Source organism: Vicugna pacos, chromosome 18 (assembly GCF_048564905.1).
Source record: "Vicugna pacos chromosome 18, VicPac4, whole genome shotgun sequence".
In the NCBI taxonomy this organism is placed as follows: Eukaryota; Metazoa; Chordata; class Mammalia; order Artiodactyla; family Camelidae; genus Vicugna; species Vicugna pacos.
In genome coordinates this window covers 45628196-45696001 of record NC_133004.1, presented here as the reverse complement: position 1 = coordinate 45696001, position 67806 = coordinate 45628196, and the positions used below count along the sequence as shown (strand labels likewise).

General features: G+C 63.1%; 2 protein-coding genes across 5 annotated transcripts; one reads left to right on the top strand and one right to left on the bottom strand.

Moving 5' to 3' along the window:
• The first annotated feature begins 12344 nt into the window (after positions 1–12344).
• Positions 12345–25339, top strand: LFNG (LFNG O-fucosylpeptide 3-beta-N-acetylglucosaminyltransferase). 3 transcript variants are annotated; one of them, XM_072943431.1, is made up of 8 exons: positions 12345–12867; positions 17255–17303; positions 17775–17874; positions 17979–18132; positions 18247–18332; positions 18771–18936; positions 19434–19519; positions 25149–25339. In XM_072943431.1, exons 1-8 carry the CDS (start codon positions 12439–12441, stop codon positions 25150–25152), a joined length of 1074 nt encoding a protein of 357 aa, XP_072799532.1. In that variant the 5' UTR covers positions 12345–12438; the 3' UTR covers positions 25153–25339. The 3 variants fall into 3 exon arrangements, with proteins under 3 accessions (XP_072799532.1, XP_015100089.2, XP_072799531.1); XM_015244603.3 differs by lacking the exon at positions 25149–25339 and adding an exon at positions 19644–20776 and having other exon boundaries at positions 17979–18129; XM_072943430.1 differs by lacking the exon at positions 25149–25339 and adding an exon at positions 19644–20776 and having other exon boundaries at positions 12346–12867.
• Positions 25340–27377: 2038 nt separating this feature from the next.
• Positions 27378–56190, bottom strand: TTYH3 (tweety family member 3). Of its 2 annotated transcripts, XM_072943429.1 has the most exons (15): positions 55823–56190; positions 41758–41927; positions 41506–41617; positions 41153–41373; positions 40729–40824; positions 39346–39418; positions 38991–39066; positions 36976–37031; positions 36258–36350; positions 35574–35666; positions 35313–35449; positions 33395–33568; positions 32920–32995; positions 32146–32246; positions 27378–30543 (listed from the first exon to the last, which is right to left on the bottom strand). In XM_072943429.1, exons 1-14 carry the CDS (start codon positions 55943–55945, stop codon positions 32178–32180), a joined length of 1569 nt encoding a protein of 522 aa, XP_072799530.1. In that variant the 5' UTR covers positions 55946–56190; the 3' UTR covers positions 27378–30543; positions 32146–32177. The 2 variants fall into 2 exon arrangements, with proteins under 2 accessions (XP_072799530.1, XP_072799529.1); XM_072943428.1 differs by lacking the exon at positions 32146–32246.
• Between the last annotated feature and the right edge of the window lie 11616 nt (positions 56191–67806).

Here is a 67806-nt window from a genome sequence, read left to right as displayed (position 1 = left end):
ACTGAGACTGGAGCAAGGCTCATAGGAGACACCACGGAGCTCCCAGCTCTGCTGCTGCGGGGCCTGTGATCAGGGCCAAGGAAGACACCCTCAGCATGGGGGTGCGGAGACCCGGCTTCGGTCCAGGCGGGTGAGCCAAGCACCCACTTGTTGTAAAAGGCATATGGTTAAGATCGGCCGAGCCTGCATCCTGGCCCGGTGCTGACGGGCAGGGGCGCCTTTGCCAGTGGGGAATCACAGGGCAAGCACTCAGGCCTCTCTGGCCTGGGGCCTGGTGGCCACTCGCCCAGCCCTCATGCCCAGACCTGAGGCTGAGGGAGAAGCGTCCTGCGAGTGGGAGGCCCAGCAGAGCACCAACCGTTCAGGGACTGTCGGCCCATCTGCATGCCCCTCTCCGTCCTCGCACTGGGCAGGTGCTGGGAGCCCCCAGAACCAGCTGGGGGGCCCAGGGGCCAGGCGCCTGTCTGTCCGCCCATCCTGTGTGGCCACATTCCTGGTGGGCAGGCCTGGTGCTGCCCGCTCCCCAAGCTGCCACCCCCGCCTTCACCACCGCTGGGCTCTCTGCCCCTCCTGGCTCACACATGTCGGAGGGCGCCTGCCCCCCACGGCCCTGGGCTGCCGCGAGGCGGTGTGGGAGCACCGCATGCAGTGCAGGGAGACGCAGCCTCCCGGGTCCCTGGCCTGCAGGGGTGTACCGGGTTGAATGGTGGCCCCCCGAAAAGACAGAACCAACTCCGAACCCCCAGGACCTGTGAAGGGGTCCTTATTTGGAGAAAGGGTCTTTGCTCATGTAATTAAGTGAAAGATTTTGGGATGAGGTCATCCTGGATTTAGTGGGTCGTAAATCCAACGAGCAGTGGAAAGAAGGGGCAGACACAGAAACACAGAGGGAAGGTGGCCGTGTGACAGCAGAGCCAGAGACTGGACGATGCGGTCACAAGCCCGGAATGCCAAGGACTGTGAGGTCCACCAGAGACGCCTGGGGCAGGCCCCCTCTGAGCCTCCAGAGGACCTCGATCTCAGACTTTCGGCCTCCAGAACTGGGAGGCAATAAATCCCCGCGGTTTTTTCGTTTTGCTTTTTTTGTGAGGTGGGAGGTAATTAGGTTTACTTATTTATTGTTAGAGGAGGTACTGGGAATTGAACCCAGGACCTCGTGCATGCTAAGCACACGCTCTACCACTGAGCTGCGCCCGCCGCCAACAGTATCTGTTGTTTTAAGCCAAGTTTGTGGTCATTTTTTACAGCAGCCCTAGGACACAAATGTGGGGGCAGGGGGGTCTGAAAAGGCTCATCTCCCAGAGCCCAGGTGTGAAGGGAAGGGGGCAAGTGCCCGAGAGGGTCCCGGCAGGGTGAGCTTGGAGGAGCCACCCCCCCGGCACCTTCCAGGGACGTGAGGGGCTGCTCCACAGGCCCCTGGCCCCGACGCGAGCCTTCAGCTTGTGGGCCCAGGTGAGCTGCGGGGCCGCCTGTGGTCGGCCGTCCAGTGCTCTGAGCTGGAAGGCAGGCTCCCGGGGTCCAGCCGCATCCTCCCGGAGCTGACTGTGAGCCCCTCAGCAAATCCTGCCCGTCTCAGGGTCCCCAACTTCTCAGGGCAATGAGGACTCGGAGAGTTTGTCCCCTGGGGACCCTGGGCTCTCGAGGAAGCGGCAGTTCAACCCGGGAGGTGCTGAAAGCTGAGAGGACCGAGTCTCAGCCGGGCCCTGAAGTGCCACACTCAGGCCCTTGGGGCAGATGCAAGAGGCTCCAGGCGCCGCTCACCCGGGGCACAAGGCAGCTGGGGTGACAGCAGGGGTCAGGGAAGGCTCCTGGAGGAAGAGATGGCAGAGGATTTGGCTGGACTCCGGGGGAAGCTGACTCAGCCTCTAGAAGCCCCACTTCTCCAAGCAGCGCCTTCCTGATGGGGCCAACCTTCCGTCCAAAGCTGTTGCCACCAGCAGGACAGGAAGCACGTGGCCTGGGCCACACCCCAGCCCCAGCCCGGCCCCTGCCCAGCACTCTGGCCTGGCCTCGGCCTCCCACCTTGGCCTGGCCACCTCTCTGGGGAACAAGGCTGAGGCCAGCCCGACCCGCCTTCCCCTTCCCAAGTCCGCAGCGGTGCCAGAGGAAGGAGCTGGGAAAGGCTGCGGGGGCCATCTCTGGGCGTGTGGACACGTGGACACACGTGTCCTCTGTGCACGGCCACACGCTGGCTGGTGGGCACTTCTGTGCCCCCCGCCCCAGCCAGTGCACATACAGGCTCATCTGCACGTGTGAAGACCTGCACACGCAGACGCACGGACACAGGTGTGTCTGGGGCGCCCAGAGCAGCACAACTGGGCCTCTGTCTGCCAGACTGCACCCGGCCCTGTGACTCAGGCCTTCAGGGCCACTGCTGGGGGTGGGGGGCATGCTGAGGGTGGGCAACTGGGGCATCTCACTCGCGACAACCCCACTCCTTCCTACCCTTGAGTCTTCAGGGAGGGGACACACGGCCTTGCAGTTAGGGGCCGGCAGTTGTCGGCCTCTGGCTCCCTGCTTCCTCAACTCCACCAGCAGGACTGACCTGTGACTCTGTCAGCCAAGGAAGAGCCAAGCACTCTGAGCAGGGGGCTGGGGGAGGACATTACCCAGAGGGTCAGAAGAGGCTGAAGAAAGCCTCCGGAGAGCTAGGGAGGGGCAGTGCACACATGTGTGCAGGTCGTGCACTGACCAAAGATAAATGCCTGAAGTCCAGCCCACGCTCTGCTCACCAGGCTGCAGAGGAGGAGAGCCTTTTCCCCAGCAGTAGCCCTGAGTGGCAGGTAGGGTGCCCGGCAGGGTTCTGAGGGCCCAGTGTGCACAATCTCAGCCTGCATGGCTGGGGCCCGTGTTTGCCCAAGACCCCGTGTTGATGCGGGGCTGTGTGTCTGCGTGTGTGTGCTCTCCCTGGAGGATGCCCAGTCACCCACAGGCCAGAGTCCTGTGGGCAGGGAGGCGCATCCCTGTCTGTTCCAGGGTGCTGCAGTTCCCACGCTGTCACAATGGTCACACAACAGGGGGCCCCCGGGGATGGAACCTAATCATGGGCTATTGAAGACCTGAACGCCATGGCCCTACCCTGAGCCAGCAGACAGCCCCGCCCGGGACACCTGATCTACCACCGCCCTTGCCTGAAAGGGGGACACTGTCCCCTCAGGGCCCTCATCCCAATGGCATAGACAGGGAGGGAAACTGGGTCGCTGGGATAGAGTGACAGCAATTGCAGACAGGGACAAGGCAGGAGGGGGCGGCCACCGCCAGGAGCAGCCATCCCTGAGGATGGTCCAGCCTGAAGGACATCTGCCCGAAGGGGACCCAACCTCGGGTCCCTAAGGAGGGACACATTTGGGGGGTTGCATCTAAGATAAGAAAGAAACCACTTGCCTAAGACCCCACATCAGGTTGGGGACAGAGCCAAGACTGGGGACCCTCCTTTCCCCCACCTAGAGGGGTGCCCCTAGGCCACGCTGCAGGCTGTGGTGTGGGCACCAGGCCTGGGCGTCGGCTCAGGGCCCCCAGCGCCCTGCCCTCCTGGAGAAGGCAGCCAGCAGCCCACTTCTCCATCTGGGTATGTCTCACTTCTACTCAGTTTCCTGGCCGGGACAGAGCTTTCCAGGGGCAGCCAGGGAGAGTCAGGCCTGGCCAGAGCTCCCTCGGGGAACAGTGTCCCAGACCTTCTCTGTCCAAGGCCAGTTCAGCACTGCCACCCTGTCTCTGCTCTGAGTCCTGCACCCTCCTGTAGACCCTGCGCAGGGGAGGGGGCCCTCCAGGACTTCCTGGGGTGTGGGAGACACACAGGAGGTGGGACCCCACAGATGCTCACTCTCAGGGGTGGCTGGAGAGGCCTGCTAACTGCTCGGTGACTCTCAGGGCCTCCATCTTCCACCTGTGAAATGGGACTTAGCTCTTTCAGGCTCTTTGAGCACTGGTCACATCCAGCGAACTCAGCTCTATTGGGCTGGGTTTCCACCCACCACTGTCAGGTACATTCTGGTGCCAGAATCTATGCTGGGGGCAGGAGGGGACCCAGGATTGAGGGGAAGGGAGTGAGTCTGGAAGACGTCCCCAAGGAGGTGGCAGCTGAGCAGAGAGGCTGAGCCAGATGTAGGGGTGGGGGAACAGAGGCAAAGGCGCTGGCTGGAGAGGCAGGAGGAACAGTGCTTGGCTGAGCCCGGGGTGTGTAGGGAGCAGACAGAAGAGGTTGGGAGGCTGGCAGGCAGTGAAGGCCAGGGACCAGCCCTCCCTCCAAAGCAGGTAGTGAATGGGGAGCCGAGGAGGGTGTACGACTGCAATCCCGTTTCTAGGATCCAGGGGCCAAGCTTCGTATCCCTGCAAGACTGCGCTGTCTGCTCCTCCCTCTTCCAGCTTCAGGCAGGCAATCAAGCACCGGGGCACAGAACCGGCCGGGAACTACGATCCACCTCCCACCCCAGGCGGCCAGGGATGCTGCCGGCTAGAGGGGGCATGGGCTCCCCAGAGCGGTCCACAGGGTGGGCTGGCTTCGGCCCCGCTCCCTGAACCTCGGTCCAGCAGGGTCGGCTGGGCCCTTATAGGGTTGACGTCATTGTCAAGCGAAGAGGGGTCCAGAATGACCCCAGAGAGTGCCTGTGGGTGACCTGTGGGCATGCCCCTTCCTGCAGCTTCCTATGACGGTGAGGCTGATGACGCGGGCCGGCCGTGGTTGCTGGGCAAACAGCCATGGTCACTGCAGCGGCACTGAGCCCGGAGCCAGATCCGCCCTCCACGGGGCCCCAGGGAGGGCTGCCGGACAGGAGGGCGCTCAGGAGCTGATGGGCCCTGCCTCTCTGTCTGTCGGACGGTGCTAGTGGTGGGCAGCGCCACGCCCAAGTGGGTTTTAGAACTGGGGAGGGGGCCCGGGCCAAGCACCCCCACCCCACCACGGTGCGGCCCGGTGCGGGCCGGCTCCCTTCCCTCTCTGAGCCTCAGCTTCCTCATTTGCAAAATAAGACCGGGAGACACGCCCTCCTAAGCCTGTGACCCTGCAGCCTCCCCCCCCCCCACTTTCCTGCCTCCCCACCCCGCCGCCTTCTGGCTTCACTGGCAGAGGGGACCTGGTGCCCTCTCTCCAAGGCCTGGTTGGCATCAAGCGGCAACAGCCTAGGGGCTGTGGGAGGGGGTGGGAGCACTCGCAGTTGGGGACAGGCGCTGTGGGAAGCCCCCAGCATGGGGGCAGGAGTGGGGACCCGGGAGCTTAACCTGGCAGACACATCGGCAGTTCCGTCTGCTGCTTCTGTCAATACGAGCCTTCCTGTTTTGGAGATTAAACCTCGGCTGAGCAAACAGCTTTCAAGGAGGCCCCTCCCTGCCACCTCCCCTTCCCAGCCTGTCCTGAAGCTGGAACCACCTGGAGGCTGTTGAGGGGGTGGCAGGGCTAGGTGGGGGCCCAGCTCTCTTCCCCTTCCCCTCGCCAAGCCCTGCAACCCCCCCACCCCGGGCAGCCCCCAGCCCCTGCCCCCACCCCCACTGACCCCTGCCGAGGCCTCCACCGGAAGCCTCCTGTGTAATCCTTCCGCCCCAGGCGGGCGCACTGTCCCAGCGGCCCTGTCCTCCGCATCCTCTGACCTCATGTAACCTCCTACAGGAAGGTGAGACCAAGCCACTCCTTGGGGCTTCACTGCCAGGCACATGCCCACCTGGCAGGGACGCGGGCATGGCAGGAGAGCCACCCTTGAGCGTCCCACCGGGGCCCAAGACTGGGGAGACCTGGTGTCTCACTTGTGGCGCCCCCCCTTGGCGTCTTGGCTTTGCGGGTTGCAAGACTCCTTGTCTGGGGCCTGTCTTGTTTGCAAAAGGAGGTTCCACAGCAACCCTGGCTTCTACTCATTTGATCCCCCAAGGATGACAACCAAAAACATCTTCAGGCATTGCCGAGTTCCCCTGGGGGCCAAAGTCACCCCCAGCTGCGAACCCGTGGGCAAGCCCCTGCAGACGGTGTGCAGACCACAGAGCCAAGGCTGCAGAGAGTGGGCGGAGCCTCAGAGGTCTATCCTGTCACCCTGGTCCCCCCAACCCTCCCACCAGGGGCCGCCCACCTCCAAGCACCCTGGCCCTGCCCGCTTCCCAGCATCCTCCCCAGACTCAGCTCTCCTCTTGGCAGAGCCTCCCAAGGAAGGGAGGAGGGAGCACAAAGGCCGAGGCAGCCCCAGCCCCTCCTGGCTTCCTCCGTCTCTGGCCACAGGGATGCAAGGCCAGGAGGGGCACACAGACAGATGGGGGGCTCGGGGTTGACTCCCGTTGTCCAAGCTGGACCACAGGTGCGTCTCCTCCTTCTGTAAAGCGGCCTGGACCACAGCCCTCTCGTTCACAGGCGTCTGTGGCTCCTCGTGGCCTCCCCAGCTTGGCCTCCTGAGCCTGGACCCCAGGGCTCCTGCTCGCCTGTCCAGCCTCATCTCCTCTACCCACACCCCTGCCGAGTCACACAGCCTCTCCAGTCCCCCCCGGGGAGCCTCCCAGCTGCCTTCCCATCTGCCTCTGCCTGCCTGAACCTTCAAGCCACAGGGTGACAGTCACCATCTTTTCCCGGAAGCCTCTGCTGAAGCCTCAAACCCCTTGGCCTGGCATACGATGGACTCTCCCCTGCCCAGGCCCCCAGCACACCAGGGCGTGGCCTGTCTTCCAGCCCCTACCACCCTCTGCCTGCTTGAGGAACATCGGGTGCCTGATGAATCCTTCCCAGGAGACCGTGAGCTCTCTGGGGCTGCGCCTGAGTCAACTCCTCCACTCTCCCGGAGCCAGAGCTGGGACTGGAGAAAGCACCAGGGACACTGTTGGGTGGGTGGGTGAATGGACAGACAGGTGGACAGACAGACAGGTGGATGGACGGGTCCCATGACTGTGGCTTACCTTTCGGTGGGTGCGACTGCCATGCCTCCCCCAGGCGGGGCACATGACCTCCCCACCTCCCCTTCCAGGGCAGCCTAGAGCATCCTGGGATGCCTTGTCCCTCCCCTTCCCATGAGTGAGAGGAGGACAACACCGTCCCTGTTACAGGGGAGGGGCCCGAGGTCAGGGAGACAGGGACAAGCCCAGGATCGCATGGGAAGCCCAGCTCCCTTTGAGCTGAGGTTCTGACCCCTGCTACCTCCATCCAGCCCGGAGCCCCTCCTCGCGCTGCTCCTGGGGCCTGGACCCATCGACATGGGCATGGGGTCACGACAGGGGCAGGGGATCCTGCCCGGAGCCTGGCAGGCACCCGCACAGCCACGCCCCACCCCCTGCCCCACACAAGCTAGCCATTCTTGGCAAGACAAAGGCCAGCTGGGGCAGAGTGGCTCTGGTATCTCCCTGGTGGGTGTCTGGCCTCCGCAGGATGTCAATAATCAGTTCTGGGGGGGCTCTGCCCCTGGGGGCTGCAGATCAGATTAGCTCCATCCAGCTTCACGGCCCAGGCAGCCCCAGTGCAACCACCAGGAAGAAACGCAGCTGTCAGCTCCAGGCCTGTGGCCTTCCCCGAGTGCACAAGCCCTGGTCCCAAGGCTGAGAGGCCTCCTGATCTTCTGTGGGGTCAAAGGCATGTCTCCTCCCCTCCCTGGACCCCCATTACCCATCTGTAAGACCAACAGTTTGAGTGGGAACTTTTGAGAACTTCTTGAAGTGGTGTACCCAGAAATGTTCCCATTCCCCAGTGCAGGGCAAACACTGAGCAGATGGTCATTTTCATGGGTCTCAGCCCCTGCCACCCACCACAGCCCTGCCCTCAGGTCCCATCCCCAGCGCCAGCTCAGAGTTCAGTGGGCGGCCCTGCCAGGCCTTCTTACCCAGAGGCCCGTGTTCCCCTGGGTGGGAGTGGGCCAGGGAGACGGTACGCTCTCTTGAGTCTCTGTATATCTGTATGTCCACATCTACCCAACCTTCCATCCATCCATCCACCCAACCTGTCCATCCGTCCACCTGTCCGTCCATCCATCCATCCATCTGTCCACTTCCTCATCTGGTCAACCAGGTTTGTTGAGCGACTACTTTGTGCCAGATGTTGAGGGGGAAGAGATGGCCCCGTGCCTTCCTGGAGCTCCCAAGGTGGCTGGGGAGGGAGGGAGGGCAACAGGCAGCTGCACTCTTATGTGGCCAGTGCCAGGCTGGCGGTACCACAGGGGCGGGGGGGGGACTTCCAAGGAGAGCTAGCACTTGGCCGGCTTCGAAGGATGCTCCCCGAAGCCTCAATCAGCCACCCAAGCTAAGTCGGCCTAGCTGCCCTGACCACGCCAGGCTCCAGGTTTCAGGCCAAAAGGCCAGGCCACCGGTGCTCATTGGTGCTTTACTGCCAACTCCTAGGCAGCCCAGGGTGGGCAGGGCAGGGCAGGGCAGGCAGCAGCGACGTCCCTCATATAGAGTCAAGTAACATCCTAAGACCCACAGAGAGAAGGAAACTGGCCCAAGACCACCCAGAGCGTGGGCTGAGGTTGCGGGGTCCTGGGCGAAGCAGGCGGGCGGCCGGGCCTGAGCTCGGGGCTCGTCTGCAGCTGTAGGCTGTCTGTTCCTCTCCTGGGGCAGTAACGGGGATCAGCTGCCGCTGTCTGCCGCCCCATCCCTCCCTGCCATGGAGCTGCCGTGCCGAGCTTCTAAGCCAACCCTTCTCGATTACCTCCCCTCCTGCCAGCACTGGCTCTTCGTCCAGAAGCTTCTGGGCTGGGGCCCTTACTGGACCACCATGGCCATGCCACTCACTGTCTCTTAGGAAGCCTGCCGGCATCCTGGTGTCTGAGGCCCCCAAGCTGCCGGACACTGAGGAGTACTGCCTTGGATGACTTCCTGTGAGTTAATGGGTCACCCATTATGTCTCCTGGATCTTCCCAGGAAACAGACACCCAGCGGAGGCTAGCCCCAAGGCCCCCAGGATGCAGAATGGGCTTCTAGAACCTGCTGGGACTGATCCCATTTGCAGGAGGCCCCAAGCTGAGCCCCAGCTGAGAAAGGGGTCCTGAGCTCGGCTGAGGACACAAAACCTCCGCGGAACCTGACAGGGAAGGCGGCGTGGAGCCCTTTGGGGCCTCGCGGGCCATGTGGGCCCCCTGTCTCAGCCAAGTCTCCACCCAACCTCATTAGGTAGGTCTTAAGCCATTCTGCCACCTGGCTGGCCGGGAGCCCCACGTTGGGGCTGCTGGAGGGGCATGTGGAGCACAGGCCAGCTGCTCAGGAGATGCACAGGCCCAAGTCCCTGGGCGAGAGGACCAGGCTGTCTGCTTGCCTGACTTGTCAGCACCTGATAAGATGGACAGTAGTGTCATCCTCGTGTAAGGGTGGGAAAACAGGCTCAGAGGAGGAATGTCCCATGTCTAGAGCCTTAACGCTGAGAAGCAGCCACTCTGGGGTTGGAGGGCAAGCAGTCTGGTTCCAGAAGCCCCCAGCCCCTAAGGCTGCATCTGTTTGTCCCTGCCTGGGGAGGGTCCTGGTACAGCCTCTCCCCTCTCCCCCTTCCTGAGGACCCTAAAGCCTCAAGGGGCGTCCTGGCAACCTTGTCAGCTATCTCCATCCCCTCCGGACTCCCCATTTCCTGTCCTGGGCCCAGCACCTCCTCCTCTCACCCACCCGTCATAGCTGCTTGGCCCAGTGGGTCCCTGGAGGGAGCCTTTGGGTCTAGGGTGAGGGCAGGGGAGGGGAGCAGCGCCTCAGGCTGGAGCTGAGCCTGGGGAAGGGGGCAGGGGCAGCTAGGCCGGCCACCCCCCTACAGTTTTCAGACCTCAAGGAGTCACCACAAAATTCCATTCTCCTGACAGCAAAGAAATTGAATCACTCTTGCCAAAGCCCACGGCCCCCACAAGAATGCTGCAAAGCTTTGTCCTGCTGTTCCCAGATAGGCAGCTGTGCCCAGGTCCCCCCACTTCCAGCAGGTCTGGCTGCAGAGAAATGCAGAAAACCCCTGCTGGACTTGATGCCATGCCCCTGCCAAGCTGAGCCAATCCCCCTGTACAGTTGCTCCCCCTCCCGGAGTGCAATGCAACAGAGCTTCTCCAGCCTCCACTTGCTTTCTGTACAATGGGCACATCACTTCCGATGCCTGGTGTGTCAAAGGCACAGCAGCCAGGGCTGTGTAGAAGGGGCTGGGGAGCATGAGTCAGAGAAAGCAGGGGTGCTGTAGGGTGCAGGGCGGGGAGTCCCACCCCCTGGGCTAGGGGTCACAGAGAGGTTGGCTCACAGGACCTCATCAGGTAGGCATAGAGGGTGGCATGGCTGTGTACTGCTCCCCCTCCTGCCTCTGGCAGGCTGCTCAGTGCTTAGTGGGTACCACTAACTATGGGTGCCACTGGCCAGAATCCTAGGTACAGGGCACAGCTCATACAAAGATGTGGGGGCTTGACGGTGTTTGGGCTGTTGGGCAATGGGGAAGCATTGCTGGGAGCAGCATTTCTGTGGAGCTGGGACCGAGCTGGGACTGAGCTGGGACCAAGCTGGACACCAGACCAGGACTTGAACTCAGAGGCAGTGGGGAACCACCAAAGATTTTGGTGTGTGTGTGTGTGTGTGTGTCTGTGTGTCCGGGGGTAGGGGTGAGGGTGTGATCAGAGCTGTGTGGTTTCTGAGTGGAGAGTAAGCAGAGCAGGTAGACTGGGGACAGGAGACCAGGGTGGAGGCTGTCCAAGGGGTCCAGGGAAGAGACGAAGGTCGAGGAGGAGGCTCCCTCTCAGAATAGCCCAGACATGGGGTAGGTAAGAGTTGGTGATGGGGCAAGGGACTTGGGGGCACAGAGACCCTCCAGATGTGAGGCTGGAGTTGTTCTGGGGCTCAGCTGACTGTGTGGGGATGGCCCCGCAGCCATCGGGTCCTTTCCTGCCCTGCCCACCCCCACCTCTGCAGGCTGTGCTCTGGCTGATGGGGGTGGTTTATGGCAGGAGGTGACTCCATGGGAGTCTCGTCACTTGGGCACAGCTAGCACCATCTGCTCAGGCATCTGCCTGCCTGAGGTGGCGCCTGCTAATTACCTTGGGGGTGGGTACAGGAAGAGGCCTGGGAACTCCCATCCCCCCCTCACCCCATCACAGAGGGGCAAGGGGGAAGGCCCCAGGGCCCTAAGAGCAAATGGGCCAGGCCCCCTGGGCGTGAGTCTGGGACCAGGGCCAGACATGCCCCATAAATCTTTATAGAGCACCTACTATGTTCTAGGCCCATGGGGGGGTGCCATGAAGCAGAGGGAAGTGCTGTGAAGATAACTGGCCAGTGGGCAGAATGAGCGCCAAAGAGGTACCAGTTTCGCTGTGGTGGTCGCTGAGGGCGTCCTCAGGAAGGGACGCGGAGGAGCTGGGGAGGGAGGGGAAGGAGGCGCAGCCAAGCAGAGAGCCGCCCCTAGCAGCGCTTCCGGAAGATGCTGCAGGCAGGGGGCTCAGACCGTGATTTCGCGACGGGGGTCCCTTGGCCACTTCCGCGCCCCTCGCCTCTCACCCTCAACCCCGGCTGCCGGCGCGCATTCCTGCCGCGCCTGCTCGTGCGGTGGGCCGGCCCAGCCCGTGGGAAGGGCAGGGGGTGGAGGCCGCCGTGTGCCGGGGAGGAGGGGTGGGGGCACAGCTGGGCCACATCTGGCCCGAGCGCAGAGGGAACAAATGGGACAGAAGGCGGCCTTTCATCTCGCGCGGGGAGGGGCGGCCTCGATTTCTTCTCGCCACGGGGCGCCAGAGAATTTCGGGGGAACTACGGCCCGCACCCTCACGACGTTGGGCTTCGACGAGGAAACTGGCGCTGGGGCTGGGGTGAAATTTGGTAAGGTGCTTTCTCGCTGGAAACTCTTGTCCCTACCTGTGGCTCAGGTGGTTAAACGCCTCCTCGATATTAATACCGGCTGTTCTGGATGGAGTGCTCAGGTCCACCCAGGCGCCGACCCTGTTACTTGGCCTGCACTGTCCCTAGGGGAGGAAGTGGGGCTCGGGGAGGGGAAGCGCACAGCGAGGAAGTAAGGACGTCCCGCAACCCACCTCGGGACGATTGAGCCCCAAGTCACTGTCCTAGAATCCCGGTCACAGCACCGAAGGCGCGTCCCTCCATATGCCAGACGCCCTGTACGGCCCCAGCCGGCGCTGCGCTAGCCTCGGTTTCCCCTTCAGGGCCACCAGGGCGGGGTGGGCCCAAATCCCCACGCCCCGCGGCTGCCCATTAGGGGAGATCCGGGCGGAGCGGGGCGTGCACGTGCGCACAGGGGGCGGGAGCCCAAGGCAACGGCCCTTCAGTTCCCAGACCCCCGCCGTGGCCCCACGTGGGTGTTGCCGGGTGTCGCGGGCAACCCGGCGAGGCCCCGCCCCAGGGCCCTGGAGCCAGTGAGCTTGTGTTAGGGGCGGGGCCTCATGGAGCGCTCCGCCCTCAGGGGGGCGGAGCCACTCTGGGGAGGTTTAAGAGCGCGGGACTCGGGCCTTGCACAGCTGAACTTGCAGAGGGGGCGCGGAGCTTCGGCCGTGGTGTGCCGGGCAGGGCGCACCGTGCGGCCGCCACCCCACCATGCTCAAGCGCTGCGGCCGACGCCTGCTGCTGGCGCTGGCGGGAGCGCTGCTTGCCTGCCTGCTAGTGCTCACGGCCGACCCGCCGCCGCCCCCGGTGCCCGCCGAGCGCGGTCGGCGTGCGCTGCGCAGCCTGGCGGGCCCCTCGGGGGCGGTCCCGGGGCCCGGACTGGAGGCGGCAGCGGCGCCCCGGGCGCTCGTCCGCGAGGTGCACAGTCTGTCCGAGTACTTCAGCCTGCTGACCCGCGCGCGTAGAGACGCGGGCCCACCGCCCGGGGGCGCCCCCCGCCCCTCCGACAGCCATCCGCGGCCCCCGGCCGAGTCGCTAGCGCCGCACGACGTCTTCATCGCCGTCAAGACCACCAAAAAGTTTCACCGCGCGCGCCTCGACCTGCTGCTGGAGACATGGATCTCACGCCACAAGGAGATGGTGAGCCCCCCGCAGCCTGGGCAGGCGGGCTGGGGAGAAGGCACTGTCTTGTCCAGCCGGTGGCAGCATCCGATGGGCGCCAGGCTGTATCTCTCTCCAGCCACTGGGAATATCTAGAGGTGATGATCCCCTTCCAGCCCAGTTTGCCTGGTGGGGCCACCCTCCCCATCACACTGTTGTGAGAGCCCCAGCTGGGGATGGTCCCCAGCCAACCTCCAGGGCGCTGGGCAGCCCACACTGACCCTCCACCAGCCACCAGTGCTTAGGGTTGGTGCCCTGCGATGCTTTTGGCCCCTCAAACACTGGAACTAATTAATAGGGAATTCTTGTCCCCAAACCTTCCTAAGGCAGATTCTGCGTGGGGCATCCACCCTGAGCTCAGATCCTTCCCTGGGAGGAGAACTTTCCTCAAGGTGGAGTGGGGGTTAGGACCCCTGGGCACAACCCTTGCAATGGAGTGGGGGACAGATCAGTGCTGAAGACATTTGGATTTGAGGGAATGAGAGAGCGCTGGGTTTCAAGGTCTGTCTGGGGGCCTTCTCTCCACAGTGCAGGAGTCTGGAGCCTGGAACCCTGTGCTTAGTACATCCTGGCTGAGCATCGACTTCCTACACACACACATAATAAAGACACACCTCACTTTGAAAATCTCCCTCCAGGCTGCAGCAGGACCGTTGGGTTGGGGCAGGACAGGGGCAGAGTGTGAACCCTGCTCAGGCAGCGGTGGTGGGGGAACACCCCCAAGCTGGGATATTCAAGGGACTAACTAGGCATTTGAGGTGAGGGTGAAGGACCCTTGACCCAGGTGGGGTCTCAGAGAAGACTCCACACCTCTTCCTCCCGATTTGAACCCTTGAGGTCTGGGGGCCTTCTGGCCTGGCTGAGCCTGCTTTGGGGGCAGGATCCTGGTGAGGTCATGATGGAGGCTAGGAGGGCAGGGTCCTTTCTAGTCCAAGCATGGGGAGGGGGCCCTGGGAACCCCAAGGCAGCCTCCTGGGAACGCAGCGTCCCTTTCCCAGGGGCTCAGCAGGCTGGCGGGAGGGGGCGGCGGGGGCCGCGGGTTTTGTTTGGCTGCTGGGCCGTTAGGATTCCCAGCGCCGGGCGGCTCTCACGCCGGCCGCTTGGGCAAGGTAACAAAGCCCCTTTCTCCAGTGGAGAAAGGCGTCCGGCCTCTTGTGTGCAGCTATGTGCTCCATGGGAACCGCCGCCGGCGTGCTGGCCACTCAGGTTGCCTGGAGATGAGGGCCTGTGGGGCCCCCCCACATCCCTGAGTGACAGCACTTGCGGGGCACCATCCCTGAGCCAGGCACCACCCTCCGGGACTCTGCCTCCCCGCTGTGTGACCTTCGGCAGTGTTCAGCCCCCTCTGGGCTGCCACCAGTTCTCACACCTCCCATCTTGGGTTTTGGGGGCTTTCTCCAGCAGAGGGGATGTGGTCGGTCTCAGGTGCCAGTCCCTGTGAGCTAGGTGACCTTGGGCAAGACCTAGGGCTTCTCTGACCCTCAGTCTCCTTATCTCTGAAATAGAGAAAGCATTGCCCTTCCAATAAGGTGCTGTAAAAGAGGACTGGCAAGACCTGGGTGTGGGGAATGAGCACGGTGGGGCACTCAGAACCCAGGTGGGGGCTGTCATTCCCTTGGACCCTTAGCTTCCTGCTGAAGGGCAATTCAGGTTTCCTTTTTGCCAGCTGACCCCACCCCGGAGAGGCTGAAGCTGCCCCAACAATCAGTTCATGTGTCACAGCAAGCAAGAGCCCCTCTTACCATGTACTGTGGGGGAGGGGTCCTTGAAACTCTTTCAAAACAGAGGATCCTCCTTTCCCAGCCCTGTGCAGGGTGATTCAGACCCTGTCTGACCGGGGAAACTCAAGGAAGTCAGGGCTGCACTAGGGGGAAACCCAGAGAGGCTGTGTGAGCTGGAAGTGGGCATCTGACCCATGCTGGGGAGGGAGGGGCTTCCTGGAGGAGGTGCCATTTGAGCTAGACTGGGAGTAGAAAATGCCCTGAAAGGGCAGTTGGGCATCATGAGCACGGGCCTGGGGGATGTGCCAGAAACTTCTAGCTACTGGAGTGACCTGGGCGGGGGTGGTCAGCAGGGGCCACACCACGACAGGCCTTGAAGTCCAGGATGAGCGGCCGGGCCTTTGGCCGACACGTTCCTCCCCCATCCCTCCCAGGAGTGGGCCAGGCTGCTGTGGCTGCCACCGCAGCAGCCACAATTGTTGGGGGGAGAGCTTGGCATCCTGTGTTTCTTTGAATCGCGGCTCCAGGAACAATGCTGCTTCCTGTGGGTGCCCCCCACCCGCCCTCCGCCAGCCCTGCTGTTGTCAGGGAAGTGGGGAGGGGTCTGAGGGGTTCTCGCTCCTAGAAAGGCGCAGCTGGGATGGACTAGCACCACCTCTGTCCTCGGTACAACCGCAGGCTGGGGGCTGCCCCTCTGGGCCTCAGTTTCCCCATTTGTGTCCACAGTTAGTAACGGTGCCTTCCTCCCAGGGCCGTTAGGGAGAAGCAGGAAGAGAACTGTTCTTGGCATTTTGCTTGGGGCTTATGTGAGCTCTGGTTACGCCCATTGCACAGAGGGGGAAACTGAGGCTCTGAGCAGTGGGTGAGGCCTGTGGCCAGGCAGCCCAAACCTTCCCTCCTGGTTGCTCTGTTGTGGGGAGACAGGAGGCCCAGCACCCTCACAGCCCCACAGCCCCACCCCTCCAAGTACTCCTCACTGAACAAAGGTGACTTTAATCTCCATAGCCTTGGGCTGGGTTTTTAGGGCACCACCAAAGCGCGGGAGAACAGGCCTTGCTTGATCTCATTAAGAAAGCATTTTCCTTTTAATCCAGTGGCGGCAACGGCGCGTCTGCACGGGCCGGCCTCAGCCTCCCACGGCATTCCTGGGCTGAGGTGCTGGGGAGCGGGCGGGGGGCTGGATGCGAGTCTGTGCGTGCGGGCTGCCCTGGGGTGTCTGCTCTGGAAGGAGAGGGTGCATGTGTGGAGAGGGTGCAGAATGAGCCCGCCACCCCTCTTAGCTCTAGGCCCACCCAGCCGGTGGCCTTGCCCCAGCGTGGGCCAGCGTCTGGGGTCAGGCTGGGCAAGGAGCCGGGGCTGCTGGTTGGGGTGGGTCCCCCAGGTCCCTGGGGGTGTACTGCTCTCTACGCATGCTGGCTCCTCCCTTGGACCCATCTGTGCACAGAAGGAAACCGAGGCCTGGCGGGCATGGATGTGGGGGTTTCTCCTGCTGCCTGTGCTCAGAGGACCCGCCACTGGGCCCCCGGCTTTGCACTCAGCCCCGCCTGGGTGCTCTGGGCGGCACGCGCTGGGCGGGCCAGCCAGAGGAAGGAACATTCCTCCCCGTGTGCCGACCGGCCCAGGCGGGCGCCGGCAGCTCCTGGTCCCTCCCTGTCGGCCCCCCTCTTCCGCGGAGCAATCCTGGCAGGGATGGCCCTGTGCCGGCACAGGTGGAGCCTTGCTGTGGCCTTGAGTGAGGCCTGTCTGTGAGCCTGGGTTTCCTTGTCTGAGCAGCCGGCGGGGGTGCCCGGCTGTCCAGGTGCTGGGGACACTGATCCCTGCGCTGGGGCATGTGCGGTTTCCTGCCTCAAGCTCACTGACGGACGGCACCCCCTTAGAACCCGGAGGCTCCTTTGGCTCAGAGAAGGTGACCAGCTCAGCTGGCTGGTCACACAGTTAGGGGTGCGAGGGGCCCAGCTTGAGGGCCCAGCCCGGAGGACTGCAGGGCTGTGGCCGCACCCCTGCCCGCTGGACCTTGCGCCCAGCCCGGCCCAGTTAACCAGGCCAGCTGTATGGTAATGGGCCGCTAGGCCACTCCCGCTTAACGCGGCCGAGTTCCCCTTGCCGCGCGGCCCAGGACAAAGCTGGCGGACAATGCCTGGTGATTCATCCTCCCTCCGGGCCCTTTGTCCAACAGTGCTTGGCAGACGCCCAGCAGAGGCCTTTGTCCCTGACTGATTGAGACTTGGCTTCCCAAAGCCGACCTCCTCTGCCTGTCCCCCCACCACCCTCTGCCCCCTCCCACAGGCCGGGCACTGTGTCAATAAGGGTGTGTGCCCCACCAGGTGCGCAGGGCGGGCCAGGAGCCTGTTACCTGGCGCGTGGGCGGGGCACCCCACCTGGCTCGTGCCTGCACAGCTGCCGGGTGACCTTGGGCCCAGCTGTCGAGGTCGGGGGTGGGGTCTGCCTGAGCCCCTGACCCACTTCCACTCAGGCTAAGCATTGAGCCCCACTCTGCACAGGGGGAAATTGAGGCCCAGAGAAGGGTGGGGCAGTGGCATGACAGAGGGGTCCCGTGAAGCCTTGGGGTGCCCAGCCCTGGACCCTGCAGTGGACAGGGGTGGGGGCACAGAGCTGCCTGTTCAAGGCCGTATTTCTCCCTGCAGACGTTCATTTTCACGGACGGGGAAGATGAAGCCCTGGCCAGGCGCACGGGTGAGCCCTGGACGTGGGGAGGCAAGGGGGGCTCCACCCCAGAGGAAACCCTCCCCTCGGGAGAGGTCACGGAGTCCACGGGCCTGGGAGGGCAGTTTACTCAGCGGGTTTGCTCAATGCCCCGCCCCGCCACTCGCCCCCACCCCCAATTCTCATGCAAATGAGGCCCTTTCAGCTCCCGCAGCTCTTTGAGCTGCTCTGGCGGCAACAGGTGGCTGGTGCTGGGAAAAAGCGGCCTGAATGGACAGGGGCGGGCGGGGCGCGCCGGCGGGGATCACCAGGCCTGGGTCCTCTCCAGTAGGGCAGGGCGGGGTGCCGCTGCAGGCACAGCGTGGACCCAGGGCGCCCGGGGACAGACTGCCACCCGCCCTGGCCTGCTCTGCTCTCCGCCTGCCTGCCGTGTCACCCCAGGCTAGGCTGCCCTCTCTGAACTGTCTCGGACCCACTCACAGCCCTTCCCCTTGTCCGCAGGCAATGTGGTCAACACCAACTGCTCAGCTGCCCACAGCCGACAGGCGCTGTCCTGCAAGATGGCCGTGGAGTACGACCGCTTCATCGAGTCGGGGAGGAAGTGAGTGCTGGCCTTTGGCTGGGGCCCAGGGAGCGTCCCCTCCTCGGGCTCCTGTCCTGGCAGTTCCCCCCCCATGCCCTCCCTGACGGCCCTGCCTCGCCCAGGTGGTTCTGCCACGTGGATGATGATAACTACGTAAACGTGAGGGCCTTGCTGAGGCTGCTGGCCAGCTACCCGCACACGCAGGACGTCTACCTCGGCAAGCCCAGCCTGGACAGGCCCATCCAGGCCACGGAGAGGGTCAGCGAGAACAAGGTGGTGAGTGTTCCAGCCACATACGCCTGTCCAGGGGAGGAGGCTGGAGGTGTCCCTGCAGTTTACAGGCGCAGGGAGAGAGGGTCTGGGGGTCTCACCACGTTCTCCCTCCCGCAGCGTCCTGTCCACTTCTGGTTTGCCACGGGCGGGGCTGGCTTCTGTATCAGCCGAGGGCTGGCCCTGAAGATGAGCCCATGGGCCAGGTGAGTGCCCTGGGGCCCCAGTGAAGCTGCGCCAGGTCCCAGGGTTCCCGTGGCGGGGCCTGGCTTGGTTCGTCCTCCCTGCAGCAGTGTGCCCAGCTTCACGTGCACTGGCAGGGGGAGTCATCCCTACCACTGCCCACCAGCCTCTGCTCTGGGGGGTCAGCACCCAGGTTGGGCGGGACACCTTCCTACACCTGGTAACCCCCGACTCACAGAGAATCATCAGGCTGGTACGGAGGAGGGGACCGTCCTGGGGCTCACGGAGGTGGGGAGCTGCCAGCGTGAGAGCCCGTTAGGGACACAGACTGGTCTGCAGGCCGCCCCGCCAGGCGCATCCACCTCCTCTCTGAGCCTGGCCAAGCACTCCGTACGACACTCTGCCCAACGGGGTCCTGCCCAGCTCCTGCCTCTGCTCACTGTGGCACTTCCCTCCCACAGTGGAGGCCACTTCATGAGCACGGCCGAGCGGATCCGGCTGCCGGACGACTGCACCATCGGCTACATCGTGGAGGCCTTGCTGGGCGTGCCTCTCGTCCGCAGCGGGCTCTTCCACTCCCACCTGGAGAACCTGCAGCAGGTGCCCACCTCCGAGCTCCATGAGCAGGTGTGCCTCCCCAGGGGCTCAGGAAGGGACTTGGGACTGAGAAGGGGCTGAGAGAGGAGGGGAGGGGCCGATGGGAGGGAGGAAGGGAGGAGAAGGGGGAGGTAGGGAGGAGGTGGGGTCACTGTTCTAAATGGGTCAGGAGAGGCCCTGCTGTCGGCTGCCAGCCAGGCACCCACGTCCTCCACGCAGGTCCTGTAGTGCATCCTTCCCGCCTTCTGTCTCAGTGGGACAGCTGGTCAGTGCCTGTTGGGTCCCCCGGGTCAGTAGCTGCTCTCTGGCAAGGACTAGCTGAGTCCACCTTGGACATGATCCCTGGAGTGTGCAGAGCAGGGGGGGTGGTGCCGCACGGCTCACAGACCTTCCTTCTTGGTCTGAGGGTGTGCAGAACGCAAGCCTGTTCCTGTTCCCTCATTCAGAGCCACACGCCAGCCTTGGGCAGAGCTGGGGTGGGGGGCATCGGGACCCCTCCCGGCATCACTCTGTCCCTCTCTTCGCAGGTGACCTTGAGCTACGGCATGTTTGAAAGCAAGCGGAACGCTGTCCACATTAAGGGGCCCTTCTCTGTGGAGGCTGACCCATCCAGGTGAGGAAGGGGAGGCCCAGATGGGGGCTGGCTTACATCGGGTCCCCTGGGGTCTCCTGCGGTTAAGCAGCACGGCTAGGAGGGCCTGGTGCTGTGAGCTCAGCCCCCGACTCTGTCCCCACAGGTTCCGCTCCATCCACTGCCACCTGTACCCGGACACACCCTGGTGTCCCCGCACTGCCACCTTCTAGCAGCTTGTGGCCGAAACCCTGTCCCCGGGCACCCCTGGTATCCAAAGGGCCTGGGGAACCCTGTTGTGCTGCCCTGTCCTCGGCATTTGAGGCTCCCCCAGGGCCGTGCCTGTGTGTGTACTGTGTGCCCCTCCGTGTAGCAGACTGCTGGGCGGCTCTGCGCCGCCGAGGAGCAGGCAAAGTGCCACCTGTCCGTTTTCCCCTGCTCTGCCGGGTAGCGGCTCCGGGCCCACGTCCCAGAAGGACTTTTACGTCAGGGGTCACTCTGAGGGTGGTTTTCTTATTACTCTGAGGTCTTTGGGCAGCGTGGGGCCCGGAGGCCACTCTGCAGCGCTGTGCAGGGCCCTTCCCTCCTAGGCAGGCCCTGAGCGGGGGACACCTGCACCCTGGGATCCCGCTCCTGCCTCGGAGCCCCCAGGACGGCTCACGCTGGGTCCCCCTGCTGAGCTCTGGCCTGGGCCCTGAGGGTCATCTTCATCATAATGGCAGCCCCAGTGGCCTAGCGGCGGGGGAGGTGTAGCGCCCCCGGGGAAGGGGACGACCCAGCCCTCTCAGCCGTCTTCCCTTTGTGATGGGGAGCCAGCTGAGCATTTTATCTCCTCTCTGAAGTAGAGAGAAAGTCGCCCATACTGGGTGTGTCTGTAAATATTGTGACAGTATTTTTCACTGTGCTTGTTTTTCAAAGTGGGGGGTAAAAGGTAGGGTGTTTTTGACCTTTCTTCTGGGGGGAGGTGGGGAAGGCTGTTATTTTTATCTTTTCTGTGGATCAGAAAAAGCAGAAGCCAAACTTGGGACATCTTTGCTGTTAAAGCTGATGGAAATGTCTGACACTCTGTGTATTTATATGTCGTGGGATCTGGCCTCTCCCCGCCCACCTCCCGCACAGAACCTGTCTCCCACCAGCCTAGCTCTGCGCACCTGGCCAGTGGGGCATGTTTTGTCTTCTGTTTTTCTTTCTGCAAAGACATAGCTAGGAAAGTGAATGATAAGGGAAAAGTTCTCAGGGAATTGAAGTGTGTTGCTATGGTGACGTCCTTTGCTGTGAATAAAGATGCTCTTTGGGGCACCCCTTGGCTGGAAGTTGCCCTGAGCTGCAGGTCGGTGGGAGGTGGACCCAGCTGGGCTGGGGGCTTGCTGGGTGGAGACCCCCAGGCCGGCTATTGCAGGAAGGTCTCTTGTGGCCAGGCCAGGGCTCCTGCCTAGGAGTGGGAGGCGTTCTGAGCCTGCAGGTCTTAATCAACGGGCAGCCCTGAGGCTCTGCAGCCCTGGCCTGGGCCAGCCTGGCCCTGGACAGCTGCCAGGGAGTCCAGCTCTCTCTGCGGGAGGACGGGGGCTGGCTGTGGCCTGGCCAGGGACCTCCTTACCCGGCTTCATCCCTGTCACGGGCACGCAGACGGCACATTGTTGCCCCCTTGTGCAGATGGGGAAACAGGCTCAGAGCAAGTGATGCCCAAGGTCAGGTAGCTGGGCTGGTAAAGAGCTCACACTCTGAGGCCAGCTGTCCCCCACTGCCCATGCTGCTGGCCCTGGACTGGCCCCAGGATTCTGGGCCAGGACTCGCCCTGCACTGCTTTTCTGCAGAAAGCAGCTCCTCGGCTCTTCCTCAGATCAAGCCTGTGTGATGGCAGGAGTGGGGAGGGGCTGCTCTGGCCTCAGCTGGGGAGTCCCCCTCTGCACCCCTCCCTGGTCTGGGGCAGCCCTCACTTCCTCTTCCTCAGACTGAGCCCAGCTGCCCCTGCGGCTGCACAGTCCCTGTGACCTCACCCCCCACTGCCCCAAGCTTGGCCCTATCAGCACATCAGAAAGCAGACACAGTGGTTGGAAGGGTGCCTCCCTTCCGGTCCCTGATCTGGAGGCCAAATGCCAGCCCCACCCCCACAGGACCCAGGCTCACACATGCACCACCCCCAGGGAGAGCCCCTTCCTCATCCCTGGGGCCTGCCCTGGCCTGGGGGGGGACTGGCTGGGGCCTGACTGAATCAGCAGTGTGGTTTGGACAGTGACTGCGCCAGTGGGAGGGAAGGAGGGCCCCTCACCATTACACAGCCTCACCCCTATCTGGGAGACACCCCCAGCCTCACCTCAGCATCCACTGAGTGCCAGCTGGGTAGGGACACATGGGGGGGTAGGGGGTGTCAGCGGAACTGCTGCCTCCTGCGGGCAGAGGCCCTGGGCCCCCTTCCTGCTGTGTGAGTCAGAGGAGCCTCTGACCTGGCCGAGTGTAGACCCAGGGCCCCAGCTGCGCTGGCATCACCTCCCCACAGAGCTGGCGGGGCCCGGAGGCCCCTGCCGGGGCGGGGAGACTCCACTGGCAGGTCATAGCTGGTCTGAGCTGCCCCATGGGGTGGGGCGCTGAGCAGGGAGGGCAGAGGAGACCAGGTTGGTGGGGGGAGCCTTGACTTCAGTCCGAGAAAGGGGGACACCCTGGTGCTCTGGGCCTGGGAGGGGTCACAGAGGGGCACAGGCCAGCAGCATCCTGGCCCCTTTTTTTTTAAATCAAGGTGCTGGGGACTGAACCCAGGACCTTGTGCATGCTAAGCACATGCTCTACCACTGAGCTGTACCCGCCTCCCCTTTCCTCTTAAATGAGAAGCTGAGGGAGGAGGGAAGTTCCCCTTCCTCAGAAGGGGAAGCAGGTCCATGAGGCCTTCCAGGAACCGGGCAGCCTGACTTCTCCCATCTGCTGCCCTCAGGGTGTGAGGCGGGCTCCCCCTTCTCCCAGGAGACGAGTCACAGATGCCCCCTTCCCCGAGGCACAACTGGGGGCAGCAGTGTCCCACCCCCAGGTGGCATCGTTGCCCCTCACCCACGCACTCGGCCAGTGGTCAGTTGGAGAGGTCCTGGCTGGCTCAGGCGGCTCCACACCCCGCAGCCCAGCCCAGCCTGGCCCTCCCAAACGGCTGGTCACTTGCAGGCTTCCAAAAATAAAGAGTAAAACCGCAACCACTGGGGCTGCTGGGTGCTCCCCCAACCCCTGGCTTCCGTGCAGCCAGAGCAGAGGCTGAGCCAGGTCTTGGAGGGGCTGAGAGGTGCCAGGGTGGGCCCCTTCCTGCTCAGTTTAAACCAGCTTCCCTTTACCTGGGCTGGAGCAGGGACACCCTGCAGCAGCAGAGTGGGGAGAGGAAGGTGTTCCCAGTCTCACCACAGCCTGGGTGAAGGGCAGACAGGGGACCAGCCAGGATGCCTGGAGGGCTGGGAGGGAGGGTGGGATGTGGTCGGGTCTCCAGGACCCTCCTCCACCCAGCCCAACCACCAGCAGGCAACCAGGGCTTTTCATAAAGCTCCATCCAAGGTTCGAGGTTTGAGAGGCCCGACCCTGCTGGTGGCTTCAGCCAGTCCTGCCTTCTCTGGGCCTGGGATCAGAGGGCACGGGAGGTGGGGGACCAGAGCCAGCCCCATCTTTTTGTCTGTCAGACCAGTTGACCAGTCCTGCTGCCACCCCAGGCCCAGGTGCCCAGGCCCGGCCTCACCACGTGTTCCTGGATGTGACCCCTTCCCCAGGTCCTTTCTGAGCCCAGGGCTGGACACACAGAAGGCACTTGGCCCATGGCTAGGCGTGGACCCAGGGACGGAGGAGCTCCTCGTCCTGACCCCTGGAGGCTGCCCACATTATGCAGCCATGCTGAATGCGGGGTCTCGGAGCTGTGGCTGCTTTCCCCCATGCCTGCCCAGGCCTCAGGGACAAACCCCTCACCATGTATAACCCACCATAGTCCTTGGGCGCCACCTGGTGGCCAGAGCCGGTAGTTTCTCCCACGCCGAATCCACCTTTCCCAGGACCCCACCCTGATCTAGGGTGGAGCCCCCGAGTGGCAAGCAGGAGACCCCATCTCTGCAGCTCCTTGCTTGCTTTTAAAAGTTCACATCACGAATCTTTTGTTATTACCCATATTTGCTGTATTACCAATGTTTGGAATCTACTGGTTATGACCAATACTTGGTTCATGCAGCACATGCGATGTCAAGAGGCAAGCTTGAGCCAGCTGCTGCAGGCCACCCCTGCCGCCATCCTGCCCCCTCGCTCTGGCGTGGGGCTGGCTGCTGCATCTCCTCGCAGCCCATCCTGGTGGAATCCCCAGATCCTCCACCTCAGCCAAGTGACCGCTCATTCCTGCTTGATCGCGGTGGTCACAGCTAAGCCCCAGACCAGCAGCCTGCGGTCACTGGGAACTTGCTGGGAATGCAGATTCCCGGGCCTGCCCAGCCCACTGGGAACTCCAGGTGGCTCCTCCAACAGTGTCCATTTGACCCTGCCAAGTCTCGGCCTCTGAGGACCCAGCACCCCCTGCCGGGAATCTGCTGTCCTCACACCTCACTCCTCCTGGAGATTCTCCTGTGACCTGGTGCAGACCCTCCTCCTCTGCCCCCTCCCACCAAGTCAGCCTCTGCTGCCCCCACCCTGTGGGTGTCCACAGGCCCCCTGGTCCCAGGGAGACTTTGCCTCCTGGCTGACAACCACTCTGTCCCACACTGAGTGTCCTGAGTCTGTTCCTGGTGACTTGGCCTCTGAGACCCTTCCTACACCATTGGTGGCCCCTCCCCCAATACCCTGCCCCCTCCTTGATCCCCACCCATGGCCATTTCCCAGACCTTGCCCACCCCATAGCAGCAGTGTCCCACTCTGCCTCCACCTCCTGTCTGTCCAGCTCACTCCCTCTGGTTTCCGGACTCCACTGGAGTCCGCAGATCCCGCACCCCTCAAGGACCTGTCCTCCCCTGGCTGAAATCCCAGGGTCTAGTCACAGCCTTGAAGTCACCTTCACCTCCCTTGGCCTCTCTCACTTCCACATCTTCTCTTGGCCAAGCCTGTAGTCTCTGACCTGCTGCGTCCAGCCCTCCGCCTGCTCACCACCCTCCCATACCTGAGCGGCCAGAGGGGCTGCTTCCCCACCTGGGGAGTCTCACCTGAGTTCCAGACCATGCGTGTAAGGGGCCCTTGGGGGTTCCACTGTCCCTGGTCCCCTGGCTCTCCCACAGCCCCCCACCTCCTCTTCAGCCTTCTCGCGACTCCATGAGACCATCTGGCACCCCAGCCCCAGGCTACCCATGTGCTCTGAGCACTGGGCCGGCAGGGGGCGCTGAGCTCCTGTCTGTGGCCATCCCCTGCCCTGTGACCTACGTCTCAGCCCCACTTGGCAACTCAGCAACATCACTCCACCAATGGACTGTCCCCTCTTCCCTGCCGCAGCCACTTCTGTCCCCGAGACCATTCCTGCCAGCCTTTTCAACACGCTGTTATTTCCCCATGTTAAAACACACGGGCTCGTGGGGGAGTCTAGCTTAGCGGTAGACCTGGGTTCAATCCCCAGCACCTCCGTTAAATAAATAAATACATAAAAACCTAATTACCTCCCCTCATCCCCAAAAAAGGAAACACACATAGACTTCTCTGGGTCACTCCCACCCACCAGCTGCTGCACCATTTTTCTACTTTGCAGCTAAACTCGAAAAAGGAGCTGTCCCCGTGCCAACTGGAGGGCTTCACCGGACCTGCCCCTGTCCAGTGTCATCCAGGTTCCCAGATCCACTGGTCACTGCCTAGTCCTCGTGGACCTGGCCACCAGCAGCATTTGACATGGTCCCTCACCCCTCCCCGAGACTGTCTTCATGCATCTCCCAGGATACCCACTGTCTTGGCTTTCTCTTGCCTCACTGGTCCCCCTTGCACCCCTCAGACCCCAGACCGGAAGCCCCCAACCTGACCCTTGGCCCTGCTATCTCCTCTTCCGCCCCACTCCCTGGGGGACATCACCCAGGCTCATGGCTTTAAACAGTACAATGCCCAAGACTCCAGCAGACCATCCCCACCCAGTGCTCTCCCCAGAATCCCGCCATGCTCCAAACCTCCCCTGGGGTATCCAGTGAACACCTGGGGCTCAACATGTCCCAGACTGGACCTCCGAGCGCCCCTAGATCCCACCTCTATGACAACACAACTAGATCCAGACTGCACACCTCCACACAGTGTTCCAGGAAGTGCTCCTGGCATTACCTTCCAGGGCCCGATCCCTCTCACCGCTCCACGGCTGGCCACCACCCTGGCCTGCGCCGCCCTTGGCTCTCATCTGCATCACAGAAGTAGCCTCCTAGTAGTCTGCCACTTCGGACCTCGTCCTCTTCCCAACTCAGCAGCCAGGGCGATCCTTTAAAATGAATGTCAAGTCATGCCAGTCTGCTCAGACCCTCCATGGCTCCCATCTCCCTCAGAGTCGATGTCAAAGTCCTTACAAGGCCTATGAGCCCTTGGCAATCCCCCCAACCTTTACTTCATCTCCAGCCACTCTCCCCCTCCTCCCTCTACTCTGGTCACCTGCCCCTCCTAGCTTGACTACAAGAGGCATGTATCTGCCTCAGGGCCTTTGCACTGGCTGCTCTCCTGCCTGGAGCTCTCTTTCCTCAGATATCCTCCAGACTATCTTCCCATGGGTGACAGAAAAATGGCTCCCAAAGATGTCCAAGTCCTACTCCCTGGAACCTGTGAATAGATCACCTTACATGGCAAAAGGGATTTTGTAGATGTGAGTAAATTAAGGAACTTGAGATCAACCTGGATTACCCAGGAAGGCCTGATGCAATCACAAAGGTCCTCATAGGGAGGAGGCAGGAGGGGCCAGGGTCCGAACAGAGGTCTGAAGGTGCTGCACTGCTGGCTCTGAAGTCAGAGCAGGGGCTTCGAGCTAAGGAATGTGCAGCCTCCAGACCCAGCATGTCACTGTACCTGCCCTGCTACGCAGACAGGAAACTGAGGTCTGAGAGGGGCAGGGCGTGCCCGGAGCCTTTCCCTCATGGTCCTGGGCACTCACTCCAAGCCTGAGGCTCTCTCACCTTTTTGGTGCAAAGGTCCCCAGTTCACTCTCCTCACCACATGGCAACATGCTGGGTGCTCAGCGGTGCCCCCTTCAGTGCACATGCATCCTGGGCTTCCTTCCCTAGAAGCCAGTCAAATCAACGCCCTGGACCGGGCTTCAGGCGTGTGCAGGAGGCAGCGGCTCCGCCCGGCTCCCCCGCACCAGCCCAGGTGCCCACCGTGCTGAGAGCAAGGAGCCCAGGTGCTAGCAATGCCACCGCAGCCCCGTGTCTTACAGCTCCCTAGCCCGCCTGTGCTCAGGGCACCGGCGACAAACGCTCTCAGGGAACGTGTGCCTCCTCCGACCCCACAGGTCCCAAGGGTCTCCCTGTGAGGGGGGTGGTATCCCTCCCGTCTCCTTAGGGTTATGAGCTGGGCTTTGCGGCCTCGGACAACAGGGCACCTTCCTGGGCCCGCTTCTCAGATGACGAGCGTGATCCCGGCCCGTCCCACCTGGGCGCAGCCCACTAGCGAGGACTCCAGGAAGGCCGGCGCGGGGCGAGGGGCGCCCGTGGACCGCCGGGGAGCCCGCCCGGGCGGGGCGGCCGGAAGGACGAGGAGTTGCCCCGGGGGCGCTCAGGAGGTGCTCCTTCTGGGGACACACCTCTCCCCCACGGCCTCTCTGCCCTCCACCCCCCGCCCGGGCCGGCGGCCACCTCTCCCGGCGGCGGGAGGCGGGGCACGCGGCGCGGCGGCTCCAGCGCAGGCCCAGGCCGCAGGGAGGCGTGCGCGGCGGGGGAGCACCGCCCCCCGCGCCCGGCGCGTGGCCGCCCGGCCCACAGGGTTGGGCGCGAGCCAAGACAGCGGAGGAAGAGAGGCCTGTTTTTTAAAATGTGTTTACTTTAAAACATGAAACCCAAGCTGAATAGAAACCACAGAAATTACATTGGCGAGATTTTTAGTATTTGCCAAGAAAAGTAAAGCCCCCAGAGAAATAAAAATCAAACCCCAAACCCCGTTAAAAAAAAAAAAAAAGACAGCGACAGCACACACAGCCGTGGCCCCACGGAGGTGGGAGGACGCCGAGCCTCAGGCTCCGCTCCCCGCCCCGGGTGCCAGCTCACCTTGGGGCGGGGCGGGCGCGAGGGCCGGGAGGGGAGTCTTAACAGAATTACTTCGAGAGAGATACTATACATAACAAATATAAAGTGGAGTGGCACTCAACCATTATGGTTAAACGAAAATGTCCCACACAAGAGGCCCTGCTTCCCACTCGTCCGGAGCTGAGCCGGGCTGCCGACCACACCCACCTCTCGGCGGTGCTGGGGCCCTGGGGTGCGGGTGGGGATGGAGCTGGGACTAGAATTGCATAGTGAGATGGGGTGGGTGTGGCTTGCTGGGGGGTAAGGGTCAAGTCTTCTGACGACCCCGCCGCACCAGGCGAAGGGAGGGTGGGGGCGGGCCCCTGCACAGGGAATCCCATCGCCAGCGGCCAGCTGGAGCCCCTTCGGCCCATCTAGCCCAGCAGGGGCCCCGGGCCGCTCCCCCCACCCACGTGGTCAAGGACACCACCCCCCAGATGCTGCGGGCCCCGCGGGGAGCAAGGCGCACAGGTGAAGGGTGGGAGCTGACGTGGGGAGGTCACCCGAACAGGGCTCGTTAGGAAAGGGGGCCCGAAAACTTAAGAGCCTAAACAAAACCAACGGCGGAAGCAGTTCCCCTCCGGGGCTGAGGTTGGCCTTGCACCTTTTGATTGCCCCCCTTTTCCTTTATTCAGCCGCGGTGAGAAGGAGGAACCCGGTGGAGTCGCAGGCGGGCGGGCACACGCGCGGGACGCACGGGGGCCCGAGCGGCTCAGGTCCGCAGCGCCCGGCTCCTGAGCTGCGGGCGTTTCACATTTACGAGGCCTCGCGGGCCGGGCGGCCGTTTGTGCTTCTGAGCGATGGCAGAGCGCAGGGCGCCCCAACAACCACCGCCGGCAACTCCCACCTCGAGGCCCAGGCAGGAATGCCCCGCTGGGGTGGAGCCCAGAGGAAAACCGGGCAGGTGGGTTTCCGCCCCACACTGTGGGCGACCCAGAACAGTGAGGGCTTGGAGCCCGTCAATGAGGTTTGGCCACGTGCAAGGGCTCAGACGGGAGGCTGAGGGCCACAGGCCCACCTGGGACACCCCCATGTTTGCCCACTCACTCCTCTCCCCTCCCAGGGTGGAGGCCCCAGGATGGGGGTAGATATGGCCGGGCCCAAGCCCGCCCACCCTTTTGGTCCCAGACACCAGCACAAAGAAGGGATGACAGAGGAAAGGACGGTGGCCTCTCCCAGGCCACCCCAGGAGAGGGGCACGGCCCTGCTGCTCTGGGAGAAAGAGCCCCCGTGTCTGTAAACTGCTGGGCCAGTTCCCACCTGCCCCTGTGCGACCCCAGCCTAGGCCCTCGTGTGGCTGCCAAGTGGCCCCCTCCTGCCTCTGGCGTGACAGATGCCAGAGCCCACATTTGGCCCCTCCATTTCAGGCTGGCTGGGCAGGGCTGGGAGTGGCAGGGGACTTCCCGTCTTGATTTGAGGGTGTCCCCACCTTCCCACAGGAAACACAGCAAACATTGTACACTAAGCCAAAAGCACCTTGGGGAAGCCTTGTTCCCACTTCACAGGTAGGAAGACCGAGGCCACAGGAACCTCGGTCCTACAGCCCAAGGGACATTCATTCCTGAGGACACGGTCCCCCTCAGGGCAGTGCCTGCCCAGAGAGTGGTCTCCAGGCCCTCGGGCTGCCTCTCAGTCTATGACACCTCCCAGCAGCACCCCAAGTCTCCAGCCTGATTCCCATTGGGCTACCAGGGGCCTCATCTCCAGCCTGGACCTGGAGTCACACTCTCCAATTCTGGGTTGGCTGGGGCCCCAGAGACTGGAGTGAGGTTAGTGGTTAGTCCCAAGAAGGGTGGCAGGGGCCGAGGGCACATTCACAGCCAGCTTGGGTCCACCCCCAGGCCAGCTCTGGGACACTGTGCCTGTCCTGGAAAGGGAACAGAGAATGGGGCGCCGCTCGGCCCGCAGCCTCGCCTGCCCTAGAGATGACAAGTGTGGTTAGTGCAAAAAACGAACCAGAAGACGCCGCCAAGTCTCTGGGGTGGGGGAGGGGTTTTGGCACCAAGAAGGCGGCCAGCACTGGGCGAGCAGCCTGGGCTCAGCACGGCACCTGCTGTCTCCTGCCGCCACGGAGGGCTGGGTGCCATGGGCAGGGCAGGCGCTGAGGGGGAGAGCAAGGCTGGGAGAGAAGGCAAGAAAGTGGGGCCCTCCCAGGAGGCTTCAGGCAACTGACCAAAGAGGAGCCTGGGGCAGGGCGGGGTGGGCAAGAGAAGGAAGGGCTACGGATCCGCAGAGAGGCAAGTGGTCCCCACACACGTGGGAGCCAAGCAGGCAGGCGCCCGTGGCCTCCCTCGACGCCCAGCAGAGACTGACGCTGCGCTGCCTGTGAACCAAGAGGTGAGGTGCAGAGACGTGGTGGGGGCAGGAAAAGCAGCAGAGCTGTGGGAGGGCAGGGGCAGGCGGGCGCCAGCCCAGGAGACTACAGGGCTCCGTGGGGACGGCGTGCTGCAGACGGAGCGGCAGGGACAGCACCAGCACCACACACCTGGCCCAGAGCAGAGCTCTGCAAATCCCCAACTCCAGGGGGCTGAGGGGCATGGCGGCAGGGGCTGGAGGGCCCAGGTATTGGAGCAGCACCCCTCCGTGTCCAGGTGCGTGACCCTGGAGGAGAAGGTTTGGGCCCCTGGCCCCGTCTCCACCGGCAGGACTGAGCCAGGCATCTCCACGGCCCTGCAGGAAGGGGAGGAGGGGTCGAGTGGCCACAGAGGTGCCTGCAGCGGGCCTGGCGTACATGCGGAGGGTCCGGCAGGGGACCAGGGAGTAAGCAGCAAGGCTGGCACAGGGAGGAGCAGGGCGATTGGCACGTGGGGCAGGCGGCGGCCGGGCGGTCTAGTGCCCGCTGCTGCTGGGGTCCGGGCGAGGCTGGCTTGTGGCGAGGTACTTGGCTCTCATGCTGGAGGTGTACTGGAAGGAGACAGAGGGGCAGGCGGTCAGTGGGGCGCTGGGCATGGCTGGACATGGGCCTCGGGGGGTGAGCCAGGAGCACCCCTGGGGCGGGATAGGTACAGCTGACAGACCCTGGGAGGAGGGGCTCTGGGAAGCGCTGGCTGGTCCAGGGCCTGGACTCCTGAGCCCTGCCTCAGTGACAGCCCAAGGGAGCAGAGGTCTGGCCCCTACTTCCGAGGCTCAGGATGGGGACACTGGGGACCAACCTCCTCTCCCAGGAAGATAAACACATCAGCCCCCAATCTCCTGTCTCAGGCCAGGCAGAGCTCTGCTCCCTGCAAGACCTGGGGCCTGGAGGCCCCCCACCTGCACCCCTCACACCCAGGACCTGAAAGCCATGCTCAGCCTCTCTCTGTGGGGCCCTGGCTGGGCACCCAGGAGAACAGTGTCAGGCAAAGGTGGGGCCAGGCTGTATCTGAGAAAGGGTCAGACCAGAGCCGTGGGCCACAGGAGTGAGGAGGCTCCGGGGCCACTCTGCCCCATCACCTCGGGGAAAGGGGGCCCCAAAGCCACCCAGCACCAGGCTGGGGTGCTGCTGCCACCCACTGGGTGGGAACCACACTGTGGGCTCCTTACGGGTCACAGGTGCAGGAACGGGCAGCTGGGGAGGGCCACGCTCACCCCACCTGAAGCACAGAGGCCCTGCGGTGTGCCCGTGTGCTCATGTAACACCCGTGGAGACATGTGTTAAGGCCGGGCAGTGTGAAGTGGGCCATACACCCATCTAGGGGATGAAAGCCAAGGCATGTGCCAAGGGTTGCCAGTGGGAAGGAGCCTGGCAGGCTGACTCCACAGCCACACGCCCCTACCAATCCCTGGGGGCTCCAGCAACCAAGTCCCCACACCACAGTGCCCAGGCCAGGAGGGGCAATCTCCCAGTCCTTGAGAGCTCTCCCAGAACTCCTGGTGGGGGAGAAGTTTGCAAGCACCCATCAGAGGCCACAAAGGCAAGCTGGAGGGGGTAACAGCGGGCACTGGGAGCCGTGTCATTCCAGGGACATGCGGTGGAGGGGGGCGGTGGGCAGCAGCCCAGACCCCTGAAGGAGCCCAAGCAGGTGCACAGCGCTGTGTGGGGGCAGCTGCAGCAGCTTGCACGTCCATCTGCACACACCTGTGTGCACTTTCAGACACACGGGGCGGCACCTCGAGGGCCTGGCCTGCTGGCCGCAGCCCAGCGCCTTCGCTCACCCGCGCTCTGCCTCCCTGAGCTCAGGCGCCGGTGCAGGTGTGCCAGCGCACAGGGGTCTGGGTGGGCGGTCTCCTTGCTGGGAGGTGACATGAGGGGCAGGGGCCACCTGCAGCTGGCCCTGGGGTGAGGAGGGGGCTCTGTGGAGGGGCTCGTGGCCTCTGACATGAGGATGATGGGCCCAGGGCCAGGGTCTCCGTGTCTGGGCTGGGGGCCACAAAGTCCCTGCGCCTGCACCGGCTGCAGGCTGGCCCCACGGGCGCCGAGCTGAGGCAGCCCCAGGACCTGGCAGATGGGCCCAAAGGGGTAGCAGTGAGCGAAGGAGAGGCGGGCGGGCAGGCGGTGCAGGGCAAGGGACCCAGGCGGGTCAGTACCTGTCACTCTGAGGACACGGCCACCACAACGTTCAGGCACTGTCCATGGGCTTAAACTGCCAGCCCGTGTGGCTGCCAGAGTCCAGGGCAGCCAGATAGCGCTAGGAGGGCCCAGGGTGGGAGGAGTGCAGGGAGAGAGAGAGAGAGAGGGCGGCCTCAACGCCAGGGTCAGACCAAGGCTGACAGGTAGGAGGGCAGCCTGAGGCCTGGGGCCCACATGGCCTGGGGGCACACACCCAGGCCAGCTCTGTGCCACAGGGCACGACGGGACCACTGCACACGCGGGCCGTTATTTCTGAAGCAAGGTGGCCTTCGGCCTCTCTAGCCGTGCTCTTTGAGGCCCACCGCCTCTAGGAAGCCCGCCAGGGCCCCTGGCCTCTCTACGAGCTCCTTTATTTGGTACTAAATCACCCTGTCCCCTCTTCCATGTCTCACTCCAAAGACAAGAGGGGACACTAGGTCCTGCCGGAGGAGCCAGGAGCCAAGACCAGGGCTGAGTTCAGAAAGTGGAGTAGGGAGAAGAGGAAGCAGGGCTAGGGTGGGAAGAGATGCCGGGGCCCTCGAGGAGCATGAGAGCTCACCCAGCCCAGTCTCAACAGGCCGGATACCTGCCTGGGAGCCCCCCCAGGGAGCCCCAGCTGGCCCTGGCGCTGAAGGCTCAGGGCAGCCCCCATGGCTGCACTGTCAACGAGGGCCACATCAGACCATGAGGGAACAGGTGCCCCCCCATCCCAGGCCTCGGGTCCCCCACCCACCTCCTGCCCTGAGACTTACCGAAGGCGGCGGGGACTCACGCCCGATGAGGGGGGTGTTCTCACAGCGGGGGTTCTGGAAATTGGCATTCTGGCTCCTGAGACGTGAGGAGAGAGGGGCTGTGAGTGACCAGTGGCCACGGCAGTCCCAGCCCTGGGCCAGGGGCCGATCTGGAGCCAGGCAGACCCACGTGTTCTCTCCACCACCCTGCATACCGGCCGCTAGCAAGGGCCTGGGGGTCCCAGGAACCTGGCACGGCCATAAAGGGCTCAGAGCTAGCCCACAGCCGCCACCTGCCCGCCTCAGCCCTGCCAGGGCCTCGGCTCCATGACGTGGTCGGTCCAGCCCTCGGCGACCCCAGACATATACCCTCCGTCTGACGCAGGGGTCTCCTTGGCGTGTAGGGGCAGCAGGCATTCAAGGCCAGCCCAGCACCCCCGCAGCTGGGGCAGCCCCCCCCAAGGGAGGCCCGCGCCCCGCCAGGCTCGGGGCTCACATGTACTCGGTGACCGGTGCGTTGCTGACAGTGTGCGCGGCAGCCGGGATGCTGGCCTCGCTGCCGTAGCTGCTCCCGCAGCTGTACAGGCTGGGCATGTGCACGCGGTAGAGGCTGTCGTGCGCCTGCCGTGGCCCTGGGCCGGCCTCCTCCTCCCCATCCTCGTCCGGGCCTCTGCAGGGAGGGAACAGCCAGAGGTTCCGGCCCTGACGTGAGGCAGCCAGCCACAAGGCCTGCAGAGGGTCAGCCCTGGGGCAGACACACCTGGTCCCAAACCTTCTCGCTGTGGGATGGCGGGCGAGTCACCCGGGGAGGGCAAGAAACATGTACCTCAGTCTACACACAGGCACGCTGCCTGCCTATTAAGAGGAGGGGTCAGGGCCCCTCCTGGGGAAGCCAGGTGCCGGAAGCAGGAGGCCCTCTTTTGGCTCAGCAGTCTGACCTGCCCCTGAGAGCCTGAGCCCAGCCCTCCCCACTGCTTGCCTCTGGCCCTCTGCCCTCCACTCAGCCCAGGCTGCTGCAGCACGAGGCCAGGGAGCCAGGGGCCAGGCCTCTGGGGCTCGTCACACTCTGCCTGGGCTGCCTGGTGGTGGGGGCACAGGCCTGGGCTCACATCCCACCTCCCCCCACCAGCTGGGTCCCGTAGTGAGAAAAGGGGGGCAGAAGCAGCCAGTACCAGCCACGCCCAGGACTGAGCCGCTGCATGCCGTGGTTACCCTAGCGTTCACGGGGTCCTAGGAGGACGTGCTCTCTCAATCCCCATCCTACAAGCAGGAAAAAACTGAGGCCCAGAGTGGTTAAGTCACTTGCCCAAGGTCACCCAATGAGCAAAGGCAGAGGTGGAATCAGAATCCAGGCCACGTGGTTGCAGGGCTTGCTCTTAGCCACTCCCCTTATAGATACCATCTTCATTACTACCACCACCACCACCATCACCATCGTGACCACCACCACCATCGTGACCACCACCACCACCATCACCATCATCATGACCATCCACCATTATGATCACCATCACCACCACCATGACCACCATCACCATCATGACCATCACCATCATGACCACCACCACCACCGTGACCACCACCACCACCACCGTGACCACCACCACCATTGTGACCACCACCACCATCATGACTACCACCACCATCATGACCATCATGACCACAATCACCACCATCATCATGACCATCCACCATTATCATCACCACCATCACCACCATCACCAGAGAAAATAACAGCAGAAATCCAGACAAAGAGAAGAGATCTGAGCTGGGCTACTTGTCATCCAAGCTGGGCCACCAAGAAGCAGCCACAGCCCAAATGGGAGGGATGGTGGTGGGTCTGGGGACTGCCCCATGTGGCCCAAGCATGGCGGGCCTGGTATCCCCATACATCACTCAATCCAGTACTGACTGCGAGACTGAGGCAGGGCTCACCAGCACCCCTACTTCAAAGATAAAGACACTGTGGCCCGTGGGAGGCAGCTGCCGTCCCGGTCACCCAGCTGAGTAAACCTTGGAGGCCAGGGCCATGTGGGGCGCTCCTGCCGAAGCTCAGAGCCCCCCGGTCGGCTGGTCTTTCTCCCAGCATCCCTGCACACTGCACGAGGGGTAGGGGCTCAGAAAAGACACTCTGAGCTCAGCCAGGCAGAAGCGTGGAAGGGTGTGGGGCACAAAGTCAGTACCCAGAGGCAGTCCGCCTGTGCTGGGAGCTCCTCCTCTAGGCTGCTTTCCCGGGGCATGCCAGGAACGGCTGCTCGTCTGGGGCACACCACCCTCAGAGATGCCGCGGAGACTATGGATGTCAGGAGGTGAGGAAGCCTCTGTCCCTGTCCCTGGACTAGGACATGAGGTGTCCAGAAGGCACAGCCCCATGTGACTTGGGGCAGGTCCCAGGACCTGCCAGAGCCCCTCACCTCTTCTGCTGCCAGGTGTGCGGGACGCTGCAGACGATGGAGCTGAACATGAGGGCTGTGACGAAGGAAAAGAGGGCCAGGTAGATGAGGCCCTCGACACCGTCATAGCAGAAGCCTGTGAGGGCCTGCACGTAGTCCTAGAGCCGGAGAGACGGCAGGAGAGAGGGGAAGCGCAGGGCAAGATGCAGCAGGTGCCCACGGCAGCCTGGAGCACCCCGCCCCGCCCCTCACTGCACAGCCCGCCCCACGGCCCGGTCTCACCAGGTGCAGGCTCCGGCAGTCCACCAGGGCAGTGAGGTGCTGCAGGTTCACCTCCGTGCCATTCAGCACCTCCTGGACACGGAGCAGGGGGTCCTGGGGGCATGCACCACACTCGGGAGGGGGCCCCAGCCAGCCACAGGCCTCCTCTGCCCCACTCCCTGCCATCGAGACCCCTTCGACCCCCAGTGGTCTCGGCACAGAGCCAGAGGACCCTGGGCTTTGAGGAAGGACGGGCCCTGAGTCTGTGGCCTGGTCTCAGGAGGCTGCCAGGATGTGAGGACAGCAAGGAGGGCGGGCCCATAGCGCCCAAGCGATGCAGCCAACATAAGGGTCCTTTGTTACGACGGGAAAACCACCAACACCCCTGTCTCCCCCCGACATGGACCTGCTTCTTTTAAATACCACGTTTTAAGGAGCAATTTAAGACAAAGGAGATTTTCATGCTATTTTAAATGACAAAACATCATGCAAAATACTCTGTGTGGAGTGAACCTGGTCCTGGAATGTGTGTGTGTGTGTGCATGTGGCGTAAAACCCACCCCAAATCCTTGGGACATGACGGGAAGGAGGGAGGGATGAAAAGGGCCAGACCCCCAGCAGGGCTCCCCAGGAGCAGCGTCTGCACCACGCCTCCCTTTCACGATGAGCAAAGGGGGCCCCACCGCCGCCCCCTCAGCCCCTCACCTTGGTGGCCGGGAGCTCCCGCGGGATGGTCTTCAGGAGCTCGGCCACAACGTCCTGCATCTCCACCAGTGCCTTGTGGCTGCCTGACAGCTTCTGCTCCACAGAGAGGCCAGCTGATGCCAGCAGGGGCTGGGGCAGCCTCTCCCCCGCTCCCTGAGGCCTCCACCCACACACAAGGCAGGCGAGTCCCGGTGCCCCAGGCTCCTGCCAGCCCCAGAGGTGGGGCCTGGCACTCTGTTCTGCAGGCCTGTGGGACACCCCTCCCCGGCCCACCGCCCCCGGCTGCCCATGCACCCCAGAGACAACACAGATCACCGGAAGTACAGCATCTCTAAAGCAGATAAACAGTCCTCAGGACCCCAGAGGGCGACAGTCACGTGGAGTGACAGGTTTCCCTTCAAATTCCACCTGACAACACCCGTCCAATCATTCCACACAGCAGGCACAGGACGCCCCCACTGTGGGGCATCCCTGGGCTCCTCCCACGCCCACCAGACAGCTGACTTGGCCCTGCAGGCATGGCCAAGGACAGCTCAAGAAAGAAGTCCCAGGGACGTGGGGCCATTAAGCATCCACCCAGAACGCTTCTGTTGAGGGTATCAGGACGGGAGCCCCAGGGGTATGACAAGGTGTGAGGAGGGGCCTGGCAGCCTGCAGGTGTCGGTGGGGGGCAGCCAGGGACCAGAGGCTCTGCAGAGCCAGCAGCAGTCGCGCTCACCTGCTGGAAGGGGTTGGCGGCACGCGGCGAGCAGGCCAGGTAGTACTGCAGGACTTCTGCAGAGAGAAGGCAGGGCGGCTGAGCAACACATGCTGGTCGTGTGTGCTGTGTGCACCCACACGTCTGTGTCCATGTGTCCCCATCACGTATGTCGCATGTACGCCTGCTGGCTTGTATATGCGTTTCACGTGTGCACGTGTGTGTGCGCACATATGTGTCTGCACACAGTGGCGTGTGCGTGTGCACCTGTGAGGGGGCGTGGCCTCCAGGGAGCCCAGGGCCCAGACCCTTTGCTCTGAGTCTTTTGCTCTGTGCCTTAAACGGGCACAGCTCTCTCCTGGGGGCAGCCTCCCACCTCCTTCCCCTCTGGAGCAGCAGACAGCACTGAGAGCGGGAAAGGGGTCCGACATCGGCCGGGCAGGCGTCCCCTCATGGGCCAGCTGGGCAAAAGAGTTCTTTGACCAGAGCGTCACCCCAAAGAGGGGGGTGGGGCTCAGAGGGAGCAGGTGGCCTGCTCCCCCCTAAAAAGCAGGTGTTGATTCTGTGTCTAATGCTCAAAGGTGGGGGGACTCACACACAATTCTGACTTTGAAAACCCAGGAGACCCAAGCCCAGCCAGGGTTGAGGAACAAGCCTTGGACCCTGACAACCCCTACCGCCGCCCACCCTGTGCCCTCTGGTCCCTTCGGCACCCAGACTCAGCCCTGAGGCTCAGCTCCTGAGGCCTGGGCTCCCACCAGGCTTAAGTCGGAAAACGTGAGAAAGCACGGCATTTGACTTCAGCCACCTGTAAGTGGAGCCAGCACGCTGCCTGACCCAGATGGCCGTGGCCTACAGGCAGCAGCAAGCACTCTCGTATGGCTGGAACTGCTCATGCTTGCTGAGGCCCCGAGCAATAGGACCTACAGAGGCCCGGCTGCTGGCACCAGGGCCAAGGACAGTGGTGGGGACAGGTGTCACTAGCCCTGCCAGCCCCAGCCGAATAGGCCCACCGTCCCCCCACAGCAGGCAGACAGCCCTCCCTCCTGCAGGCTCCTCGGGCTTATGCGCCAATGGTTCCTTCAACAAAATGAACTAAAACCAGCCCACACGCCACTTGTGTGGCTTTCTTGGGCAAGGAGAGGAGCACAGTCCCATAAGGGCCAGCATTTCAAGGCCACTCCGCACGCCCACCCCTCAGGGAGCGCACCCCTGCTTTCCACCTGGGGAGCACGCAGCCCGAGCCCCAGAGTCCCCTCCTCGTGTGCCTGCCTCCCGGGTGTCTCACACCTGGTCCCCAGCCCCAGCCCTGCTCGGCCACCAGCTCAGTCCAGGGCCCCTGTGATGGCAGCTGCTCCGACCCGAGGCCGGAGCCCTCAACTCGTCCCTCCTCCACGGCCACCTTCCTAGGAAGTTCCATCAGCTCTGCCCTCACAGCACATCCTGGTATCCTCACCCAGCTGTCTCCTGCCTGCAAGAATGCAACAGCCTCCCTGCCTCCCTCCCTCACCCCACTGCTGCTCCAGCGCCCGAGGCTTTGGAAAGGAAGTTTAACCATGGATCACATCTACCTCCTGTTTTCCACCCTCCAACAGCCCCCCTAGAATAAAGCCCAAATTCTTGACTGCCACCTGGCCCTGCGGGCCTCCCCACTGTCTCCCCTCCCAACTGGTCTATTTTCTGCCTCACGAGCACATCAAGTTTGTCTCTGTCTCAGGACCTTTGCACAGCCTTCCCTGGCTCAATTTTCATGCCACTTCTTGGGCAGGCCACCCTGACCACTAGTTCTGAAGCAGCCCTTGTCACCTGCTACCCACCCCCACTGCTGGTCCCTCTTCCCTGCCCCCACCCTCACCCCCATGAGCCTCACCTCCTGTCCTCCTCCTCCCCAGAGTCTCACAGGTGCTCCTGCCTCCTCACCAGCTTCCTGGTCTGCTCCTGCCTCCCCCAAAGAGGACTCACGGGGGCAGGCTCGCTCACTGAGGTCTCCCAAGTCCAGCCCCAGGGCACCCACGGGTACCCAACCGCAGACTCACCCCCGCTCAGCACCGAGTGCTCCTCCACCATCCTGGTCACATAGGTGTCGGGGTCCACACAGAAGTCACTGGAGCCCTGGGGGGTGTGGGCAAGGCGGATGAGATGACCATGCTGGGCCCCCTGCCGACCCCTCAGCTCTCAGGGCTAGAGCCTGGGCCCTCATGGCCTGCTTTTGTCTCAGGAAAATGGAGTGTGAACCTGTGGGGGCATTATTGCTGTGTCCCCAGAACAGGTCCCCAGCTCTCTCGGTGTCATCATGGGAGTGGAGATGAGTGTGGTGCCTCCTCACCCCCGTTCCCCATGCCTTGGCCTAGCAGATGGGGACCACTCCCCCCAGTCCTCGCCAGCACTTACCACAGACACAGCCAGCTCCAAGCCCAGTGTGCCCCAGCTGATGACCAGGGCCAGGACACCCAGCAGGCAGACCCTTGGGGCAAAGAGAGCCAATCAGCACTCTTCTGGTGGGGGTGAGGGCTGTGCCCCCTGCCAGGCTGCACGCCAGAGGCCCAGGTCCCAGGGCACATCTAGGGGTCCGCCACACAGGGGCTGTGGCTCCCGCCATGGCCCGGCCTTCACTAGAGCTGCCTGAAGGCCGGGCACATATGGATTCCCTCTGAACTGGAGCGGCTAGAGTGGGGCTGAGAGAAGTCCGAGTGGGGACAGGAGAGGCAGGGCTTGGCTCGGCTGGAAGGCCAGGGGACTTCTGAGCCCCACTCCCGTACCCCCAGGCCGCTCTCTTCAGCAGACTGGGGTCCCAGCTCTCACCCTGGCCCAAGGCCTGCAGCCCACAGCGTGGCCCGTGGGGCCCGTCAGCCTGGCGCGGACCAAGCCTTCCTGTGCTCACACCCCACCCGGCACCGCCTCAGACCTCCAGGCAGAGTTCTCCCCTGTGGCACTGGCCCCCTCCTCCCCTGAGGCCTCAGCTTGCCTGTCCCCCACCCACTCCAGCCACTCAGGCCCCTCTGCTGCTCCTTGCACACCCACCACAGGCCCGTGCACTGGCGGTCAGCTGCCCTCTCCCAGGTGTTCAGGGGTCCCTGGCTCCCGTGGGTGTCGGCTCCAGCAGCCCCTCCTGGCCAGGTCTCTCCGAGTGTGCGCGCTGCCAACCCCCTGCCCACCTGTACACCCTGCCCTCCACCTGCTGCACTTTCCTCCCTGGGGCCATCACCTCCAACAGCGGCATGCACACTCTGTGGGAGCCCTTGAGTGTGGGCCTGGCCCAGGGAGGAGCCAGGACGTGGCTGCTGGCTTGTTCAGCAACGAGTGGTGATGTCCCCTCAGAACTGTCCTACAGATGAGCTGTCGTTCTCTTTCTCGCAGACAAGAAGTCAGAGACTCAGTGCCAACAACCACCTGTCCACGGCAGGCAGCTCAGGGAGCCACAGAACTGGGGTTCAAGCTCATACTACCTCTAGCCAAAGAGACGGGGTGGAGAAAGGAGGCCCCCAGCCTGACCTCCCGGAGGCCCCATGCACTCTGGGACCTGGGCAGGTCTTCAGGAGCCTCTGTGGGGGAGGGGCACGGCAGGAACCAGGAACTGCTGGGGCAGGCGTGCCCAGACGCTGGCCACAGGGCAGGGGAGGAGTGTCGGAGCAGGGCCGCACCGTGGGGAGCCCCACCGTCAGGCAGACCCTGTGGCTGGCCGTGAGGATGCGGAGGGTGGGACAGGACTGACTCAGGGGACATGTGCTGCAGGTGACTCACCCCTCCCACTGCCCCAGGGGCCCACAGACTCACCCCACCAGGATGCCCTTGGAGCTGCGGATGAGGCCAACGAGCACCAGAAGGCAGATGGCAACGTCGAGCAGCAGGAAGCCCAGGTAGCCCAGCCACCTGCAGGCGCACCGCACAGATGGGCCGGGCCCGCGGCCCCGGGGGCCGGCAGCAAGGGCGGGCTGGGGCAGGGCAGGCACCTGGGCCCAGGGGGGGCAGGGCCAGGCAGACAGCCCAGGACGCAGCGGGCCAAGCACAGGCAGTTCTGGGATGTGGAGACTAGCTTCAGTTCTTACAAAAGATGTCCCCACGGGAACTCCTTCCACAGTGGCCACCAGTGGCCCCGACCCTTCCCATCCATAAGACCTCAGGCCCGGGGAGCTGGGAGTCAACCGGCCCACAGACAGCAGTGACCAGGTGGGGAGGGCAGGAGAGGGGTGGGCCGCACCTGTACCAGTCGTAGAGGTCCACCCACTCGGCCAGCGCCTCCAGCGACACAGCCGGGTTCCTCCAAAACGGGAGGGCAGCTGTGTGGCCGAGCAGTGTCTCCAGCAGGCCCTGCAGCCGCTGGACCGCCCGCAGGGGCTCTGGCCGGGAGGCCAGCTGCCGCTCCAGGCTCTGCAGGCTGGGCTCCGCCGTGCGGTTCAGGGCGGCTGCAGTGTCCCACACCTGTGCCAGGTTGGGGGCAGCGTCACCCGGGAGGGCACGGCGCCGTTCTCGCACGCGCCCGCACGCTGGGGCACACACGCACACACGCGGCTTAGAAGCAGGAAGAGGACCCCCTCCCATACGGCCACTCACGCGGTCCTGGACCCCTGCCACCGTGCGGTTGGCGTGGCGGAGCGAGTAGGTGGCCCGGTGGATGCCGTCGCTGGTCTCCCCGTTGCCGTAGAACCCCACGGCGATGCCGGCGCTGGGACAGGGCGGGGCCGCGTGAAGGGCGGGCCTCAGGGCGGGGGCGCCCCCGCGGCCACCTGGCCCGCCCCTTCCCGCCTGGGTCCCCGCCCCCCGCGGGCCACGCCTCCACCCAGCCTGACCCAAACGCGCGCTCACCTGCAGACCAGAGTGGCGATGATGACGCACCAAGCGGTGCAGCAGCAGTCGGCGTCCAGGTGCTCGTCGCTCTTGCGTCGCCGGCAGCACAGCCAGAAGGAGTAGAAGAGCAGGAAGAGGAGGTCCAGGGCGAGGCACGCCAGCGCGGCGGCCCCAAGCAGCAGCAGCGCCTGAGGGCGGTTGGGAAGTGGTGCTGGAGGTGTGGGCCCCGCTCTGGCTCTGCACCCAACTCCGGTACCAGCAAAGCCCACCGGCGCCCGCGGTCAAGGGACGGGCACACACTCCCACTGAGCCCTCCCCCAGCACCTGAGTGACATGCCTGTGGTCACCCAGACCTGTGACCCCAGGCTCACCGTCTTCAGGCCTAGACTCAGGATTCAACCCAAACGCCACCTAGTGGGCAAGACCATGAGGTGCCCTCTCCTAACCCCTCCCAAGCCCTGTGTCCTCCCCTTGGGAGCCCACCACCTCCTGGGCCCCAGAGCCCGAGGCAGACAGGGGTCCTGGACCAGGCCCTATGAGGAGGTGTTGGGTGGGTGGGGGCCCCAAGGCAGGGCCAGCCCAGTTGCTAACCAGTGGCCACTAACTGGCCACATGGCCAAGGAAGGCCCTTACTCTCCCCGAGCCTCAGTTTCCTTGTCTGTAAAAAGAGGGTGATGCTGCCTCCCCAGAAGAGGCAGGCACAGTCTTACTGAAGGCCACCCACGCCTGCTGTGGGGCTGGGCACACAGCAGGGCCCCAGGAAGGGGCTGTCAGCACCACGCCCCCACCCTCATCCTCACCCGCAGGGCTGAGACTGCGCTGGATCTGAGCGCCTTCGTGAGCTTCAGCCCCACGCAGCCTGAAGGGCCCAGAATTCTCCAACCTGGCACCAGGAAGCATCAGGGGAGGAAGGAAAACCCCCCAGCACCCTCCTGTCACTAAGGCCAGCGTCCCCCATGGGAAGCAACTGACTCGATCCAGCAGCGATGCCCACTGTGGGCTCAGCTGTGGGCTGGGCCTCCTGGGGCAGGGACACAGCCCAGAGCCTTCACCTGCTGGGACAGGCACCAGCCCTGCCCCGCCCCCGGGGAACCTCGCCCTTCAGTGTGCCTGGTCCGGTGCTCACCCCCATTCAACTGATAAAGAAACTGGCTTCAGAGAAAGTATGGAGGAGGGACCCGCGTGTCCACATCACAGCCCTTCGGGGAGTCTCAGTACCCATGCTTTGTCAGGGTGGGAGTGGTGGCTGGCACAGGACTGCAGGGCAGCAGGCTGGCCCCGACCCTGTACAGCTCATGAGGGGGAGCCGAGGAAGTACCACAGAGGTGCCCACCCACTGGACACCCCTCAGCTGCCATGCTGGCACTGCTGCAGAGACAGCCAGACCTCGGGGACCTGGAAACACCCTCACCCCACATCCAAACAGTCAGCAGTGTGGCCGTGAGCCTGGGGAGTCACTGGGGTGCAGAATGCCCCAGGTCCACCTGCCCACTGCAGGGCCCCCTTGGGACCAGAGGCTCAGCCACAGAGGCACTAGGACCGCTGGATCATAGCCCGGGTGCCCAGCAGCTGTCTCCTAGGAGACAGTTGCCAGGCAGCAGACATAGGATGGCACTCCCTGCCTTCCCAGGAGCCAGCTGGCCCCAAAGGCCTCCTGCCAGGCCCACCATCCCTGGCTGACCCCTGCACCCGAGGCAGGGCTCTCTCACCTGACCAGGGTGGTGCTGACCAGGGCATGCACCTACAGCCATGGTCCAAGCCAAACTGGGGGCTGACTTGCTGTCTGGAGACTGGGCCTTGCCCCCCTCCAAAGGCACAGGGTGGGGACACCCTCTTGGGGAAGGCCAGGTCACCACCACGAGGCTGCAGCACAGGCCAGAGGGCCTGACAGGCCCTGACCACCCCTGCTCACCGACTGGGTAGGGGAGGGAGCAAGCCCAGTGGGGCTGGCTCCAAAGCCACTTCGTCAGCTCAAGGCTCCCTAAAGGTCCCAGGGTGCTCACATCAAAGGGGACTCTGAGGCGGCGGATGGGGGAGCTTGTCCAAGGTCACACAGGGAGGTGGGCCAGGCCACAGCAGAAGGGAATCAAGGGCCTGCCGGAGGGCCAGGCGCCAGTCACAGGGGAGGATGCTCACCTTAAGGAGCCTAGTATCAGGCACAACCTCCATCCCACCCAACACAGCCCGGCACGAGGCGTTAACATCCGGGGGCTGGGAATAGCACTGTCTTGTGGGTCGTGCCCTCACACACACACACAAAGCGGGACACCAGGCATAGATGCTGCAGGCCCTGCCGGTCCCTTTCTCACAGGTCAGAGGCAAAGGGCAGAATAAACCGCCGCCTCCCACAACCTCAGTCAGACCACAACATGCGCCACGTCTCCACTGGGACTGAGCCCCCTTCGATGCCACAGGCACCCCGGCTCCCAGGGTCCCACAGACCCTGTCCACCAGGCCCATCTGGGCCCCAGGCTGGCAGCATCCCCGCCCCACGGCCTCCAGCAGCCCTCAGGCCAGCACTGCCACCCTGCCCCACCTCGTGCCACCCCTTCTCCCGTCTGGTCCCCCCCATCACTGTGGGCCGGTCTGGGAGAGCAGGCTCTACCCTCAAACCCAGAACACAGCTGGCTCCGAGCTGATCCTTAAATGAGCACACCTACACACCTCTAGCGAGGAAATAGCCCCTGGGGCGAGGAAGCCAGGGTGGGGGCACAGGGCAGGCGGCACCCAAGCTGGGGCCCTGAGCCGACCAGCCTGGCAGCGAGGCCAGCGCTCACGCAGTCAGGACTCATCAAAGACCCAGACCACAGCCCAGGTGGCGCCAGGACCACCCACTCCTGTTTCCCAGGTAAGAAAAGCGAGGTAAGATAAGCATCACTGGCCAAGCAAGACCCCAGCACCTGGGGGGACACGCCAGCGCCTGGCCCGGCAGGCGCCCAGCAGAGGCGGCTCCCGTCCTTGGGGCTGCTGGGCCGGTGGAGGAAGAGGGGTGAGGCCTTCTAGACGGGAGCCAGGCCATGAAGAACAGAAAAAGCGCAACAGGCAGCGACCCGAGCAAGTCAGGGAGGGCACGGGCTGGTCCAGGGGTCAGAGTCACCGCGGCCGACGGCACCCGGAAGGCGCCGGGCCTGGGCACCTGCGGGGCGGGCAGGCGGGAGGCACGCCTGGGTCTCCTGCAGCTTTGATTTGTTTTTTGTTGTTGGGGTTTTTTTTAAATCTTTTTTTGGTTTTCTTTTTTTTTCAAACCACAAACCATACTACCTTTATAATTAAAACAAAACCAGAAACCTGGTAGTAGCTCTTTTCAGTTGTGTGTGGGAGGCCCCTGGCCTGCGCCCAGCTCTGCCACGTGGGAGCCCGTGCGGCCCGGCAGCCCCAGCAACTCCGCCGTGGGACGTGACATTCCACGGCCCCTCCCGGTGTCACATGGGAGAAGGGCCCTGGCAGCCACGAAGGCGAGAAGTTGAGCCCCTCTTGTCTGTGGGGATGCTGTACCGTCCCTGCTGGTGCCAGTCCTCCAGGAGCAGAGACCGAGGGGACGGACACCCCGGGTCTTGCCGCCGGAGGCTGCTGCGAGCTGCCTGCTGCTGGCCAGCGGTGTGGGGGAGGGCGGCCCGGCTCATGGGGGAACCAAAGTACTGCAGGTCAGTGCTGCTTGGCCTGGTTTAGAATGTGACCACGAGTCAGTGACTTTAGCCTCTGTGCCTCAGTTTCCCCACATATAAAACAGAGACAGTAATATCACTGTCCTACCTAGAAGGGTTACTGTGAGGATGGAACAAGCTAATACCTGTAAAGACTTCAAACAGCGCCTCCGTGGGGAGCGGGGAGGGGGCGCTGCTCCCAGACCAGCTCTGCCCCGCCGCAGCCTGGTGGGCTGGGGACAGGGAGTCGGTGTCCTGGCTGCTCAAAGACGAGGTGAGAGTGTCCACGCCCACACACGCATCTCTACGCCCGTACACTCACACGTGCACCCACACCCGTCCATGTGCACGTGTCACCGCTGAGCTCCCAGCGGTGTGGTAGCAGCAGCCTGTGGCTGGAAGCTCTGTGGCTGTGGGCGGGCAGGTGGGGAGGGGGTCCCACGCGCCTGGGCACCGGACACCTGCCAGCGACGGGGAGGGGGAAAGGCTTCGGCCAGCCAGGCGCAGCCTCACTCACAGGCACCTGCCTTGGGGTCCGGAAGTCACAGCCCTGGGGGAGAAGTCTCCCACCCCACCCCGCCCCCCTCCAGCCTCACAGAGCTGAGCCGAGTAACCGGCGAGCGTGGCCAGGGGCTCAGACAGGCACCGAGGGCAGAGGGGTTGCTCCCAGAGGCTCTCCTGGGGGCAGTGACAGGCACAGGCCTGGGTGCTGCATGAAAAGCCAGGGATCTGGGCAGCTGCAGTTCTGTCTACACAGCTCCAGAGAGCCCTTCCTGACAGTGAGGACAGGGACCGACGTCCACCGTCTACGTGCTGGGTCTGTCTGCCCACACCTCCGCCAGTGGGTCCTGGAAAGGCCTCACTAAGCTCATCAACTTATCAAGGGTGGTGGCCCCTGAGGCCTGGCCCACAGTGGGCGCTCAGAAACACAGGCCCCTGCCACCCACCCCCAGCTGACAGGCCGGGGCAGCTTCCTCTCTGGCAGGATGCTCTCCTCCTGGACAGGCTTAGCCTTAAACAGTGACCCCAGCGGGTGGCTGCGGGGCCTAAACCAGGACAGCCACACACAGCCCCGACTGAGAGGCGACAGCACCCTCCTAGTTTACACAGGGGAGGCTGGCACTGGGAGCACGGGGCCCCGCCCACTGCTGCCGGCGAGCAGAGCCCGTGCCCATGGGGTGCCCGGCACTGGGCAGCTGTATCCTCCTGCCCAGGGTCCCGGGTGCCTGCCCTGACCTCTGCCCTTGTCCCTGTGGCCAGATTCCCAGAGAGCAGCCTTCTGCTGGCACTCCCGTGGTGGCCCCACCTCCCCTTTCCACGGCCTGGCTTCCCCTCTGAATGGGAAATGTCTGATCAGCATCGGGGCTCTGACCAAATGGAACTTTCCGTCTGCGATGGAAGTGATGTCAGCAATCGGTCAGGCGAGGCGAGACACTGGGGCCCACATCCTGACCGCTGGCCACGGCGCTGGCCTCCAGCCACCTAAGGCGCTCCTGTAGCGCCCATGCTGTGAGGACTCGGCACCGACACACGTGCCCAGGGCGGGGGCTGGGGGCGCTCGGTCCACCCACCCCTCCTGCCGCTTCTCAGCCTGGACCACCCCATCCTCCCCAAGGCCCTGCAGCCTTTGCCACAGGGTGTATCCACCGAGGAGGCCCCCATCCACCTCTGGGTCCATACACTCCCCCGAAGCCCCCACCTGCTCTGGAAGCACCCACCGGGCCAGAGCTCAGGGTCTGAAGCCTCACCGCTTCCTAGGTAAGGCCCAGGCCCACATCTGAGGCCCTTCGGGGGGCCTAACAAGCCCCCGCCCCAAGCAAGTCCTCCAAGCCCGGCAAGGGCACAAGGGGCGCGGGACGCCGGGGCAGCAGTGTCCCCGTGTGAGCCTCGGCTGGGTCCCTGTGCGAGCAGAGGGAGCCCCAGCGCAGCCTTGGACTTGCTGGCAGTCTGGGTGCAAAGAGAGACCCAGGTCAGACTGGAGAGGGCCACAGCGCGCCATTAAATCTTACTAACAAAGCCGTGCGGGGGGGCTTGGCTCCACTGCAGATGGGAGGGCATGGCAAAAGGCGGCGTGGGGCTGCAAGTCTGCCCCTTCTCGGACCCACTCACGGCTTGTTCCCGCCAGCTCCCTTCCATGGGACTGCGCACCGCACACAGTGCCAGCTCAGGCTGCCCTGCGATGCTCTAGGCCACCAGGCGGGGAGGGCCCTGCGTGACCCTGGGCAGCACAGCCGTGTGCCACCTGCACAGGCAGCTCCAGCTAGGTGTCCTGGCAGTACCTGGCATGGAAGCCCGCAGGGGAGTGTGCCACACATGGTGAGCACACCAGAACCACAGACATGCACCCCACCCCTCACACCCCTCCTGGGAGAGCAACCACCGTGCCAGCAGCAACCGACATGGGGGCTGGCCTGTCCACTCAGCCCCTCTGCAGGACACCACAGCCCACAGCCAGGCTGGAGAGCCCTTGCCCCTCTGGGAGACCCTCACAGAGCTTCTGATGGGGAGTGTGGGGCTACGGCTGTCCCCAGCCACAACCCAAGGCCACATCCCAGCCACCCTGCTGCCCCAGCCTCAGTGGCGTGTGTCCCTGGCTAGCCTGCTTGTGGGAGATCACGTGCACCCGGCACCGGTGCCACAGGCAGGGGAGACCGGGGACTAGCAGCCCAGGGGTGACTCGGGAAGGCTCCAGGGAGTTGGGGACTCCCTCAAGATCACATGGCTAGCGTGCTGGAGCCAGGATCCAGGGATGTGACCACAGCCTGAGGTCCCACCGCTGCCGTGGCATGAGGAACTAGCGAGGCCTGCGAGCCTGCCCTGCTACAGAGCGGCCTCTGCCCCGCCCTGTGCCAACCCTCCCTGGGAGGCAGCCTGGCCAAGTGGTAAAGGGCAAGGCTCCAAAGAGGAGACAAGTCCAAATTCCACCAGGGATCCGGGACCTCACCATCCTGTACTCACATGCCCATGTGTGGGTCGCACCTGCCTCCCTGGAATAGGGGGGCCGGACTCACCACACACAGGGCCCTCAGCCCAGAGCTGGCCTCTAGGCTGTGGAACTTCAGCAAGCATGTGCCTGTACTCACACCAGCCCTGGCACTGGGCCCTGGGGACATGGGACCCAACCGGCACAGCCCCTGCGGGGCCGGGCTGGCAACTCTCAAGACCCCAGAGTGTGGGCCTGGAAGCTCAGAGGCTGTTGGGGCCAGGCAGGCTGGGGGAGGGGTGCAGAGACTTCAGAGGTGTCCCCTAACTGCCATCACGGGGTCAGCAGGGCACTGTGAGGCATGGGGGAGCACTCCCAGAGAGGGACGGTGAGAGCAAGCGCCCGGCACAAGGCGCAGGCTGCAGCCTTCATCCTGAGGGGCCCTGGCAGCTGTGGCCTGGCGAGGGTCAGCCCTGAGCCCACAGCTCCTGACAGCAGAGCAGGGCCCTGGGGGATAGGGCTGGGGCACGCAGCGAGGTGGGAGAGGGGAACCAGGGGCCCCTCAGTGCCTCCAGGGGACACCCACCCCAGCCCTGGGACTGCCACGGGCCCTTCTCCAGAGGAGGAAGCCAGGGAGGGGCGTCCAGGAGGCTGGCGGGGTCCCACATCCTGAGGCACTATCTAGGAACCCATACATGTCCTGGCTGGAGCCCTGGGCCTGGGAGAGGAAGGGGAGAGGCTGCCGCAGCTCCTGTGTCTGGGGGACACGCACCACAGGCGCTGCCCACTCCCCTCGGGCTGGCCATCTGCCCCAGCACCCTCTGCGGCCCAGCTCCACACAGCCTTGTTGGTCCCCAGAACTCCTGGGGCAGGGGGGCGTCCACCATCCAGAGGAGGAGTCTGGGGCCCCCACATTGAAGCATGGAGGCAGGGTCTGAGCCAGCACGGGCCTTCTAAGGGAAGTTCTGGAGCCCCCACCAGAGCCCCCACTTCCTGGGCTGGGCTGGGTTGGGCTGGGCGGGTGCAAGGGCTGGGGCCGCGGTGCTGAGCTGGCTGTGCGGCCCGCAGCCGCCCCCACCCCCACCCCCAGCGCACTTGGCCGTGGCTCCCAGATGTCGGCCAGAAATTAAAAACAGCTTTTCCACCAAGCTGGGCTTAGGTTTCACAAATTCCATGCTGGTGAGCTCGTGGCCATGCCTGGAGAAAGCACAGCCAGCAGCCAGCGTGCCGGGGCCCAGGAGGGGCCCAGCCTTTTGTCCAAGCCCCCCACGCTGAGACCTAGTTCCCGGCACCAGGCTGCACACACATTCACCAGCTGCAGGTCACCTCCTCAGGGGCACATGCCACGCTGCCCCCCAGGAACCAACAGGACAGACGCCCAGTGAGGCAGGATCGGGCTGAAGCCTCAGAGAGCAGCTCTGGTCGGTCACCCCCCAGGCCCAGCACCCCCTCTGCTGCCCTCCCGGACCATGGGCCAGGTGGAGGAAGGCTAAGGCCCCACACTGCTGCCCACACCGGCTCACAGAGGGAGCAGACACCAAAGAGCCCAGCACCGGAGCTGCCCTTGAAGCAAAGAGCATGTCTATTTTGGTCCCAGTGCCCTAACTCATCTCCCAACACGACACTCAGAAAGCCTGTCTGCAAGAGCTTCTCCACCGGCCACCACTGGGAGCCCAGGTGACAGGCCTCAGATGCAGGCAGGAGCCACCAGACAGGCCTAGTCACATCATCAGGCTAGACCAGAGTCCAGCACCAGGGCTCGCCTCCACCAGGCAGATGCGCCCCGGGAACTCAGCCCAACCCCCGACTCCAGACTCAAACTTCTGGAGTGCCCCTCCCAGTGGCCAGGAACCCCGCCCAGAGCGCACGGGGCCAGAGGAGGAGTGCCAGGTAGGGGGACACTGGGCCTGCCACTCTTCTCAGAGGCAGAAGGAAGTGGTCACTCAGGTTTTGGGCAGGCAGGCCTCACCCTGTGCCCTCGGCCAACACAGGACAGTCCAGCCATAGAGGGTGCCTGTGGACGAAACCAAGCCTCGCTTTGGCACACCTGTCCCTCAGAGCCCACCTGCCTCCTGTGGGGACCAGGCCTCAGCCAGTCTCCTGGGGAGGGGGAGGGGGAGGGGCACACCAATGGGGGCTGCGGGTGACACACGCGTGCAGGCCTGTGTGCGTGCATGAGCCCATCCGGCACGTAACAAGCCCAGGCCATGGGCAGGGGCAGTGGGGAGGGAGGCTCCCGAGGCCCTTCTCCCACACCCCACCTGGCCCACCTGCCGACCCCAGCATGTCTCGGCCCCACAGGGCCTCGTCACGCTGAGCTGCAAAAGCCCGACTGTGGGTCTGAGTCCTCCCCAAGACCACGGGAGGTCCCGGAGAGCCACCTAGGGGCCAGTGTGTGTCCTGGCCAGCACAGGGCTCAGGCAGGCTCCCTGCAGACCCCAGCAGGCAGCACAGGCACAGCCAAGCACTCCTCGGGCCCTGCTGCACCCACACCGCCCTGTCTCGTGCCCCAGTCCCTCGGGGGGCCACGTGAGGCCCCTTCCGTATCCGTGATCCCGTCCCTGGGCTGCAGATTTGCTTCCTCTTCTCCAGCCAAAGACTCAGCAGAGCCGCCTTGGCGGGTAGGGGGTCTGGTCCTGACCCCCGCTGAGGCTTCCTGAACTGCACCTGCTGGCAGGGCTCAGGGAGCCTCCTGACCAGACCTGGAAACCACAGGGGCTGTGTCCACGGGCTGGGCATGCTGACTGGAGCCGGGCCTCCCGTGTCTCCTGGCCCACCGACGCTAGCTGGCCAGTGGCCTCCGGTTCACTTCTGTAGAGGCAACAGTGCCCACCTCCCAGGGTCACCGTGTGGCTTCCCAGAGAAATGCTTCTAAAACAAACAGCACGCGTCTCTTCGGCAGAACAGCTGTAGCTCAGGGACAGGAGCCACAGAGCACCCCGGGCCAGAGCCAAGGCAGGGGCTCCCCCGCCTCCCTCCAGTGCATGGGCCCTGCACCCCTGATGCCCAGCTTACAGCTGCTGTCCAAGCAGGGCTGCGCTAGGAGCTGCCACGCTGCCCCTCAAAGCGCTCTGTCCCATTTGGCACGTCTGTCACTTGCAGCCCCAGAATCCTAACCCTGGTGCCGTGGGATGCTGGGTAAGCATCGAGAGCTAAGGACCAAGGACGTGGTCCAAAGACCTGATGTTTAAAAGCAGGTGACAAGTTCTAGTCTTAGGTGGCAGCCCCCGCCCCCCGCCCTCCAGGTACAAGCACAGAGGCTGACTCCAGCTGAGGGGCTGCTTTCTTGTCTCCATTTTCCAAATGTTCCATGAATGTGTATCATCTTCGTAACTAGCAGAGAGGCAATAAATGCTGTTTTCACCAGAGCGAATTTCCTTCTGATTGTGGGGAAGATGACAACAGGGCCAGCCGCACCCACAGGCACATGCCGACAATGCTTGAGTCACAGCGTCAAACCAACGTGCTGTGGTCCCTGCTGGGAGACTCCTGGCCCCTGAGGGTCCTGAGACCCAGAGTTCCAATCCCCCGTAAGTGGCCCTCCAGGCTGCACTCACGCACCTCCAGCACAGAGCACACACCACCTCCAAGGCAGCACGTTCAGACCAGAGAGACTCCCTTATTGAGGGCTGAGGCCCAGGCTTCTCTCTGCCTCAGGGCCTTTGCATGTGCAGTTGCCACTGCCTAGAACCCTCTTTCCCAAGGTCTCCACATAGCTACCTCATATCTTTAGAGTCTCAAAGGAAACACCTGAGCATTCAGGGCTCTAACAGGAAATGGGTTCACCACCCGCCAAGCTCCAGGTGAGTCCTCACCCTCTGCGTGTTCACAGCCTGGCTCACAGCCTCCACAGCAGCCGAGGTAGCACCTCCTACAAGAAGCCTTCCTTGACTGACTGTTGGGCTCCTGTAGGCCTTGTCCTGACCTGAGCACAGCACTACCACACCAGGCCACAACCACACCAAGTTCTCCTCTGCCTCTTCCAGCTTCCCCTGAACTGGCGGAGATAGTGAGCAAGAATGAGAGACTGAGGGCAGAGACAGCGAGTTTGACCTCTGCCTCAGGACACCGGGGCTGTGGGAGGCTTGGGACAGGGTTATGGGGGGGGAGTCGGGAAGAGTCGTAGGAGTTAAGGGGCAGAACCCCCTAACTAAGTGAAGCCCAAAGAGGTGGATGGACCCACCCAAGGTCACACAGATGGGAAGCTACACAGCTGGGGCCCAGACCTGGCACCCCGCCAGCCAGGCATCCACACTCCAGCCTGCAGAGAACACTCTGAGACTCCTGCCTGCAGCCAGGACAGCCTTGACCATCGCCATGGAGCAGAGGTTCATCTCAGGCTGCATCAGGTCACCGGCTATGCCACCACCAGGGAGTCTCCTCCCTCCTCTGGGCCTGAGCCCCTCCCCTGTAAAAGGAGTGCTCCACCCATCAGCTGCCCAGGTTTGGGGAGCTCCTGGAAATGGCCCAGCCCCAGGGGAGCCAGGCCAGCAGCCAGGAGGGCAGGTGGGGGATGGAGCGGCACAGAGCAGACCCCAGAAGCCCCTCTGTCTTCCAGCACCTGCCAGCTCACAAATCCCACCAGCCCCTTGCCCACGGCAGCTCCCCGCTGCAGGCTGTCCTTCCAGCAAACACCATGAGCCCCTGGGAGGCAGCTGTAATGGCCAGGGGCCCCTCCGCTCCAGAACGGAGGCCATGAGAATGTGGGAGCCTGAGACGCTTGGTCCCACGAGAAACCACCAGCCTCGGGATGCAAAATCCCAGCCTAGCCTTGCGGAGGCCCCAAGCCCCCCGTGCAGGGCCAGCCAGGCCTCTGAGAGCTCTCAGAACAGCCCCCATTAGCTCCTGATTCCTGCAGTCACATCCCCCACAGGGGGCCAGCCACGGGGGACCCAAGAAACCCCTGCCTCCCAAGGCTGATGCTGGCTCCTTGTGTGAGAAAAGGCTACTGACAGCCCCAAACAGTGCCTTCAAACAGGGCCTGGCCCATGGCGTTTCCAGTGGGTGGTGGGGGCAGTAAACAGCAAAGAAGGACAAACGCTGGACTTCCCAAGCCACACCACCCCCCACTCCTGCACCAGGCCCCGCCTTTCTCCTGGATGGCCTAGGAAGCAGAAGCCTCCTCCCCAGCTGGGCACAGCCCACGTGGCAGGAGAGGACTGCCAGGCCCCAGCAGCCCAGGTGGGTGCCGGCCACAGATAGGCCCCCAGGCCAGGAGGATAAGGGGTCTACCATCCACCAGTGGGACGACGGTAGTTGTCCCCCAACAGCTACGAATGCTCCACCAGGGGAGGCAGGAAGCGGCCCCAGACGACGGCCAGGCTGACCCACGGCCCACTCACTCAGAAAGGGAGCCCGTGGGCTGCACGCCCAGCACAGAGCAGGCGCACAGGGCTCCCACTTCCCCACCGACCCTGCAAAGAAGGCGCGCCAGCCTGAACTTCAGGATGAGAGTCATCGAAGGCTCAGAGAGGTCAAGCGCTTGCCCAAAGCACCAGCACAGGAGGGCAGGGGCAGGACGCACGCCCAGGTCTGGCTCGCTCCACAGCTCTGTGCCAGCAGTGGAGGTGGCGGGGGATGGAGACAGGCTGGTTTCCATACCGTGAATTATTCAGTGGCTAATTCTGCTCCTCAGAGAGGAGGCAGGAGAGAGGGTGAGTCAGAGCCCCTCCACAGCGGAGGCGAACGGTGCTCTCGGAGGAGGCCGGGGGCAGAAGCCAGGGTCCTCTCGGGGGCAAAGGGCCCTGCAGGAGGCCAGGCTGAGCGGCGGTGGGGGGCTTGGCCACCATGCTTGATGCCTCCACTAGCCGCAGGCCTAGGCCCCTCACTCACTACCCACCACATGCCAGGGCGCCCAGGAGGTCAGGAGGGATGGCAGCCAGATCAGTCATGGTTGGCAGCATGTGCAGGTGGCAGCCCACGGGCCAGCAGGAAAGCTGTGCGGGCACCCCCGGTACCCCTGGAGCTTTAGAACTGGCAAGTAGCAGAAAACTTCCTTAAGTAAGAGACATTGTCCTGTTCTGTGGAAGCAGAGCCCTGGGGACAGATGTGACAGAGCCATCACAGGTGAAGCTCCTGGGACAAACAGGAACAGCGTGGCCTCCAGCCCGGGCTTCCAGAACCTGGGCACATGGCTTTATAAGAACCCTGCTGTCCCCGCGTGTGCTTGGGCCAATCCCTTGCCCCCTTTCTAATCTGCTTAGAAACAGATCAGCAGGACTAGGGGACCGGCCGCCAGGTGAGGGCTGGGCGGCGGGCTCCCCTGCAGAGCTGGGGTTCTGGTTCTCTTCCTCTGGATAAGGGAGGCCACAGCAGAGGACAGAGTTCTGAATTGTCCAGGTGTGACACGGTCCACGCAATACTGGACCTCCAGGCCATCTGGACGAGCAAAGCCGTTTCAACCTCACCCTGGGGGCTCTGCATTCATCCCTGAAGAGAAACCTAGACATGTGCCAGGTGACCAGGAGTCCCAGTCATGGGGGTTCTGGAAGCTGGATCCCCAGACAGGAAGGAAATGCCACAGCCTGGTCTCCTGCCCTGCGCCCAAACGGCAGTGGCTCAGTGATGGGGGTGACACTGGGGCTTGGCAGGACCCCAGACCTGGGGCTCCAAGGGGAGAGTCTGGTCACATGGGGAGAGGGCTACAAAGGGTCCATGCTGTCCCCGAGCTCTGCCGAGGCTTAGCTCCTTTCCAGCCTTCCAAACGGAGGCTCATCTGCATCCCTATGGCCAGCCCTCCCTCCCTCCCTCAGGTGCTATAGGCAGCCGGGTCTCTGGGCAGGCACTGTGTGTCCATCCCACAACCTGGCTGTCCAGCAGGGGGTCATTACCAGCCAGGGAGAGTTGGCAACTACACAGACCACTCGCCCACCAAGAGTCTGGCAGGGAGTGGGATTCCCGGGCTGCGGGTGAGGGGACTGCACCCAATGCTCTCAGGCAACAGCTGTGGTCTCAGAGCCCTGGGGTCCTCTGGGTAAGGGGCTCTGCCTGGCAACACCCCCAGGGTGCCGCTGGTCAGCTGCCCGGGCAGGCACTGACAGCTGGCAAAGAGGGCTCCATGGAAGGGAAGGAGTTGGCTCCATGCAACCCCAGAAAGGAGGGTCTCAGTGACTCCAGAGGGGAAGGCTAGAATTTACAGAAGCTGTGGACCCTCCACGGGGGATGAGGAGCCCTGACTCTCCAGCAGGGGAGATCCGTGATTGAGGGGGAGACTCTCCGGAATCACAGGGGTTGTGACCCACGAGGAGAAGTGGGCCATAATCCTCGATGGAGGGTGGGGAGTCTTTAGCCCCTCCAGGAAGAGAGGGCCAGGACCCTCGGGGAGGGGGCTCAGGACCCACGGAGGAGGAGGGGGCCGCGACCCTCGGTGGGGGATGGGGAGTCTTTAGACCTTCAAGAAAGAGGGGGAAGCACCCTGGGAAGGGGGATCGTGACTCGCAGGAAGGGCGGCCATGACCCTCGGAATGGAGGGGCCGTGACCCGGAATCTGACCCCCGACCCAGGGGACCCGCGTCACCTGCTGGTAGTCGGTGTCCTCGGGCCGGAACTGGCTGCTGGTGGTCTCCCAGCGCAGGCTGAAATGGGGCAGCCGGTGCAGGAGGCTCACCCACCAGGGCGCCGCGTAGCTGACCCCGGCCATGGCGGGCCGGCCGCTGGGGCGCGCGGCCGCCGCGGGGCTCCCTGGCTGGTCTGGGGCGCGGGGTTCAGGGGCCCGCCGACCCCGGCCTTGCCGCCCGCATAGCCCGCGCGCTCCTGGGCCCAGCCCGGCCCGGCTCGGCCCGGCTCGGCCCGGCTCGGCTGCGCTCGGCTCCGCTCGGCCGCCCGCACCCGCCGCCTCTTTGTTCGCCGCCGCTGCCGCCGCGGCCACCGCCTCCGCGCGCCCCCGCCCACCGCCCCGCCCCACCCCCGCGCCGCCATTGGCCCGCCGCCCGCCGGCCCCGCCCCGAGCGCCCCGCCTCCGTACCGAGCCGCCATTGGCACGCGGTCGAGGCTCCGCCCACCCGGACCCCTTCCCTACCCGGACGAGGGCCGCTGGCGGGGGATGGCTGGGAGGGCCTGCAATCCTGGCAGCGGTCTCTCCATCCGCAAATGGGCCTGGGGGCCCGAACCCTGGCTGGAGGTGTAGATGTGCTTCTCCTGGGCGCGCCCGTTGGTTAGCCTATTGCACGTTCACCGAGCTTCTGCGGGGACGGCCTGGAGGGGCTGGGCTGGACCCCAGCATGCAGCCGCGGCTCACACACAGCCCATGTGTTGTCCCGCAAAGAACTCAGTGAACTGTCTGTAAAACAAGGATGATTTGGAGGCAGAGCCTGACTTGGTGACCTAGAACTGTGTGGTCTTGGGCAAGTCACTTAACCTCTCTGAGCATCAATGTCCTCGTGTGTAGTAGGAAAATACGACTGTAAAGTACTCAGAATATCAGAGTGTGACTCAGTACAAGTAAGTGGCCTGGGGGGGCGGAGAGGTAAATTCAGTTCCTACCCAGCCTTCCCTTTGCGGCAGGTTGGGTCTTTTGTCAGGACCTAAGAGAGAGACAGTGTCCTATCCTGGCTCCTCTGGGCCTGGAAATGCAGGCAGCTGCCGGGGAGGGCTGAGCATGGACTTTGAAGTCACACAGCTGCACTTCCTAGTGGGGCATCTTCGTGCTTGTTACGCAAGATGGAGACCGCACAAACAGGGGCAGCTGGAGGCGCTGTGGGCACCCCAGGGGTAGAAGTGTGTGCTCTGGACTTCCTGCATTCTGAGAAACAGGTTTCCACACCTGGGGCTCTGCTGTCTGCCATGCGTGGGCTCGGCCAGCTCTGTGGCTGGGCTAGACTCTTGCAGGCAGGGACAGCTCTGGGCAGTGGCTTCCCAAGAGGACCGTCCATCTGCTCATCTGACTGCCCTGACGCACCTGTTTTCCTGTGATAAGTCCAGTGGGCCCCAGTGGACCCTCCCACAAGCAGATGAGAAAGGGATATGTGGGGAAAAAGGCCTTTGCGATGCTGTGGTTTCCACTTTCCGGGTAATTCACAGACACCACCCAGCGGGGAATAACAGCCAGGCAGGCGAAGGGAGGTCACATTCTCCATCCCTAAAGGGGAGAGGTTCTGGTCCCTGATGTTGGCCACAGATCACACAGCCATAGACCCTGGCTTTGTTCGCTGTGATTCGCATGCCCCCAGCACCAGCATGGCAGGCCTACCAGGGTCCCTAGGTGGAGGCATGGGGTCCCTGAGCTCCTTTCCACCTTCCCAGAAACCTCACAGAGTTGTGCATTTTCCTCTGGCAGGGCAGAAAGCCAGAGCCAAACATCACGTGAAATGAGAACTCAGGTGTGCCAGGTTGACTTCTGTCCTCCCAAAAGATGAGTCCAAGTCCAAACTCGTGGTGCCTGTGACTGTGATCTTGTTTGGGAACAGGGTCCCTGCAGATGTGGTCGAAGTCGCACTAGATTACGGAGGGCCCTAGTCCAAAGACAGTGGCCTTGTACGAGGGAAGCCTGAAAACAGTGATGCAGAGATACAGAGACACGCAGAGAGCTCCATATGAGCACAGAGGCAGAGCGGGGGTGATGGAACCCCAAGGACTGCTGAGCCACCGGTAGCTGGGAGAGAGGCCGGATCCTCACAGCCTCAGAAGAAACCAACCCTGCTGACACCGCGACCTTGGACTTCAGCCTTCAGAACTGAGATAATACGTTTCTGTTGATTAAGCTGCCCACTGTGTGGTCCTGTTATAAGCTGCCACAGGAAACATACAGCAGGCTGTCCCGAGCTTTCATTTGGCTGGCGTTCTGTGTCTCTGATTGGCACAAAATGGCAAAGGAGCTCGTCTTTGATTGCCACTTGCAATATATTTGGTGGGTGAAACCTTTTCTTAATGGGACCCACAGAGGAAGAATGACAAAGGAGGTCCAGGAAGGAGAAAAGGAGGACCCACAACATCCAGCTCTGGAAAAGCACCTCCGGGGCCTCGACTGGGGAGCGTGAGCCCAGAACCTGCTCCCACCTGAGGTCTGGGTACTGGGGACAAAATCCCCATAGATCTGAAAAGCCCTTGAAAAATCGTGGTTTCCTGGGAACAAGTAGGGGCCAGGGGCTCTGGTGTCCCACGCCTGCAGCTGTGTGATCTCAGGGTCTTTACTTCTGTCCCTAATCTGCACAACACGGTTCCTGTGGCTCCAGGGGGGTGAGGGTTAGAGAATGCCAGGTGACGGGGCAGGACTCAAGGAGGGCCCACCCCAACCCCACCGCCCTCCTGCTTGCGGCGTTCCCTGGCTGGAGCTGCAGTGGTTCTTCCTGCCTGTCCCGGGACCTCTGTGGCTGGAGGCTGACTTGAGCCCCATTTGACAGATGGAGCAACTGAAGCCTGGGTCCTGCTGTTGCTCAGGGGGCACGAGATCCACATGCGCCCGGGCAGGCAGCCAGGATCCAGCCTCATCCAGGCCAGACGGCCTGAAACAGGGCTCCAGTGGCTGGAGAAGTCAGAGAGGATTTGGTCTGCAGTGCTGGCCACCAAGCAGGATGCCAAGGGACACACCTTCATTGACCTGGCAGTGACTCAGGACAAGGCAGCTGATGGGGAAACAGCTAGTCTTCCCCCAACTGAGGAAGCCGTTCAGGCAGCAGTAAGAAGCTGCAGCCTCCCATCCCCTCCACCATGGGGGCCCGGAAGGACCCAGCAGGGCTGGGCTCACGGGGGCAGGAAGGACCAGCTGAGCTGCCCTGAGCACCTACTTCCACAATCTCCTCTGGCCCCCAGCCGGGTTCCTACGTCACAGAGCCAGTGACGAGGGGGTTTTCGAGGTTCAGAAATGAAGAAACTTGCTCCTAATGCACACATTCATGTGGAAAGCAGATGGGTCTCAGCTTCCTTTATTTGCAGTGGATCCCACCCACTGTGGAGGCCGTGCAGTCCAGGCTGTGTGTGGAAGGCCAGGCTGCGTGCCCAGCTCCCGGAATGCTCCATCTTTGGGCATCATTCTTTCTTTGCTCTCACCCAGGACTTCTCGGCTCCAAAGCCCAGGAGTTTCCCTTTCCTTTCTTTTCAAATTAACTACCTTCTTTTCCAAGTCACAGGTCTTCTGGGCCCCAGCCTTTTGATGTCTAAAATGGGTAGAGTCCTACTTAAATGTGAGATGTATGTAAGACAACATGACACAGCGGCACTATTCGTGACAGACAAAAGGCCACAACAGCCCAAATGTCCATCAGCTGATGAACCAATAGACAGAATGCAGTACCGCCACATGGTGGAATATTACTCAGCCACGAAAAGGGATGAGGCACTGAAACACAGTACAACACGGATGAACCTCGAAAACATGATGCTCAGTGAGAGAAGCCAGACACAAGAGGCCACATACTGTCTGATTCCATTCACAGGAAATGCCCAGAAGAGAGGAATCCATGGAGACAGAAAGTGGATTAGCTGTTGCCAGGGGCTGGGAGAGGGGGATGGGAAGTGACTGCTTAATGGGTCAGGTGGGGTTCTTTTTCAGATGATAAAACGTTTTGGAAATAGTGATAATTGCACAACAGTATGAACAAACTTAATGCCACTGAATCTACCTTAAAAAACGGTTTCATATATTTTATCACATGCACAAATGATTCTGTGTAAAAGGGGCTCACTCAGCGTCTCCCTGTCTGCCTGCCTGACTGCCTTCCTGGAAGTAGATTTTGTGAGTGAAGGACAGGGATGAGAAAATCTGCAGAGAGTGAACTGAGGGCTGAACTGCTTGGAAGCACCTGGTAGAAGCATCTGGAATGGAGGAGGAGGCAGGCCAGGCCAGGAGCTCCCCAGGGTCTGTCTCCTGAGCCAGGAAGGTGGCTGGATTGAAGCTTCTGAATGGTTTGTCCCAAGACCTGTAGGCGCCGCGAGAAAGGCCAGGCAGGGGCTGGGTACCCCGTCGCTGGGGCGGAAGCCAGAACAATGGAATCCCCTGCGTTTGGACCGTGTCCAGCGAGGTTCACATTTTCCGTGGAGACAGAGCTTGTGAGAACTGTCAGGGAGAGGAGCGGGCTGGAGGCCGGGTTTCCCCCGGTCCCACTGAGATGCACAGCCAGCCCAGCGCCCAGTCCCCATGGACACCTGGCTATAACAAAGCCACAGGAGTGCTGCTTTCAAGTTGGCCGTGATGGAATTGCCCCGTGGCTCTGGGGCCTGGGAGAGATGCCAGCCAGTGTGGTCCCCAAGTGGGCCACACGAGCCAGCCAAACAGACCCAGCCAGAATGGTGATGTGCACACCTCTGGCTTGCCTGGAGTCACCTAGCCAGCAGCCTTGCCTACCCACAGAGCTCCAGGGAACCAGGAACTCGGCAGGGATGGCCTCCAAGCTGCCAAGGATGCTCAAACCCCAGCACGCACCACTGATCTCTCACTTGGAGCCTCCTTACTCTTGTTTCACACACAGTGCTGACAAGACTGGTCTCCGTGTCCCAAGCCCAACACAGAGCAGCAGCAGCACCCGGGGGTAGGTATCATGGAGGGAGACTGGCACTGGATGAAAAGGTGCACCCTCCCCGTGCGGGTCCCTGGTCCCTGCCCACCTACCCAGCCCCACCTAGCAGCTGTGGTCAGCGCCGTGCCGAGAGTCACGGGACCTGGGCTCGTGCCAGGTTGTGCCTGCCAGCTGTGAGCCCTGTGGGAACCTGCGTCCCCTTCAGGGACCTCAGTGCTCACCAAGCCCATCTCCCCACGTTATAGCAGAGGAAGCTGAGGCTCCAAACCACAGCCCAGGAAGAAATCAGGAGGCTGTATTCGGGAGAGAGGGTGACTGTGCGTGCACACACACACTTGCACAAACGCCTTTCACGCCCAGAGTCTCACTTCATCCTTGCACGAGGCAGACGACCGCCATCCCCATTTTAAGAGAAGGAAACAGGCTTTGAGAAGTGGGTGCAGAGGGAAGATGGAAACCCCTTTCTTTTCTGGTTTAATTCCCTCTCCAGTGCAGCCCGCTGAGTGTTGTATTTTTAAAAGGCCGATGTGTTGGTTGCCTGCTGCATAAAGGAACCACCTCAAAATTCAGTGTTTTAAAACCACCACCACGATGCTCGTTCACAAGTCCGGGGGGTCAGCAGCCTGGCCCCATCTGGGTTCTTACGCTGTCACCTGGAGTTGCTCATGTGGCAGATCCACTGGGGCTGGATGGTCTCTGATGGCCTCGTTCATGGCTGGTGGCTGGTGCTGACTCAACAGACCGCGTGGCTCCAGCTGGCTGCCTTGGGCTTCTTGACCTGGTGTCTCAGGGAGACAGGAATGTGCAAGCTGGAGGCCTGAGGGCTAGTCTGCTCGGGTCCCATTTACTCATGCTCCTCTGGCCAAAGCCCATCACAGCCGACCCCAGGCCAAGTTCCTGCAAGGGGCAGATGGGCCAGAGCAAGGCAGGACCCGAGGCTGTGGACGCAGGGCCAGGACTGTGACCGCCTTGACTCAGTGGCCCCCCAGATGGGGAGAGACTTCCCCGCGCTGCAGTGCACTGCGGGATGCCCCCTGGGCAGCCAGTCAGTTCGTTCCACCCTGGTGGGCACAGGAGAGGGGCCGGGCTGGGCAGCTGGGAGAGGCAGGTCAGGGAGGCTAAGGGGCCTCTGGGCTCCTCCTGGCAGCCTCATGGACCTCCACGCTGTCTCCAGGAGCAGTGGGCGGGGGTCTCCGGCCCTTTGTGGGCTGGGATCTGAGTTGGAGACGAAGGCTGACTGGGCAGCCGTTGGGAAGGCAGGCTGCCTTTGTGCTACCCTGCGCCTGGGGAGAGAAGACGCCTTTCCGGGACGGGACGTAGGGAGCAGCCCAGCAGCGCCGGGGAGGAGCTCCTCCCCCAGCCCCCACCCCACCCCTGGCTGCACTTCCCTCTCCGCAGCCCCACCAGCCGCTCTCCAGCCTGGGCTCCCTGGTGACAGTGTCCTCCAAAGGCGGGGGCCCTCCACCAGGCAGCTTCCCAAGCCTCCATCTCCCCTCCCCGCCCACCCCCACCCCCAGCCCCGGCCCAGTGGTCCCAGGACCACACTGGAAAGAAAGAGGGTGTCTACAGCAGTAGCCTGGCTTCCTTCCCTCATTGGTGGTAACCTGTCCCCCACGTGACCCGCTCAAGTTGTCTGTCACTCACCCACAGCCAGGAAGTCTCCACCTTGCCTGGGAGAGGCTGGGCCACAGCTCCCATCTGGGAGGCCCTGGGTCCCCAGGTTCAAGCCGGGGCTGGACAGACCTTGCTCCCTCACACACAGGGTGCCCTGTCCCAGGGCCAGGGCCAGGGCCAGGGCCAGGGCCAGGGAGTCAGCGTGGGCCAGGGCCCCCCCATGTCCCCAGGGTGGGCTGCCTCGTCCGGGGAGCCTTGAGGACCTCCCGCTGCCCAGGGAAGTGTGCCCAGCCTGTGCTCAGAGGAGGAGGCCCCTGGCCCATGTCGCCCAGAGCTGCTCCTCCTCACCACCCAGTCTCTGTGAAGGACTCTGACCACGCTGCTCTCCTGCTGGCTCCTCCCTGGCTCCCAGGGCCTCAGGATCAAGTCCAAAGTCACCAGCACCTGCTCCTGCTGACCCCGCCTCCGTCTCCTGGGGGTGCAGGGTGGGCAGGGTCAGGAGAGGGGCAAGGTAGAGGCATCCGGAAGTGAGGCCATGATGACAACATATCACGGCCGGGTCCTTGGTCGGTGCTTCACACGTGTTTCTGGAACGGACATCATCACCATGCTCTCAGAGAGCTCCCCTGGCTGGCACAGGCCCGCCCCGACCACCGGCTCACCGCCTCCCAGAGACACGGACGGATCCTGTCATTCTCTTGTTTACAGAGAGGGAGACTGAGGCTCACCCAGGTCCCCGGCCAGGATGGCTGGGGCCCTTCGCCTGGCTCCCTCTGCCTGTGGGCACAGGGACCCTTTCCTCCCCAGACATCCCAGCTGGATCTGCGGCGTGGGCGGGAGACATCAGGGAGCAAGAGGTCCCACCGGGCTCCCCTCCCTGATGCCCAGGGCTGAGGCCCTGGCTGCGTGGGCCCTGCTGCACTAACGGCCTGGGAGTGCATGGAGATCCTGAGGAGGGACGGGAGGCTGGAAATATGCTCCCCATCTGAGGCTGCTCCCCCTCCATTGGCCGGCCCCTCCTCCAGGGGCCCTGGGATGCCCTGAGCCCTCTCCTTTCTGCAGGGGTGGCTGGGAGAGGGCCGGCTTCACTGGGCTCTGACGGGCACTGGGGTGGGGGCAGCGTTCAGAGGGTCCCTCACCAGCCCTGGGGCCACTGTGTGCCCTCCCAGCTGCCAGCGGGCCTTCCACCTTCTGAAATGCAAATCGCTCCTGTCATCCTCCTGCCAGCAGCCCTTCCCTGTTCCCACGGCTCCCAGCGTGAGGGCCAAACTCCTTGGGCAGAATGTGCAACCCCCCTCGGCCTCTGCTTCCCTCCTGAGCTCCGTGGCCCCCACCGCCCCTGGCCCACCAGGCCCCAGCCACCTGGTGCCATTTTTGCCTGGGGTGGGGGTGGGGCAGACGGTTCCCTCTGCAGAAAGACCCCCTCCCTCCCTGGTCAGCCCCAGCCCCTCATCCCCTCCTCTGCGTGTGTCTGTGGGGGGTCAGGGGGAGTTCCTGACCCCATGGCTGCTGCCCCCCTGCAGGCCATGTCCCTGGGCCCCTCCCGCCAGGGACCTCACCGCCGTGGTGAGGAGAACTTGGCTGGAGTTCTGCCCACTTGGTCCCCAGCACCTGTGCAGGTGAACGTTGGGCGGTGAAGGAATTTACTCCAGTCCCACCAAGCTCAGCCTGGGTGAGAGACAGACTTGCAAACAGATGAAACACACCTTGATGGCATGCACAGAGTCCCTCCCTCCCTCAGTGCGTGGCAGGCTGCGAACGTGCAGGAAATCTTAAAACATACAAAATGAACTCATTTTGTGAGAACACAAAGAAAGGAGGGGCTGATTCCAAAGAGCTGCTCAGCAGCCGTTGTGGCAGGCGGGCAGGCTTGGGGGAAAGGACGCTCCTGGCTGGGAAACAGCTCATCCTGGGGCCAGCTGGAGGCGGGGAAGGGCCTCGTGGGGAAAGGGCAGCTGTGTGTGGCTGGACAGGGGATGGTGGACCAAGCAGGGTGCCACGCGGAATCTAAATGAGTCTGCTGGGTGAAGGGCTGGTGTGGGTTCACACTGGTTCTTAACCAAGGGCCCAGGGGCCTGACCGTGGAGGGAGATGAGGAGCAGGGAGGAGAGCGCTGGCCTTCCCACCGGACCCATCCTCTTCCTCCGTAGCAACAGTGCCTCACACTTTCGTTGTCTATGGCCTTCTAGAATAAAAGACATTTCCAGGCTCCCTTGTAGCTGGATGTGCAACAATGTTCTGACCTATGGGATATGAGTGCGAAGTGTTCTCAAGTGAGGGGACACCGCCTGCTTCCTTCCAGCTGCCTGGAATTCTTGTGTTGTGGCTGGAGCTCAGGCAGCCAGTTCGGACCATGAAGCCTTGTGCTCAGGAGAGGGAAGCCACAGAAGAGTACAGGACTTTGAAAACTGTGCAGCCTTCATACCTCACCTGTGCTGCTCTCCTCGGACTTTGGAAACTCCTGACTTGTTTGGGTTACTGTTACTTGGGGTGTTCTCAGACTCCAGTCAGACCTAAGTCTAGGAAAGGGGAGGACGGACAGGAGGGCTCAGATCCTGAGGACTCGCCTGGGACACAATGGACAGAACTTGGTTGCTAATTGGAGGCGGGCTCCAGGGAGTGAGAAGGGAGTGCCAAGGCTCCCCCCCGAGATCCCGTCTTGGGAGGCCGGGAGAACGGTTCACTCCACGTGCGCTAAGCACTTTTTGTGTGCCATGTACCACAAGAGCATGCAGGCGACTCACAGCATCCCCTGCTGCAAGGTGCTCTCGGTCCAGGGGGCACGGACGGCATGACGGCAGAGCCCCGACGGAGGGAGGGGAGTCCCTCCCCCAGGAGCTGCTGGGCCCTTCATTTATTCACTCCGCACAGGCCCTGAGCACCTACTATGTACCAGGCACCGTGTGAGGGCTTGGGAACAGCAACGAGTACCCCCTACCCGGAGAGGAGCTTATCTTAGGGGGTCTGATGGGGGAGTCAATCACCAAATAATCGTGGCTTTAAGTGGAAACATGACTGCTGAGTGAACCCCTGCCACGAGTGATTATGCCAGGGCCACGGGAGGGGCCACGGAGGCTCCGAGGGGATGTGTGATGCACCAGCTGCATGTGGTTGGGAGACTCCCGGGTGCAAGGGGTGCGGGCTCCCACAGGCAAGTCCCCGACCCATCTCTCACGTGTTCCTGACCCCTGACCTCATACAGCAGTGGACAGCTCACGGGGCCTGGCCAGAGTGAGTCTGGGCCAACTGGTGCAGGAGGGGGGCTGTTCAGGAGAGGCTGAGGTGGGAGCTGGGCTGCTGTGGGCAGGCAGGGACATGGAGAGGAGAAGACAGCCTTGGGCCGTATTTAGCAGGTGAAGTCAATAGGATTTTTTGTTGCAGGAAAGGGTGGAGGGCATGGCTCAAGCAGTAGAGCGCATGCTTAGCACGGACGAGGTTGTGGGTTCAATCCCCAGTATCCTCCTCTAAAAAAATTAATAAACGCAATTACCTCCTCCTCCCAAAACAAAAAAGAATTAAAAAATAATAGAATAATTAATTTTAAAAAAAGGATTTTTTGTTAAAGGATTGGAGATGGCTAGGAGGGCGTCACGGGAGTCACCCCCGACCCAGGCGTCTGACCTGTGTGATAATGATGGTCGGGTGAGGAGGCCTAAAGGCGAGCCTGCCTGGGAGGGGAGAACCGTGTCATCTGAAAATTTTTAAGTGGGGTGAGATACCTACAACATATGGTCCCGGTTCAGGGGTTGGGTTTTGTCCTGGAGTCCGTGGGACACTGTTGGGGTCACCCAGCCTCACTGCAGATGTTGAGCGCTCTGCGCAGGAGTGCCAGGGCCCGGGGACTGACTGTGGTGGGTGAGGAGGACCGTGCCTGGCTCAGGCCTGGACACAGGGAGGCTGTGGTGCACTGAGATGGGACCACTGGCCGGGGGCAGGTTAGGGGCAGAGGTAAGTCCAAGCTGGGCTCGGCCGAGTCTGAGGCATCTAAGATGTGTCTGTGCAGACCCTGACACCAACATTTAGGGTCTGGGTGTTGGCGTCAGAGCCCTGGGGACACCCACGTCTAACAGGCATCAGAGGAAGGGCTGGTAGAGGCCAGAGGGGTGGGGGGGAAGACGCGTCAGTGGGGAGGGGGGTGGGGAAGGGGCCACTGCGTCCCAAACTGCAGAGAGCGTGGCCATCACCGCGCTGAGCCTGGGGGAGGCCCTCTGAGATGGGATGGCAGTGGACGGGGCTGCGACTAGCAGGGGCAGCGACTCTCTCTGTGAGCTGTGCCCCCAGCCCACCTACCCCCGGGCTTCCTGGCTTCCATTCCTTCAGAGTGGGGCGGAAGGGAGGGGCTGGGAGGCAGCCTGAATGGTGGCCCCGGGGAGCCTTGGCACACATCGGACCCTCTGCCTTGAATCCCCGGCAGTTCTGGCCTTAATTAACGAATAGCTCAGGGGCACCCCCTCTCCCTATTCAGAAAGGACACGGCACCATGGAAACGTCCCCCAGATTCCCTAGGCAGGCGCTGTCTGATGGGGCCGCCCTCTGGGCCTGAGCTGCCAGGGCGGGGGCTCCCGGGAGAAGGGAAGGTGCCGGCGTCCGGCCGAGCAGCCCAGGCCCATCCCCACCCGCAGCTCTCCTGTGCTCAATCCAGCCGCAGCGAAAGGAGCCGGGGACCTGGATTCTGACTTTTTTTCCTATGTTCCCCTGCAATTTTGAGGAATCTCATATTTAAAACCATCTGGGCAGGGCCCTGGGGGACACTCAGTTACCAGCCTTTAGGAGGCTCACAGGCCTTTCCTGTAACATGAAGACTTGCCGAGAGCACCAGGCCAGTGGCAGGAACAGGGGAGAGGGATTCTGTTTGCGCACGTGTGGATGTGTGTGTACGTGTTTATGTTCACACCTTCCCGCCAGCTTTCCTTCACCAGTGGTGGGGAGGCCCAGGGGTGGACCTTACTCCGTTATCCTCTCACCGGCTCCAGCTGAGATCCAGCCTCCGCCCCTGCCCCTCAAGGCTGCCTCTCTGCTGGCAGCCCCAGCCTCACGGCAGAGCAGTGGCAGCAGGCTTGCGGCTGGGCCAAGTGTCTGATGAACCCAGCCTTGCCCTGTCCCAGCCTCCTCAAGGCCCGGCCAGCTCCTCTGAAAGCGCCAAGTCCCCCAGATGAGTCATTTGCCGACAAGACACATGGTGATCGGGTGCAAAGACGGCCTCGGGCAAGGGCTGGAGCCAACCAGCCAGTGGCTTTAGACAAATTCAAAGCCGGTGGCTTCAGACAAAGCCACAGGTGCACGCGTGCTGTGCAACAAAATACTGGCAAACCGTGCTTTCCCACAAGTCAGCTTTATTGGGGGGGGTCACTGGCATCTATTTGATGCCAAGTAAGTTATTCCACCCCTGCTCCTAAAGAAAAAGTTAAATAGAATTGCGGGAAATACCCCCCACCGC

Coding starts and splice junctions, on each gene's coding strand:
- TTYH3 (XM_072943428.1), bottom strand. CDS start 55,945: ATGGCCGGGGTCAGCTACGCGGCGCCCTGGTGGGTGAGCCTCCTGCAC. Junction 35,667..36,257: donor GGGAGCTCCCGGCCACCAAG/GTGAGGGGCTGA, acceptor GCATGCCCCCAG/GACCCCCTGCTCCGTGTCCA. Junction 30,544..32,919: donor GTGAGTCCCCGCCGCCTTCG/GTAAGTCTCAGG, acceptor GTCTCCTTCCAG/TACACCTCCAGCATGAGAGC.
- LFNG (XM_072943430.1), top strand. CDS start 12,439: ATGCTCAAGCGCTGCGGCCGACGCCTGCTGCTGGCGCTGGCGGGAGCG. Junction 17,304..17,774: donor AGCCCTGGCCAGGCGCACGG/GTGAGCCCTGGA, acceptor CCTTGTCCGCAG/GCAATGTGGTCAACACCAAC. Junction 17,875..17,978: donor TTCATCGAGTCGGGGAGGAA/GTGAGTGCTGGC, acceptor TGCCTCGCCCAG/GTGGTTCTGCCACGTGGATG.